Source organism: Lepisma saccharinum, chromosome 22 (assembly GCF_977018435.1).
Source record: "Lepisma saccharinum chromosome 22, izLepSacc3.1, whole genome shotgun sequence".
Taxonomy (NCBI): Eukaryota; Metazoa; Arthropoda; class Insecta; order Zygentoma; family Lepismatidae; genus Lepisma; species Lepisma saccharinum.
Window position 1 is genome coordinate 2490314 of NC_139250.1, and position 60948 is coordinate 2551261.

Below are 60948 nucleotides of genomic sequence, written 5' to 3' on the forward strand. Positions count from 1 at the left end.
ATTTAAATTTCAACATCTTCCAAAATAAACACAAAATTGCAATTTGTACTATGTACCTTCTTGCCAATTTTTCATATGCTGGTACTCAGTTCAAAAAATAAAGTTATAGCCTGCATGCATTTTTAATTTACGTTACTTGTATATTTTAAACTGGGAAACTCCCAACAATTATTTCTTTCAACATGTGTAAAATTAAAACGTTAGTTTCTTCAATTTTCTTGTGTATGTTCCTACTATTTACATTCGAAATCAAATATAGTGGTTCTGGTAACTCTTGATTGTTAAGGTACATACCTTTCAGATGAGAAAATTGAGGAAATGCAACGTTTTTCTTCTCACCTGGACCAATATATCTATTTACCCACACGAGTGCACGAGCACTGATTTGATTAGGATATGTAGGGCTTAATCGGAACTTCTATTTACCAGCTTGTACACTCCAAATGATCACAATACACATTTTTATCCGTCAAGAAATATTTAAATTGCGAGCTCTTGGTCAAAAATAAGTTGCTTTGGACTAGAAGACAAATCAACCAAAATGGTCACCAAATGCACAATTTAATTATCTTGTCATTCTAGGGAAATAGTGTCATTTACAATTTATTTACATATTAATCACGTCACTTACTTAGAAACTGAGTGCACTAATTCACGTACTTCTTCAGAATCCATTTTCTTTGAGTATAAACACTTCCATCTCACCCATTTTCACACCTCACGTTATCACAATTACTGCTCCAGAATAGGCAATTTCCAACTCCACTGTAGCATGTCAAAAGCACTCCTGCCAAAAACACCAAACTACATATCGTGCAAGGTTTTCGTTCCAAGAAAAATCCTACAAGATACAACACCATAAACATTACATGCGTATGAAGTAGGGCTGGGTTCATAGGCTTTGGAATCAGCAAAACTGGTATCAACCACTGTAGACAGTACATTGTGCTCGACTTCGGAATGCACACCAACGTGTGACATAAATACTAGCAGTTATTGTTTTATCTCACATTGAATCAATACGGCCCCAAACGTTGCGATAAACAACTTTGCACTACATTCAATATTTACAAAACTCCAAGTGCTCCAACAGTTTTCGGCTGACTTGCATAACAACCACAGACAAACGCATAGTGATGGTGACAATTCACAGTAACACTGATAGTATTTTATCTTTTTCGTCGTCTTCTTCTTTTGTGTATAGCTTCGCTGCTGAAGGCTGAAGAAATGGCTTCTTGAAACACCCTTTCTAGTTTATTTTCTTATTTTAGGGACGGGAACATTTTTAGCGATCAGGGCGGAAGAGGGAAAGATTGGGCCTTTCGAGACGGTAAGTGTTCGGGATTTCCCAACGATTCGAGCTATTCGCCGGATGTTTACATTTCTGTGCTTCCTTGCCGGTGGCGGGGACTGCACTTCCGGTTTTAAAAAGAATAACATTGAATTCAATGGTGTTAAGGCAGTGTCTTTGAAAAAGGCGACAATATTTGTGTGGTATTTGGTTTCAACATGAGATAGGGATCAAACAATTGTTCTCAGGTATCTATGCATCGTTTTCAGACAGACCCGATATTGAAAGATCAGTGGATTTAGGCAATAAGGCGAAAAGATTGGACACAAACACGTGGGAGTAGGCTCTGCAGTCGGCACTTCATCATATCAAATGAAAATATTTTACGTTTCGAAAATTATAATGGTCTAACGCACATGAGTTGATTAAATTTAAAAGTTGGAACTATTTGTAATCATATTATAACGCAGTTTCCTTTTGGTTGTTGATAAGCGCTCTCTCCATGGGCGTCGGTAGTACAGTCGACCCCTCCCCCCCCCCTCTGGAAATTTGCATCCTTCATTTCAAGTTGCAAAAAAGCAGGAAGTTTGTTATTTTTATTGTTAATAACAGAAATAAAGTTAACTTGGTTAGTATTCGAACAGAGTATTCAATGTAAAATATGCGTTAGATCGAAAAAATGAGTGAAAAATACAGGAACCAGGACATTTTTTTCATATTCTACCATTTAATTCAAAGAATAAATGGTTCCACAGTTTTCAGAATTCAAAAAATTATAATTTTAGATGAGGTCACACAATATAAACTTCGAGTATTTTTTCTAAATTCTAAAGTCCTTTCTTGAAAGACACTTGCAAAAGTTAATAACAAAATACAACAACTGTGTAATTCAGTATAGTAACTATGAAATGTAAAAGTATTAATGGAAAATAGTTGTACTAGATATTTACTCGGCTTGTAGATCGAATAGCATAAACAACAACAATAATAATTAAATTCGAATAAAATGTATTTAATTAGGTATTATTAGTGTAAAACAATAATTTTAATCGTAGTTATTATTATTATTTTTTTTACTGTTGTGATCGAAGTATTTCAATGTTTATAATTAATGTAAGCTTCATTTCAACCTGGAGAAGTCTTTTCAAAAACGAAACTGATGGTAGAAGATCAACATTGCCTTGGAAAATATTAGTATTGTCCCTTATATCTGCATCCAAACGATCCGGGAAATTGCGAATCTTTTCTAGGTACCTTTGTTTCTCTACATCACTCAAAAATTTCAAGTGATCCATTTTGTTTCCGATCTTCTATAAGAAAATAAGGCCGGCGACGATCTGTATTCCACTTGTTTACATTCGAAAATTCACCAAACCGGAAGTTCTTTCCCCGCCATCAATAATCGAATTGTCTGATCGATCATTTTTTGTTTACTCAGGAATAACCCCCATTCCGTAGTGCCTTGTAAAATGTAGCATGTGGTGGACTTCTTTTTTGGCCGAGTCTGCTGCCACGCGCGTGTCAGCAGTAAGAATAAGCGTCAAATTTGCTCCTGCCACGTAATTCGTCTGCTAAGAGGATGTTGGAAATCTTAAGAACAGATGAAGACAAGAAAAATGCAAGTTTATGACTAGTGGGAATGAATGTGCAGGTAATTTAGAACTTTTTTCTTTAGAAAGCATTTAGCTATATTATTTTAATCCTAACAGAACCTAACTTATAACTACAAGAGCATTTAAGTTTATTATTAGAAGAATGCTAAGGGACCTAATCTTAAAGCATTTTTGTAAACTTCAGAGTATGTGTTACAGACGTAAAAGCATAGCATGATGAAATCATGATAAAACAAAGACCGAGTCTGTTGCCACGCACATGTCTCTTTTGAGGTTACAACAGAAAAAGAACGTGGCAGCAGACACTACCTTCTTTATATATTTGGTTATAGACGTGTTTTTTCTAGCTATCTAGGTTTATCGTGACGATGGGGATGACTGATAACTGCATGAAATGAACTTGAGGGTGCCAAATCCTAAAATTTCAGTCGAGGAAAGACAAACTACATTCCATCTCATAGTTTTACAAACTCTGATGACATGTACAGTCAACGGCAAAGATAATGGTAGGCAAATTGCCCACAGCTATTTTCATTACTTTTTTTATTGTACATCCTGTGTTGTTTTAAGGAATGAAACTATGTTGGTTCGAAGCAAGCATTGCCCTCTGCTTTTTGACGTCATTATTTCAATTCATCATCACACTGTGTAGTACGGACCGAATGAAAATGGACAATTCGTCTACTGTTTCTTTTGCTGTTGGGTGTACAAAGCAAAGGCGTATCAGGAGTGGGTTAAAAAACCAGCCGAAAATCCTATTCCGTTGTACATTTGGTGTAATTTTTGGCGTAATTATATACATGCCTAGTGGCGGATCCAGAAGTAAAAAATAGGAAGGGCGAATTTCAGTCAGATAAATCACCTCACCGAGAATCAATTTCAACCTATGTAAACAATATAGCTAGAGTACTGCAAACAGATACCAAGCTGACTTCCATCTTTTAGAGATGAGAGTATTGTTAAACAAAAATATGGGTCCAGGGCTGGAATAGATTATTATTATTGTATGTCGTTATCATAATTCCTGAACTGAACGATCAGATATGAGGAGCAAAGTCAATAAACAAAAAGGAGTTTTGGATGCATATTGCACGGTGGGTTGGATCCAAATTTAAACTGTAGGTCCGTATATCCTTTCATGAGCATAAAGTGCACATTCTTCTACCCAGTTGTGAAATGTTTGAGAAATAAGCAACTGTTCCTGCAGTTTTTCTTATGTGATTCTCCGTTGGAAAGTCGTTACGCTTTGCTCATTCAGCAGATACCAAGAGGAGAAGAAATTAGGTAAAAAAAAAGTAAAGTGCTCCCCTGTGCTATGCACCACGCCATGAAGTTGTATAGGGGGTGTGGGGTTAGGGCCCACACTTTCTTGATCACTGCCAAAGTTGGGGTGATGTGATCAGCACCACGCCCCTGGCCGCCTTTACCCCCCAGGTATACACTTTATACGACGCTGGGTGGGCGCCAGAGCTGCTTGAACAGGTGGAAAAAATCCCGGTTCTCCCCCACCGGGTATCGAACCCAGGTCTCTCGCAAGGAAGAAATTAGGTAATTGCGCTTTATCACATAAACCAAGAATGCTAAAGAGACCATGTTTTTTTTGCAGTTTCACTTCCATACAATCACAGGAAATAGACGAACTATTATATAATAAATGTTCACTTTTCAGGTCACTCTTGGTCAGAATTAACTTTTTTTTTAATTATCACAGAAATACTGTATGTATACCCCTTGAGGCACCTAAAAGTACCACCTGAAATAGCGAAGAAACCAGAAACAGTAGCGATGTGAGGTTTGCGGGAAACAATAATATCAAATGGGGCTCGTAAATCGGAGGTATGGGGTGGGTCGAAAAATATCGACAAATGGGGCATCTGGAGCAAAGTCATATTTTTTTAAATGGAACGATATACAATAACATGCATAATATAAAAGAGCACACGCAGAGAAACACAACGCCGTTGGTCTCATGCATCTACTGCACATAGGAACGAAGATATGGCCACGCAGAGGCGAAGATATAGTACAAGCAATGCAAGCACTGCTTGCATAATTCGAATATCATTTAATGTACTTAATGTTCTAACCGTATTTAGTTTCCATCGCACTCGATTTCGCGAAAAAATGCGGCCGCAAACTCCCCCAGCAGCTCTGTAGCAAGCACCAGCCTCAATGCTTGCAGCCGTTCTGCGGGAAAATAAGGCCTCCGAAGGAGTCACATGGCGAAGCGTGAAATTTTGGTGGAACCCGTCCACAAAGCTTCTACAAAAAGCTGTGCTTTCCGAGCTTGCGTGATTCCCGAAAATAGCCGAGTTCAACCGAAAGCAGAAGGATTCATCTATGGGTACGTTGCCAGCAAAAAACTAGTAACGAATATTTGTCTTCATGAACACGTAAACAAGATCGCAAATGTAATAATAATTGTTAGTCATAAAATAACTAAAAGAAGTTATTATCACTGTTCTAAATTCCATATATATCATATTATATTACAAATTATTTTAGATTTCGCGAAATGTTAAACGCGTAAAAAAAGTTGACATTGGGAGTTGGGGCAGTGGAATTTCTGCACCCCCGTGAAGAGTTTTCTCAGGGAGGGAGGGAAGATTGGACGGACCTTGGTCCCGCACCCTGCTTCCTGGTCGGTCCAGCTCAAATTACGCCAGAAGCGTTGACCGCTACCAGTGTTTGCAACTGCCAAATTATTTACGCAGTAATTCAAGTGAGCTCTTTCACAAATTTTACAATCAATAAATTGACTGCTTTTGAATAAAACTTGGGGTGAAAATAAAGCTATCTGAGAAAGAACTATCTACTGATATTTGTACATGGCATAGAAGTAAATCGTATACATTCTGCATATTATGAAAACAAGAATATGTTTTAATGATTGATTTGTTGTTTTAAGTCCACTTTATGCACAGTAAGGCTAATCGGGACTGGACCTACAGTTTAAAATGGGATCTGAAACACTTGTGCCTCCACCGGGTATCGAACCCGGAACCCCTTGATTACAAGGCGACGACACTACCACTGCGCCATCGGGGAGGCCCGAATATGTTTTAAGTTCTATTATTATGACGCAAGTGGTGTTCCCAGGGTCTTTTTACGGTCCCCATTTTGTCATCTTTTCCTTCCTTTGACGTTTTTTCTTAGATATACTGGGCCAAAAGGGGGTTATGTCTACCATCCCCCCCCCCTTCGCCCCGGGCACGCCATTGAATGACACTTTATTACTTAAATATTAATGTACATACTCGTTCTGCTGAAATGATTCTGATTCCTCCGCGTAATTTTTATCTCCAAACTGATATATCTTTCCTTTGTGACGGATAAAATTAAGGAAATAGGTTGGTATCACTTTCTGTTGTTTCAGAGATTTTCAAAGTGATCTTGTGTGGATGCTTGTATTTGCAGTTGTGGAAAGCGCGTGGGATAGTGTGAGTGTTTGTTGCTTCGTGTTTTGTGCTGTGAATTTATCGGAATGAACGCGTATTTAGGAACGGTTGATGTGAAGTGCGAGTGTATTATTGAGCAATTGAAAATTGCTTCGTTTAGCTCGAGAGAGATAAGTGTTAAAATGAAAATCGTGGAAGGGGGTCGACCAACACCAAGAGTTTGAAATTTATTGTGGTGAGTACATCGTCTATGCATGTGTTTCTTTGCTTTGAAATGAATTTCTTATTGTTTGTGTTTAACTTTTTATTTAGTGTTTAAGTTACTCCAATGCGGTTTTAAGGGTGCCCAAAAATACTAAATTACATCATGCAGCGTAAAATAAACAAATGATTCCCATTTTTTTTTTATCTAAATCGGTTTGGTCACCGTTTGACCATATTAAATAATAATGAACAAATAAAGGTACTAATAAGTAAGTAAGAAATTCCGTCTCCCTTTAGTCGTATGCGGAAAGTTCGCATATGCAAAACGTTTAATATCATATGAATAACGTTACCTGGATTTTTTTAAAAAAGTAAATGTGACGTTTGCGGATCATATGGTTTATTTTTAGTACAGTCACTTTATTACGATATTTTGACAAATCCAGCGACTGGGTAAATGAGGCTATAAACCTTGAATCTTTCCCCTCGGCATGTCGTTGTACTACATGTTTTGTTGTACTGAAACATTGCTTGCCTCCTTCGTAAGACTACGCTTCGCTACTGGCCATGTGAAAATATGTAAACAAACTAACGAGTGGCCCACTTGACCGTCAGTGCCACGGCATGTAAGACCTCTCAGGTGCCTGACAGAACTGCCTTTACGCAGAGCAAGTTTTGATAGCAGGTCCACGAGATCATGTTAGTTCATAGCAAGCAGTCGTAGTGGTAAGAGCGAAGATTATGGTGTTCACAAACATAGAAAAAGCGGACATGATCCTGATTCATGGGGAATGCCGAAAGAATGCCTCAGAAGCCTACCGTGTGTACGCAGAGAGATATCCGGACAGACGACAGCCATCTCGACGTCTGTTTGGTAAGTTATTTATTAAATTAAGAGACACCGGACGTGTAACACCACGAGCACGTGTGCGGAACAAGCCAACTACAGGTGAGGCAGGTGCAACAAATGTTCTCGCCGCTGTTGCTGTGAATCCGCACGTTAGCTCCCGTGAAATTGCCAGGGATGCTGGGATGAGTCAGCGAAGTGTATTGCGCATTCTGCACACACACAAGTTTCACCCATATCATATCTCCCTCCATCAGGAACTTCACGGGAATGATTTTGTGGACCGTGTTCGGTTTTGCACATGGATGTTACGACACGACACACCCGATTTGTCACGTATCCTCTTCACTGACGAGGCAACTTTTACCAATCATGGAAATGTCAACCTAAGGAACATGCACTATTGGTCGGTGACAAATCCACATTGGCTTCGCCAAGTGGAACGCCAGCGCCCATGGAGTGTGAACGTGTGGTGTGGTATAGTGGGTGAACATCTCATTGGCCCTTTTTTTATACAAGGGACACTGAATGCTGACCGATACATACAGTTTTTACAACATGAACTGCCTGTACTATTGGAGGACATACCACTTCAGACAAGGAGGGAAATGTGGTACCAACATGACGGGTGCCCAGCTCACAGTGCAAGACACGCTACAGCATGTGTGGAAAATACATTTCCAAATCGTTGGATTGGACGTGGAGGGCCTGTCAAATGGCCGGCTCGTTCCCCAGATTTGAACCGCTTGACTTTTTCCTGTGGGGAAAGCTGAAGGACATTGTCTACCGGGATGTGCCAACAACTCCAGAGGATATGCAACACCGCATTACTGCGGCCTGTAGGGACATTCCCTACGAGATGCTACATTCTGTGCAACGATCTTTGCGTGGGCGCCTCGTTGCCTGTATCGCAGCTGACGGCCACCACTTTGAACACACACTTTGACAGGTTTTCGCTTCTTACGCAGTGGTTCTTCGACATACTGTCATGGTCATTTTCATTATGCTGTAACACTGTCAAATACATGGTTCTGACGATGTCTACTGTATTTTTTCTTTCTTTAACACGTTCTGTCTTCATCTTGTCCAGTGGCTTCCGACATCTCATACTTGTACATGCCGTGGTACTGACGGTCAAGTGGGCCACTTGTTAGTTTGTTTACATATTTTCACATGGCCATATCTTCGTTCCTATGTGCAGTAGATGCATGAGACCAACGGCGTTGTGTTTCTCTGCGTGTGCTCTTTTATATTAAGCATGTTATTGTATATCGTTCCATTTAAAAAAATATGACTTTGCTCCAGATGCCCCATTTGTCGATATTTTTCGACCCACCCCATACCTCCGATTTACGAGCCCCATTTGATATTATTGTTTCCCGCAAACCTCACATCGCTACTGTTTCTGGTTTCTTCGCTATTTCAGGTGGTACTTTTAGGTGCCTCACGCGGTATAATAAATTGTAGGATTTTTACTATCTACGGAACTTATACTAGGGAATTAAAACTTTTCATATTCCTCATTACTACCAGAATTCATCATATGTCCCTCATTTAGTGCCAAAATAAATGTATTGAAAATATGTAATTTTATCAGATAAATTTTTCCAGGTTTTTGAATGATCTTAGATGTAACTCTTGTTTTTAATTTGGATGAAAACTCCGATGGTGAAAGTCGACGTGCCATGCATGTTGATTTCTTTACCGGTCTGACTTTGTCAAATGGTGTTCCTAAACTAGATATAGAACCCTGATCTTGTGTTTTTAAAATGTAAAATTTCAAAATATAAAGTATTCATTCAAATTTTCCATTAAAAAAACAAAGTCATCAGTGCTGTTCTCAAATTAAATGGGTTACGACCCCCCCCCCCTTTACACACAGACAGACATTTTCTCTGAACGTGTGTGTATGTGTGGTCCAGCATAGGTTTTTTCTCTCTCTTAAATCTCAACGCATAGTTGTTAATTTTCTATGTGGTTTAGACACACTGGATGCTAAATTTTGTGACAACAGAAAACATTTGAAGATCGCTCAAAGCTGTTAAAATGTTCCACAATGGCTCTGTGAAGTAACACTTACACATATATTCTTGTCATGTTGTCATAAACATGAGAACAAACAGGTTATTTTGTACTACTTCTTAGCGTTCAACTAAATTAATTCTCTACTAATAAGATGAAACATGTGTCCAAAGCAAGACAACATTTATATTAGGAATGGCTAATTTTTCTACAAACATTGCATTATAGAAGTGTGTAACTTGACAAAATTTAGGGAGGGGCAGACCCATACCTGGGTACACCAATAGGATTATTATTAATTCACCCGTTTTCTACATCGCATCTTGACCTTGCTTTATCGATAGGTAGGAAAGTATTATAAGAAGCGAAATGAAACAAGAATAAACGGAACTAAATACTTTACTATCAATCGACAATGAACTGCTAATCTCTTTTTTAAAAAACGTTATTTTTATTCATAAGTTCCGCTAGAGAGCCATAACTCTGATGTAGTCGATTTGCAGTGCAGCACCTTCGCCGTTATTTTGAGAAGGGTTCCATGTTCGATACCAGTCGTTCTTCTTTTCCCAGAAGTCCAGCATAGCCTGAAAGGCAAATGAATATTCAAGTAAGTTATTTTCAAGCAAATACAGATTCACTACCAGACATTATAATAATGCTCAAGAAACTCAACAAAATCCTGAGTACGGCAGTGCTGATTCGGTATTATTTCCCCCAAAACTCACGTTTTTATTTTAGCACACTTTTCTGCCAAAAATACCTAAAATTATACCTTCATTGGGCCTTTAAACTAGTATTTTAAATTGTAAAATATGCCCTACGCCTGTTCGTGACAGTTTCATACGCTGGAAACAATTTTTGAGGAAGCTGTTTTCCAGAATTTAACGCGCGAAATATTACCGATGTTACGGCTCCCGTGTGACGGTAGATGCGCGCTCGATCTCCGCCAAAATGTCGCCACTTTGCTCGGTGATGCAAAACGTTCCCAACAGAAGGTGAAAAATCGTGAAAAACATTAAAATACATCTGGTGGAAGACGTTCTCGTTACACATGGTACAATTTATTTTTAAGCTTAAAACATAAGAATGATGAACTCACCGCCTTGGCCCAGTCCTTCCACGGTTTGGGGTTTGGAGAGTTGACGGCTACCTCAGGGAAATCTCGGAAGCCTCCTGCAGACACACCCACCTGCAGGAAGAACTGGAAGAGAGAAACAGTGTTGTTGGTTGTAGTTTATAAAGTGGTGATACATATATACACACATTAAGAATAATAGTTATTGTTGTAATTATTCAGGTAAACTTGGAGAGCTCCTTATTCGTAAATCAGCAGATGCACGAAAAACTATCAGACTGGCTCCTTAGTTTTATTCACTGCCAGGTGATTAATGCACTGACAGACAGAGTAATTCGCTTTGCCTAACCACAGTTTTCAGAATTTGGCAAACTTTCAATGTATAAAGTTTTCCTTATTGCCATCACCTTGAAGGCAAGGGTAGATGCAGAACCCCACACAATCTAGAGGTGACGTGTGCAGCATCATCCTCCGTCCACCTTTAGCCTCTACGGTTGCCACCGATTTCAGACTGAGTAAGTCCCAGAGTCACTTTATTGCAAAATTCCCCACCTAAGATCACCCCCTTCCCCCCCAGGAATCGAACCCGGGTCTCCTGTTACGGCAGTCGAGTGGGAAACATACGAATTAAGTGGTAAGCCATGATGTGGTTTCTACATTTCACTCTCCACTTTTCGAGCAAACATGCGTTTTTCTTTGTTTTTTAAAGACATTTCTTGTTTTCTTAATTACATGTTTACTTGCAAATTCTACCGGTTCGATATTTTACCCTTGTGTAAAAATAACATTTGTCAGACGACCAAATCACACATCTAACAATAATTTTATGATATAGGCTAATCATTAAAAAATCCGTTTTTTTGCACAAAATGTTTGCAATTTGAAATTAATTTATTTCATACTTTCTAACATTTGTATGCACCTATACATTACACATAACGTACTACAATTTTTTCTCAAAGTTTTATTTTTTCGTTCATGTATTTGAGGGGGCTGTAGCCTGTCAACCCCTCCCTTTTGTACGCCCTTGTCTAGAGAAGTTTTGGAGCAGGGGTTAAGGCCTTTTATAGAGCGGTGAATCTAAAATTAGACTAAAGTTGGTGTCAAAATGACCACACGTGACAATTTCTAGAAGGCGGATAAAACAGTGTTGAGTGTAATGTTATTGAGTTCTGAGTGTAAAATCCTGGAATTTGAGAACTATACTTTCATAAAGGTATTAAAAAAACTAGCTATAATATTCTGTTAGATATGCCTCATATCATGCTCCCTGTATAGTTGTTAAAGTGACTCAATTTGACATTTCTTCTATCGAAATATCGAAACGCGAAATCCGACCAATTCTTGTATTCCTCACGCTCTAATTTTTCTGTAATTTGAATTCTTGTTATGCAAAAACACACTCTCATTTCTATCAGCGACATCTATTGGGAAACAAATAAAACAGGGAAGAAAGTGTAAGGGTGTATTGAACTTACCTCCCTATCAAAGGGCGCCATCTTGGTTCCAAGCTCCCATATTGGGTGGGCCTTTCCGGAGTACTGCCTGTGGGTCGGGATACCCTCGTCTGGGGCCACCATCTCCCCTATGAGGTCTCCGTCCACACGGAAGGCCATCTTATCTGAAGGAAGGAAAGTATACGTCACACAGTCACTTCAGGCTTATTACAGTGTAACATTTTCAAAATGGAGAACTTAAATTTTAATTCAAAACAAGAAAGTCAGCACATGAAGTAAATTTACTACATCAGGGTGGCGACAGACCTGGAAAACCGGGAAAAGTCAGGGAATTTGAGGTGTTAAAAAAAGTCAGGGAAATGTCAGGGAATTTCGTCTTATTTTTTTTTTTTAATATCGTTATGGAACTTTGCACGGGAACAGGAAATCTCGTTCGTAAGTTTCAGCCTCAAATTTTAGGCCCCTTTTATGCACACCACGGCGCCAGAAATCAGTGATGGCAGGAAGAGGGGGAGAGAGAGAGAGAGAGAGAGAGAGAGAGAGAGAGAGAGAGAGAGAGAGAGAGATTTCTCTCGCCCGGGCTTCTCGGCGGGAATTTTAAATTCGAACACTCTTTGAAGGAAAATTGTTATAACTCGGGCACTATGGGAGCAATCTACTTCGGATAACTTTTGTTTTGCAGGTAAAACATCATAGCATGCAACCGTGTACAATACGATTGCTGGTGGCTCTGTGCCAAATTCTGAGCGTGCAAAAATCTGATTACTACACGTAGGCTACATCGCAGTTTGTGGGAGACTGTATGAGAGCTGCAATATTTAATCTAGAACTTTCCTAAAACGGCTGCATTGCAACTGTACCAGATTACAGCTACATGCCACTTCATCCTGCCTACATGTGTATGTGTCGCTCTCCGACCACTAGTGCTGCGTATAGGCACCATTGGAGCTTTTTTCAGGATGCCCCTCGTATATGAACTTTCAGAAGCTTTTATTATTAGAGTGTTCCTGTTTTAATGTGTGGTTAGCTAAGTCAGGTACCTATACAATGAAATTCTATAAATTGCTTGCGTTAAATTTCTAATACCTACATACCCTTTTCGTCAGCATTAATGGTATAACTGCATGTTGTCAGTTTCACAGTACTTCACTTGAATATACTGTACTGAAGCAGAAATCCCATTGATAATGTAAGGAAATATGACACTTTATTTTGTTCGATTCAATTGTTTCACTTATATGCAAGAGTTAAGTTGTTTGCTTTACAGAGAAGAGAGAAGTAGCTTTATGCATTGAAAAATGAGTCCGCACTGATGGTTCTTGCAAACAGAGGGTTCCAAACCTCAGTGGAAATATCGACATATATTACCGAGAATGTATAAGGAGACTGATAAATTACAAATTGTATTTCTTAATCAATCACTCTTCACTCTTATCTCATTTAGTCGTAACTTTAAAAATAATCAAGTATTTTATTTTAAACTTACTGCGTATGATAAAATTCCGTAATCCTTCCCTAGCTTGTGAATTGTAATAATTTTCCAAATTCACTATTTTGCAGTTTGAATTCAAATCATAGAGAATAGAGAAATTGAGTCAATTTCATAGAAGATAATATTGGTACTTAACAAATCCATACCTGGATCTGTATGAGTTTATTATTTCCATTTGCAAAAACATCTATTTAGTTTAGTTTGTAATTGTGAGGGAAAAATGTAAATTTTGTCCTGGAAAACCTGGAAAAGTCAGGGAATTTCATTTCTGCTTGTTTGTAGCCACCCTGTACATGTATCGATACAGAGATATTTTTAGAATTCTAAAGCTATTTAGGATTCTAACTCCACACCACCTATAAGCCTTCATGGCGTTGTGCAAAGCACAGGGGAGAACTTTACACTCTACGAAAGCTATTTATTAGCCTTTTTGTAAAGTTTCGGATAGGTTCAGTTTTTCAGAGAGTATATTTTTAAAAGTAACCAATGCAACTACAGTTTCTTTGCTCATTTTCTTTTTAAAGTTGATTATTTGCTTCGCTCTTGTACTACCACTAATGACGAAGCTGATGATGATTGATGATAACGATGAAAATGATGACGGGACATCCACAAAGAACGCCCATGCCGGTATTCTAGCCCGGGATCAGGGGCGTGCCCAGGATTTTCGAAAGGAGGGGGTTAGGTATACATTTTTTAGTAGTCAGCCCTCATTTTGCCATCTTTTCCTGCATTTGATGTTCCTTTTTTTTTAGGAATACTGGGCCAAAGGGGGGGGGTTATAACCCCCACCAACCCTTGGGCACGCCACTGCCCGGGATCCCTGGCCTCGTAGCGTGCTGCGCTAACCCCTCGGCCACGGAGGTCGGGTTAAAGCTTTAATTTTTGTAGTTCTAAGGAAAAGTGATGCGACCTTTTCCCTCAAATCACTCATCCATTATTTTCAGCTTGTCTTGTAGGAATGTGGGTTTAACTTATTATAGCCCAAGGATTTCTTCTTATGGGGTTTGTGAAATCACAGGTGTACGCCAACAAACCACGAACTCTTTTGGAACTGAAGGCGGAAATCATACAGGTGATTGGAGGTATCGGTACAGACATCTGCGAGAGGGTTATCAATAATTTTGTGGAGCGCAATAAATGCATGCAGACTCAGTAGGGGTGGACATCATAGGCGTAGCTAGAACTTTATATTTGGGTGTGCACAAAGGAAAAAAAAAATGAGGTTTTGTACCTTTTTAATAGCATATTTTGCAACACAATCACTTGGCTCTTTAACTGCACTGATGTTTATAAAGGAATATAAATTCACTAAATAACAGTGTTGAAAATTTCTGGATATATGTAGTAGAAAAAAATCAAATTGCATAGAAATTACACACACACAAAATGTTCATAAATGTTACAAACAAATACATCAAAATACACGTCATCTATAACAAGAGACGTCTGTCAAAAGGTACAATGTTCTTAAACTCATCAATAACTTCATTTACATCAATAGACTAAGCCTTTTTCCTGTTCCACAAATAGCAAGAGCAGGGTTTACAATCTACCCTCTTCTGAGTTGCTCTTAATTTAGTTTTAACTTGGGTAAGCTTGGAGAAAGCTCTCTCACACGTGCAGCTTGTGACAGGTATAGAAGAAAGGCGCTGTAGTACAGAGTAGAATGCAGTAAATATCTTCTTTCTCCAATGACATAAAAAAATCAAAAATCTATAGACACTCCTTTCATCAGCGATAATGCACACGTTTGTACCAAGTAATAATGACATTTTCAACTTCTTACAAACTACCGCTTATTTTCTCTCTTATTGAAATATCTGTCTTCAATTCTCTTTGATATATCAGCTCATTAGGGTGTGCCTAGGCACACCCGGCACACCCCGTAGCTACGCCTATGGTGGACATATGCCTGACATTGTCTTTCATACGTAAATGGGAGATGTTACTGCTTACATATATGTGAAATATAACTATTTTCATGATATTTTCCCTATTTTTATTTAATTTTCTAATTCGGCGTCCTATACGGAACACCCTATATTTGTAAGAAACATAGATAAAAGGCAGATATGGAGTCGATTGCCGATGTCTATCTATGGGTATTTATCGAACTGAAAAAAGAACTTTCCATGTTTAGGCATTTTATGCATTAAAGACTATTTAAGGGGCTAACACTTATTTATGTCATATTCATAAAAAGTATATGTTTTTCGAAATTGCGAGGTGTACTGGCAACATTGGTCGTGTCAGAGGGCAGTACAGTGGGATGCATAAGTATTACCAGCCTAGTTGTCCCTCACTATTCTCAATCACTTTTCTTTTTCACGCTTGTCTCCTACTTCCTGGCGTTTTATTTCATTTCTTGAAACTCGCATTGTGAAGTTGGTGACGGACAATTTACATGGTAATACTTATGCATCCCACTGTACGATGTGTGCCCGACATCTGACTATGTTGGACCCAGATGAATGAAAAGAGTTTATCTTTCGTGCAAAACGATAGATAAAGGCTGGATCACACGAAACTGGATATCCAGTAAGTTGGCGCTGAACTGGCTACCTGGATAGAAATCATGGCTGGCTGTTTGACTGGTTTTGAGGAATAGGCCATGTTCTAACTGCAACTGGCTTTCCTCGACTGGATCTGTGGAACAGCCAATCAGAGAGAAGTTTGACCATGTGAAGATAATTTGCGAGTTTGCGAAAGGAAAGTTTTTGATCGTTTCTCAATAAAATATGTGCATTCTTGTACAGTTCGTTAATATTTAGGTATTTATGCAAAGCGATGAGATTTGTGCGTGCCAAATATGATTAGCCGATAACGAAAAATCCTAATTATTACAAGTTTGATATACTTAGTTGAACAAAATATGTTTTTGTTTTTTTTGTTTTTTGTTAATGAAACCTGCGAATCTCGTGTGTGAATATGCATACCCGAGTTCATTGAAAAGCTTTTTCCGTACGCATTGATAATCATATTTTCTCTGGAACCAATTTCTAGTCCATAATTTTCTTTTTTAATTTTGTAATTTACCTGAAAATTGCTCCTCCATCTTTTAGATCGTCTGCTGTCTTATGGGACAAAAGTATAGCGCCAAGGCGCCAAGTATCGTGTGAGGCGAAAGCTAGAAGATGGGTAGCCAGTCCAGCGCCAACTAGAGCATTCCTACTGGAAATCCAGTTGCGTGTGATTCGGTCTCAGTGGCGTCTCGTGAACGCATGCGGTGCATGCTGCGCATGCGTCAATTGTGGGACGACATTCATGAGCATTTCTACATTCTAATTTCTTCATATAGGAGAAGTATTTATTTTACACGAGAGCTCTGAACTAAGCTTATATTACATTTCTTGGATCTGAAGTGACTCATGATTCAATTGTGGGAAAAGAATTATTACTTTCTTTCACTTCAGATGCAAGAAATGTAATATAAGCTTAGTTGAGCGCTCTCGTGTAAAATAAATACTTCTCCTATATGAAGAAATTAGAATGTAGAAATGCTCATGAATGTCGTCGCAGAGCAAGCTGTCCTTTTTCCCACAATTGACGCATGCGTTCACGAGACGCCTTTGTTCTGTCTTGAGTTAGTTTTGGATACGAGAGCAAACTTCGAAAACCCTGGCGTTGGCCGAAGGTCCAGCCAAGCCTCTTACCACACTGAAAAGGACGCTTGAGTTGCACTGACCTGGAGTCCACTCGGCCTCAAACAGATGAAAGTCGTCGTTCCACCCAGCCTCGCGCTCCTTCTCGAACTGTATCCTGGGCACGGGCTTCCTGATGTCTCCCTCCTCGGGGGACAGGAGCAGCTCCGAGAACACCTCCTGGACGCCGAGGTTGAAGATGCCGGAGGTCTTGAGGTCCCTGTTCCCGTGGGACGATGCCAGGCGGATCTGCCCAGACTGGTACCACTTCCCGTAGTAGTTCTCCCTCGGCTGGAGCGACAGGACTGGAAGACAATCGCATCGTTACTGCAAAACCATTGGGATCTAACTTTAGGGGCATTCCAGTGTTACGTGTGTGACATTCACACAAGCATTGAAGGTTCTCGACATGCAAAAATATTAATAATGAACTGATTTCATAGAATTATGAAGTACTTTTTGGTGTCTGCTAACAAATTCTAAACGAAACTTTAGTATAATGACTAGACTTCGGATTTTTAGGTTCTAAAATAGGCCCTAAATATCCTAAAAAAGGTTCTAAAAACCCTAAAATAGGTTCTAAAATCCTAAAATGGGCTCTAAAAATCCTAAAATAGGCTCTAAAAATCTGAAAAGGTTCTAAAAATCCTAAAATAGGTTCTAAAATCCTAAAATGGGCTCTAAAAATCCTAAAATAGGCTCTAAAAATCTGAAAAGGTTCTAAAAATCCTAAAATAGGTTCTAAAATCCTAAAATGGGCTCTAAAAATCCTAAAATAGGCTCTAAAAATCTGAAAAGGTTCTAAAAATCCTAAAATGGGCTCTACAAATCCTAAAATAGGCTCCAAAAATCTAAAAAAAGGTTCTAAAAACCCTAAAATAGGTTCTAAAATCCTAAAATGGGCTCTAAAAATCCTAAAATAGGCTCTAAAAATCTGAAAAGGTTCTAAAAATCCTAAAATGGGCTCTACAAATCCTAAAATAGGCTCCAAAAATCTAAAAAAGGTTCTAAACATCCTTAATTAGGTTCTAAAATCCTAAAATGGGCTCTAAAAATCCTAAAATAGGCTCTAAAAATCTGAAAAGGTTCTAAAAATCCTAAAATAGGCTCTAAAAATCCTAAAATAGGTTCGAAAAATCTTAGGTTAGGCTCGAAGAATCCTGAACTATGTTAAAAAAAACTTAAAATAGTTAAACATTCCTGAAAAATACTGATTAGGTATAGTCACCGGCAATGAAAATGGGACACCTATATCCTGAAATGCGCACTATGTTGCATAATGTTATGTGTGTTGCCTAACACTACGGCGACGGCAAAACTTACCATTGGAGATTTGCTATTAAAATCCACTCCTCACCGTATAGTTAGGCAACAATCTCTTTTCATATTATCCACATTGAAACTCTGCAATTTTGTCTGTGAGAATAATCTTATATGCTGAAAATGATCTTTCAACAAAGCATAGTCAGTGGTACAAACGTCAATGCTTAAATTTTAGTTTGCAAGGCGTGAACGTCACAGAGCACGGAAGTGACGCGAAAGTGAGCAAGACCACACAGATCAGAAGTTTGCACTTTGGATTGTACAGGTAACAGTGGCCCCAGACATTTTGCTTTGTTTAGAGCTTTGAGAAATCACCATGGACTTGGAGGAAGGGAAATCGACAGAGGGTACGTTTCAAACAAGTTTGCCATTGAAGTTTTTCGTGACCAAACAAAGCAAATGCCTCTGGGTGACATAAAAATTCTGTAAAACCTTTGAAAATATATAAAAACCTAAAAAAAGGCTTGCTTTAGGAGCTTAAACCTAAAATAGGTTCTAATAAGTAAAATAGTTTTTTTTAGGCACTATAAATCTACATTAGTTGTGTTTGTTAACGAAACGCTGACATAACTTATTATTTCTTACATACCTGTAAAGGAAAAAAATAGGTTAAAAACGTAAAATCCGAAGTCTAATGAATATCCGGAATGCATGAAAAGCATTAACGAAAATGTGTTACGTGTGACTGTTTAACACTGCAGCAAAATTTGACTTCATTTGCCTGCGAAGCATATAAGTTACAAATCCTAAAAATAGAATCAGTTCTATTTACGTAGCATTTTTCGTAGCATAACCGATCAGAATAGTTCACGAGTGTAGTAGATGTAATGGCGGCCGAGTGAGATGTAAACAATGTATCACTTCACATGTTTAAGAGCCGAAAACTATTCAACCGAGAGGAATAACGTTTCGTATAAAACGTTATTAGATGCAAAAGCAATGGCACTGCTTAAATACACTCTTTACAACGTTTACTGTACACGCATGGAAGAATATTTTAGTTGTTTCAGTTGTAAACGCCATGCATAGATGGTGTAACTCTATGTACGTTTTGTTCTGTATATACAGGGTATCTCAAAACAACTTCAACAACGCTTGGGTGCTGGTAGATATCATAAGTACTTTTTCCTAATAAACTTGATCTCGAAAGCGCTTTGTTTCTGCGCTATAAGCGCTTAAAATCTAGCCTGTATGTGATCAACCCAATACAGCAAACGACCGCTCTGACATAACTTCCACATGCGCGCGGCAGGGTTGCCACTAGCGCCTCTTCGAAGTCTTACCTGAGCAAAATAAGTACAAAACAATAATGATACTTGCGATGTTTTAAAAAGTATTTACAGTACTTATAAACTTACCAAGGCAAAGGATTTCAAATAAATGAGGACTGAAATTCAATAGTGTTCATTCTAAAAAGTCTCCATCGTGTTAGACTGTCATGCATATCTACCAGCACACAAGCGTCGTTGTTGAAGTTGTTTTGGGACACCCTGTATTATGCTTCGCAATCGCAAAAGCTAACAGGAAATGTTACATCAATGCTTCCGTGAAAAGTACTGTCTGCCATAAGATTTTTGGAAGCTTATTCATAGCATGTATGCTACCAAAAATGTTAAAGGAAATTCTTCCGTAAAAAGCGGGCCGCCGTCTGGATGGTGAACACCTCTGGTCACCGCCAGTGGCGCTTCTCTCCCCAACAGGTGATTAAACTACCCTGATGAAATAGAACAGCAATGCAAGGGATGCTTACTCGACATGATCCAGTCTCCGGCGGCCATCTTGGCCCTGGCCTGGATCTTCCCGTAGCGGAAGGAGAAGGAGTTGATGGTACGAAGGCGGGATGACATCACGGGCGGGTTGATGTTCGCGAAGAACGCCTTCATCTTGCACTCCTCGTCCGTGGTCCCGGTGCAGCTGTAAGAAGCAACACCATGTTATACTTGGTCATTAGCAGGTAACGGATTTATATGTAAATACATATTTATGTACGAAGCTGAATCAGGCCTTGGTTCGATTCTCGGTGGAGGCACATACTGGGTCGGATCCCAGTTTTAACTGTAGGTCCAGTCCCGATTAGCCTTTCTGTGCATAAAGTGGACTTAAAACACCAACTCAATCAATGAAGCTGTAGTACCAGGTGGTTATAATTAAAGTGACGGTGTTCAGAGTGGTACAGCACGAGCTGTAATGAGAGTAGCAGTCTGAAACTTCGTAGATTTGCTAATGAAGCAATGCGCTCGAGAATTATGAAAAAAAGAAATTAGTTCCAATTCTCGCCGCCAGGGTAAAAAATGGCGCTGTAAGCAGTCAAAACCTGGAATTTTCCGTAACTCTGACGTCAAAGTCGGTGACATTGCCTAACCATTGTGTGAGCTCCCTGGTTGTTGTTGGTGACGCTTGTTGCTTTTTCCTTTAGTAATGTTCATGTAATTCGAATAGTGAAATTGTAGCGATATTTTATTACAAAGAGTATTGTTTTCTGCGATTTATAGTGTTTTTCCTGTAACTATACCAAGTTTTGACTGCTTACAGCGCCATTTTTTACCCTGGTGGCGAGAATTGGAACTTTTTTTTTGCATAATTCGCGAGCACATTGCTTCATTAGCATATCTACGAAGTTTCAGACTGCTACTCTCATTACAGTCCGTGCTGTACCACTCTGAACACCGTCACTTTAATTATAACCACCTGGTATCTTGACGCATCATGGCATATAGACTCGAAAAATTCAGTTTTCATTTCCATATTTGTACATATACAGTAGAACGTCGTTTATTCGCACACTCAAAAAACAGGTACAGTACTGTAATTTAGACACGTACTGTACGTATATTACGAGTATTTTCTCCTTTTCTCATGTATTTTGTTTTCTTGTACTGTATATGTATGTAGTACGTATAAAATTAACCTGTAGTGTACATGCTTTTCTTTGTTAAATATACACATGTTTGATTATCCGCAAAAATCGTTATCCGCATGGTCCCAATTAATGCGGATAAACGACGTTCTACTGTATTAGGTTTTGGCCCATATTTTACATATTTTAATTATTTTTACATATTATGTCCATATTTCAGAACATTTCTCAACATATACTACATATTCGCACAATAACTACTTGTCCCCATGTGACCGAAAGAGTTGGGTAATTTTCTTACTAATAACTGACAAATATGAAATGTAATCCCATTACTTCTTGCGATATTGAACGCAGTTTTAGTCAATATAAATCCATGTTAAGAGACAACAGAAGGAAATTCACATTCGAACACTTAACAACAAGATTTAGTTATTCATTGTTTTGGAAACATAAAATAACAACACATTTTGTGTTGTTTTACAATCAATGTCAATGTAAGCGTACCGTATTATATGTAGCTCGTGTATTGTCGTGTATGATAATACAAAGGTGAAAATAACTAAACATGTATTTACATATTTAGCACATTCTTACTACATATATATCCGTTCTCGGGTCATTAGGAAGTTAAGTCAGGACGTAAGTGAGGAAATGAGGATGTAAGTGATTAAGGAGCTTACTATCGGATTAAAATTTACAGATACTCGAGTTTGGACCGACATAAAAACTAGTTTCATCAAAATTTAGATTATTCAATTCTGCGTTAATCTATTGTAACCACATTTTTTCCAATGTGTCTTCTATTTTTTATCGACGTGAGAACAAAAGAAAAGTGCCCGTTCCTTTGAGTTTTGCAAACGATGCTCTAATTGAAATTCTATAAATAAAAAAAAGAGTGGTCTGATCGTGATGAAATGTTAATTCTTTGCAGGCAGAAAGGTTTTGAAAACAATTCTTAATTTTCAGATTTTAAAAATAGGTCAAAAAACAATTCTTATCCACGTTGTGAAACAAATTTATGTTAGTGGTATTGTGTAGGTCCACAAATACAATATTGGACTTGTTTTGCATCTCTTCACATCAAAACAAGACCAATATTGTATTTGGTCGCCAAAGGACAGGTCACAAATTAGAGGGTTTCCGAAAGATAGGGATACAAAATACAGTGTCGCGAAAGACAGGGTCGTCGAAAGACTCGGTCGCTAAAAGACAGTGTGACACAAAGGGTCGCCAAAGCCAAAGGACGAGGTGCCCATGTCTTTTAGCATAGGTGCAACTTGGCGGGGGCAAGGGGGGGGGCACTTGCCTGCCTAAAATTTTTAGGTTTGTTTATTAAAATTTACAAGTTAGGGGGCCTGAGGAGCAGAGTAAAGAGTAATATTTGTGATTTGGTAAACGTCACTGTTATCAAGTAATTCTGGGCGCTGTTTTTATGGAATGGAAAAACTTGTCGAGTCTCTTCCAAGTCTGATTCTGCCCCTCAAATTAAGCCCAAGTTACGCCCTTGTCTTTTAGGACCCGTATCTTTTAGGATTCCTGCTAACTTTCATTGAAATGTCTAAATTGACTTATCTACATTAAAGCAGCACTGTTATCTATGTGTGTAGGGGGGTCGGGGGTTACTACCCCAATTAGGTTTTTTCATGCCTCGAGAAGAATGAATTCCATTGAGATTTATCATCTTCAAGTGCCGAGGCAGTCAAACAAGAAGATTTTTTAAAAATCACAAAACATAGAGAAAGCAAATATTAGTTAATTTTTGAACATGAATGTACTCTACACCAGTTGAAATTGCTATTGTATCTGAAAAATGTTCATTTTTTTAAAATGTGGTGTCACTAAGATGGCGTCCTTGGTTTTACACACATTGTCAAGAGTCTCAGAGTAAATCCGCCCATGACGTTATGCTGACATTTTGGTAACCTTTTTCCTGCCTGTCCTCGGTGACTATGACCCAGATGAAGAAACACTCTTCCAGCAATATGGTGCAACTAGTTATACTGCCAGAGTGTCTATGGATGTGCTTAGACTCGCATTTCCTGGTCGTCTCATCAGCACATTCGGCGATATTCCGTGGCCTTCCGTTCACCCGATTTGGCGGCTCCTGACTTTTTGCTTTGGGGTTACCTCAAATCCAAAGTATTCAAGGACAACCCTCCAAGAACCAGGGATAATTTGAAGGAGCGAATTCGGCAAGAGATCCAGATGCTACGAATCGTCATGGGCGGATTTATTCTGAGACTCGGACAATGTGTGCAACACCTAGGACGCCATCTTACTGACACCATATTCAAAAAATGAACATTTTTCAGGTACACTAGTAATTTCAACTCATGTACAGTACATTCATGTTCAAAAATTAACTAATATTTGCTCTCTGTATTTTCTGTGAATTTTGTAAATCTTCCCGTTTGACTGCCTTACCCTGTATAATCAAATTTATGAGTTGGTCAAAACCGATCAAGTCAAGACAAAAGACACTCGTAATTGCCATGGTAACAGCCCTTACAAGATAAGCATATACAGGTTAGTCACTATCCTGACATTATCAGTGATAGGTAAATTACAGAAATTAAGATTAAAGAACAATGAACATTTGTACAAGGGAAAAGATAATTAATAACAATAAATATTAGTGCAATGGGAAACGATGTATCACCCTATATAATCAAATTTATGAGTTAGTCTACTGCAGTCTACGTACCCAGCAAGAGTCCTGTCACCAGTCATGACAAACCCTTCACCGTAGATGTCCTCCGTGAGAGTTGGTTTGATGTAGAGGACGCCGTTCTTAATGTAGCTGTTCTCTGGCATTCGGTTGTATACCACAAACTCGAAGTCCTGCAATGGAAGAAGCATCCGACAAGAAGACAAGTAGCGTTAACAGAGCATCGGCTTTGCTCCAGTGGCGTAGCAGCTACCCCGCAACAGTCTTGAGTGCCTTTGCCGACCTCTACGTCAGAGTGTGCTACGAATCCGGCGTGGACATGGATGTTCTTTGTGAGTGTTCATCATATCATCTTCATCTTCGCGATTAACCGAAAGTGACAGAAAAGTCAAGTAAAATAAACCAAATCAAACTCTGCTTTGAAATTTATATAATCCCAGAAACTCAGCACATAGTATACATTACATAGGATCGACAAGGACTCGAACCCAGGCCGAACAGCAATGCGAGAACATGGATGGCTCGGTAGATCCGTTGGTATAGGAATTGCACGGTATCGAGTCCTGTCTAGTCTGCATTTGTCTATTAAATTTATACTATGTGCTGAGTTTCTGGGATTGCACAAATTTCAAAACAAACAGAGGTTGATTTTTTATTTGGTTCATTTAATTTCGCTTTTTTGTCCCTTTTGGGTAATCGCCAAGATGAGGATGACTGATGATATGATGCAAAGGGACACTCGTAAAGAACAACCATGCCCACTCCGGATTCGAAGCCGGGGCCCTCGATTATATTTCAATTTTGTTTATTCCACGTCAATTTTGTACACTCACCAGCAATGAAAATGGGACACCTAGATCCTGAAATGTTCGTTTCCCTGCAAGGCGTTACGTGTGTTGCCTATCTATACGGCGGTGGTAAAAGTTCACATTGAAAATTTGCTACTAAAATCCACTTATCGCCGTAGATTTAGACAACACACATAATACCTTGGATGGACTCGAGCAAGTGACTGTATATCTTCGGCTAATAGCGGTGATGAGGGTAAAGCATGAATACAGATAGAAAATACTACTACTGTTGCTATTATTACTACTACTATTTATTATTATTATTATTATTATTATTATTATTATGAGATTTCTTTAGCTGAAGGGAAAAATGGGAAATTTTGACCCTTGCGAATGAAAATTTTGTCCCTCGCGAAGGGAAATTTTGATCCTGACAAAGGGAAATTTTGTTCATCGCAAGGGGAAATTTTGACCCTACCAAATGGATATTTTGACCCTTACAAAGTGAAATTTTGACCCCTGCAAATTGAAATTTTAGCCCTTGCGAAGTGAAATTCTACCCTTGCATGGGGAAATTTTTTACCCATGCAAAGGGAAATGATCCTTGCAAGTGAAATTTTGAACCTTGCGAATGGAAATTTTGTCCCTCGCAAAGGGAAATTGTGACCCTTGCAAGGGAAAGTTTGATCCTGATAAAGGAAAATTTTGTTCCTCACAAAGGGAAATTTTGACCCTTCCAAATGGATATTTCGACCCTTGCAAAGTAAAATTTGTACTCTTGTAAAGTGAAATTTTGAACCCTGCAAAATGACATTTTAGCCCTTGCGATGTGAAATTTTACGCTTGCATGGGGAAATTTTGATCGATTCAAAGGGAAATGTTCACCCTTGCAAGTGAAATTTTGACCCTTGCGAAGGGGAATTTTGCCCTCAGATTGTGGCAACATTTCCTCACTCAAGAGAGAAGTTGTAGTACTCACGGGTCCTTTGGCGACGCGAACATCGTGTTGCCAGACGGAGGAATCCAGAGAGTCGAAGTTCTCCTGGAAGATGACTTCTCCCCTGCATCTCTGCTTCCCACTGACGACGGTCACCGAGGGTTCGCAGGTGGATGGAGTCACAGGGTCTGTCGGTGGCTTCGGGGGTTGGCTTGGTGTAGGTGTAGCTGTAGGTGTAGGTGTAGGTCCCGGTCCAGGAGGTATTCCTGCAAGAATAAAAATTCATCATCCGTTGATTAAAATAACTTTTGGATGCATCAACAATTTGGTTATTTGCCCCCATCACATTACGCGTGGAACAGCTAAATAACTCTCTCTAGCCTTCTTAAACCCGACGTTCATGGCTGCAGCAACACAAGCCTTCCATCTGGCCTTATCCTGGACAAGATCAATCCAATCTTTTCCATCCTTTTCCTTTAGGTCCATCTTCGTCTAGGCTTTCCTATAGGTCTCTTACCATCAGGTTTCCACTCTTCATTCCTCTCTCATTCGTGCCACATGGCCTGCCCATCTAAGTCTTCCTGGCACAGCCTCTTGCGTAACTAAACCAACACTTGTCTCTGAGGATTGAAATCTCCTTACCAGGTTAAAAACCGATGCTGTCAAGGGTCACTCAGCACATATGGACAAAACACACGAGAACACAGCGCCACAGAGAATTATACTGGCCATAGGACCAGACAGCAGAGCCTCGCTAGCCTGCAACAGTGAAGTTAGAAGGATGAACCACGTGCCTTACTTCAAGAACTTAAAACTATCTGGGTCGTAGAGTAGCCACCCTATTGTTGTTGTTCTAACTTCCAGAATTCTTTGTCGTGGCGGAGTGGTTAGAACGGCGTGCCACGACGCCAGGGATCCAGGGTTCGAATGCCCCTTCGTCAATTTCATCATATCATCACTCACCCTCAGGTTAGCAATTAGTCAAAATTGTCTGAAAGTGAAGTAAATAAAGAAAATCAATCTATTTTTTTTTCCAGATCGAATCCAACCAGGCTTGTTAAAGGTCCAAGAATTATAAATAAATTGAATTCCGGTCCAGGAAATAAAATCTGCAAGGGCGAATGGGTTCTGGACCGTAAATAACCTTTCTATCTGTAAATTATTACAATTCGGTCCAGGAACCTTTTTTCAACGAAACAATAAGCAACTTGGACCGAATTGAAATTGTGCTTGAAAACTCAACTCAAGACAAGTGTTGCCACATGAAGGGAAATTTCCCTTTTGCAGGGAAATTTGGACCGAAATTTCAAACCTGCATCTGACCAGAAAGCTATGAAGCTGACATGTATTTGAAAATTTTGTTTCTTTTTTTATTCATACGAGCATAGATCAACGGAAATATTACTACTACTGCTGCTGCTTCTGCTACTACTACTGCTAATAATAATTATTGTTATATTTGTTTTGGTGAAGGTAAAAATTGGTCCAAAAAGGGAAATTTTGCCCCATGGAAAGGGAAATTGTGGCAACACTGCTCAATCCTTACCTCCAACGGTATACTTCTGGTCGTCCAGCCTGTAGCCTAGTCCATCAGCTTGTACGTAGAGCCAATAGTAAATGACGTCTCCGGGCTTCAGCCTCACTCTCTTGTCCTCGAACACCCACCGCCCATCCTTCGCTTTGACGACATCCTTACTCATCTGCGCAGCCTCCAGGTGGTCCAGCTCCTTGTTCACGTTCCCATGGAATGCGAAAATCTGGATTCCTGGCTCATCTGGAAATGAAAACAGGCTAAGCTATGTCTCCAAACAATACAGCAGAAATAACAGTATAAGACGGTCAATTTCGAATAACATAAAAAAATAACATGACTGTTTTTAAAGTTCTCCTGACCATTACAGATCAAAACTAGTCAAGGGACCACAAAAGAAAAATAATGTTCAACTTCTCTTGGTTATTTTTATTATTTATCTCTTGAATAGTATCATTATTATTTTTACAATAAAATAATGCCACGGTTAGTATTACTCTTATATGTAACTTTCCTTGTGTTTTTATTTTTGTCACTTTCTATTAATTCTGTAAATTTATGTATTATCATTTTCATGTATTTTTATCACATATTTTATTTTCTTTATTTTATTCGTCTTTAATATTATCGTTATTATTTTACCATAAAAATATCACTATTAGTATTAATGCAACTTTCTTTGTGTTTATCACTTTTAATTACTTACACCCCGCCCCACCCACCCACACACACACCCACACACACACATATATATATATATATATATATATATATATATATATATATATATATATATACATACACACACACACACACACACTACATACATAATGTTAGCGAAGGGGAGACTTAATAATAGAGACAGAGGCTAGAACGAGACTTAATCTTAGAGACTGAAACTAGAACGAGACTTAATCTTAATAAAGCGAATCAATCAATCAATACATAAATTATCTCTCAAATATGCACGTCCCCTTTCCTCAAAACAATTGTTCATGCATTTAAAACAAAATCAATGAAGACAAGTCTTAATTCTCTGTCTGGAAATTGACAATGCATTACAGAGAACAATGACAAATTTCGAGCGAAGCGAGCAAGAACATTTTTGGATCTATTTTTTTTGCAGGCTCAATGTTGATTTAACAGGGCACAAATAATTTCACGAGACGCCAAAGCATTCTCTTCTTTACAACTTTTGTGCCTCCCCGATGGTATAGTGGTAATATCGTCGCCTTGTGATCAAGGGATCCCGGGTTCGATACCCGGTGGAAGCACATGGCACAGTGGTTCGGATCCCACTTTAAACTGTAGGTCCAGTCCCGATTAGCCTTTCTGTGCGTAAAGTGGACTTAAGACAAAAAAATTAATAAATAAATCTTACAACTTATTTTCATTTAGATCGTTCGGCGCCCAGGGCCGACTCCCGCCGCCCCCTAGCTACGGTTCTGAACTTGATAAGAGTTAGAAAAGGGGGCATTGCGAGGGAATGAAGTTGTGGGCGGTAATTGCCCTCTGCAGGTACGTCAATGTTTGCTCCCCTAGAACTAATTTCAGTCCAAGGTTGGGAGGGCAATGCCCCCCTGCCCCCCTGTGGTTGCGCCACTGGGCAACTCAAACCGAGGTGAAGAACGAGACATTATTTCTCGTCCACCAAATCTCGCCTCGTTTCGTGCCGATACCATCCTGAGAAAAGCTCTCCTTGGAGGAAAAATCTGTGTAAAAGCAGAAGAGTGCTAATTTGAATGTTGCGTAACTACCGGTTGTTGAGCAAGTTTTCTTGAATAGCTTGAATATCTGTTGCTGAATGCTTCGGGGCATTTTCAGCAATTTCCTTAACGACTTCTAATGTCTCCCAACGTTAACTACAAGCCATATTAACTACGCAGTTGCTGTGATACAAAAATAAACTTCAGATGCGAAGAAGTTTCTAGCATAGCTCGGTGGATCCCAAAATAGGCGATTCATTGAAAAGGGAGCGCTAAGGGATAGAGGTCGGTTGGTGCCCTGCGGTGTTACATTTTTGCACAATGTTCGCTTATTTATGAAAGTCATGTCCCGGTTTCGATTCCCGATGGCCTATTTGTGCCTAAATTGGACGTCAAACAGACTCTGCGGAATTTTTTTATTCTTGTTTACAACTGCCGGGCTTAGCTCGGAACCAATTCCAAGAGGGGCTTTTCAGACAAAAGGCAGCTTTCGAACGGAATAGACACGCGACAGGTGACCAGTGAGAAACATGCGTTCAGGTAGCTTTCAGTCCGAAGCTGCAGGCGACATGTGTCACTTGAAGACGAGCCATCAGAAATAAACGTAACAGACTACGTCACGACAAGCTACATTTGTCGCTAGGACTGGGCCTGTTTCAGGGTGCAAAATCATTGGAAACTGGTGGCTTGGAAAAGTTCTTAATCTACAAACTCCCCTCCTCCACATGTGTATTATTAAAAGTAAAAATAAGTTACTCAATTAAAAATATATAATTATTATTACTACTATTATTATTAATTACATAAAGAAAATTAATTTGTTACTTTTATGCATATCAGATATTGCAAAGCAGCTAACTTATTCCTTTAGTAACTGGTTCAAGATGTTAATAAATTATGAAATTGTTGAAGTGGTTTTATTATGTGTAAGTTTTTGTTTAGTTTGTGCTCTATGTTAATATAAATTAATTAGATTTCATAGTTATAATTTTCTTGCATTCTTATTTTACTTTTATTGTGCGTATTGATGTAGATTTGTTAATGATCTCTTGAGAGAGAATGCATTCAATACTCACAACTACACTAATTTGTGTGTTTTCTCGATATTATTCTTAGTAAAGTGTAATTGCTTATTTTTTGTTTGTTATAACAAAAAATCCCCCCTCCGGATTTTTTTGGTGGGGGAGATTTTTGAGGTCAAGATGGTTTGGTGGGGGAAATCCCCCTGTCCCCCCCAGGATTTCGCACCCTGGTCTTTTCTCTCAATAAGGGGATTTATCGCTGTGCCGCCTCGGTATTGTGCTGATGAAAGTAAATTACGTAATATTTAAAAATATATAAATTAATAAATATATTCATAAAGTAATTCACTTGTTACTTTTTATCACATTTTTAAAATAGCGAACTAATTCCTTTAACAATTTGCTAAAAATGTCAATGAGTTACAAAATTGTTGAAATGGTTTTGTTATGCATAATTCTTACTTTAGTTTTTGCTTCCAATTAATATAAATCAATTAGATTTCATAATTATATTTTTCTTGAATTCTCTGTTTATTTTGATTGTGCGTGTATTGTTATTGGTTTAGATCTGTTAATGCTCTTGAAGGAGAGAGGGGGCAACAGAAACAGACAAGACAGAATGCAAGCAACACAGCACTGTTTTGTGTGTGTGTGTGTGTGTGTTTGATATGTCCTTAGTAAAAATTGTGTATTTGAATCGAAACTAATTTCTTATCTTCGTTGTTTTAACAAAATACTCTTCTCCCGGAAATTTTTGGTGGGGGATTTTTTAGGAAAGACTGTTGGTGGGGGTAAGTCCCTCCAGTTCCCCCAGGATTTCTCATTTTGATATATACGTGTATTATTTTACTCACCGGAGATGCCAGTTTTAATGTGAAATCTCGGCTTGGCTTTGCTCTGCAAGCTCCCTACAAGCTTGAACTATCTTTATATATGACTGGTATACATGTCGAGATTTATGAAAATTTACAAAAATTAATTCTCATTCCAGGCTGTCCATGTAGAGTGAAGTCATGGAAGGAACTCATCCCTTTACTGGAAATCGGCCTCCTTTACCGTAAGTACATAAATACTTTATTTACATATTTATTATCGTTGTTATGTTACGGCAACTATTTCTTCCACAGCAATTGATTTGATATGTCAATAAAGAAATTAATAGCAATTTTCGATGTATTTGTTAGTTTGAGAGTGGTAAGGTTGGTGACGTTACCACTTACACGTGTTTTTTTTTTATCTACTTGAGTGTGCACAGAAAAGCTGCGAAAGTTTTCCGGGATAGATTTTTTTACTTATGCAGGCCGTGTTTTGGCTCAAATACCTCGGCAACTGTTCCGAATGTTTAATGATTTTATGCAAGTTTTAAAGGAGTATTAGCAAGTGCTTTATATTTCTGGAAACGATTGTGGCATGAAGTTCGAAGCTTGGAAAAACTAATTAGCACAGTTAAAAGTTAACTAAGTATTAGTAACTGGAGAAATAATGATTTAAAATGTAGTTTGCGCGAGCTGGTTCTTAATTTCCGCTCGACTTGGACACAAGTTTTTGCAGATTTTCATGCGAGGTTTGAAGGGAGTTTTGTTCTTGAGACAAACTATTATATGGTCCGCTGTTTAAAGCATTTAGGGTCATTATTTTAATGCTGAGGTCCTTAAATCTTGCCCACCCTAACCCACCAACAAAAGCATTTAGAGACGAAATACCCCTTCGCACCGCATGCACGTTAAGTAGATGGCACCAGTAGTCCTTATGTGGCTGCTCCCAAATAAATAATGATATTAGAGTACGTATATGAAAGGGAAAATGCACAGGTATTACGCACCGAAGGGTATTGTAAAAGAAAATAAAAGCAATTCAAAATGACAGCGCATGAATTGTCAAGGTTAGATTCAGGCTTCGGGAAATAATTTCCAGACTTTTCGCGATCTCACACAGTCGATTGATTGATTGATTGATTGATTTTCTATTTTACTTCGCTTCTTCTGCCACTTTTGGCTAATTTGCGAGGATGGGGATGAGTGATGACATGATGAAATTGATGAATGGACACTCACAAACATTCATGCCCAGGACAGGATTCGAACCCGGGACCCTGGCGTCGTAGCGCGATGTGCTATCCACTCCGCCACGGGGGCTCACACAGTCGATGAATTCAAAAGGCTCGCATTGAAAATTGGTTAATTTATTGGTTCAAGAAGTGCAAGAACAATCATTCTAGGGGGAATAATGTTCAGAATTAGAGATTAATGGCGAATTTTTCAGTCCTGAACGTCAGTATCTCAGGATTATAAAATATCAGTCCCGTCCTGACCAGAAATTGTCAATCGCGCACACAGTTGCGGTAATCAACATGACTAATAGCCTATCTTTAGTGAACACATTAGCTTGTTATTTTGTTGGACATGACAGTGAATTGCTGTATCTTGCAGCCTGTAAATCGCAGACAAGAATAATAATACACATATACGAGATAATATAGATACAATTTCACAATTGAAATTTCATGAACTTTTTCCAAATATCTCAGGGGGGCAAGTGCCTCCTTTGACCTCCTCCTTGGGGGCGCCCTTGACCAAGACTCTGAAGTATGTTAGAAATCGAACCATGTAAAGAGGGCCTCTCCATTCGGAATTAAACAATCGGAACTTAGGTCAATTCTCAAGGTGGTACAGTCGGTCAACAGCCCTGCTACGGGCCTTGTTATACCTTCGGGTTTAGGTATTCATAGGCGTAACTTGGCGGGGGCAGGGGGGCCCACTTGCCCCCTCCCCACAAAAAATTCGGGTTTATTAAAATTTACAAGTTAGGGAACCTGAGGAGCAAAGTAATATAGAGTAATATTTGTAATTTCGCAAACGTCACAGTTCTTTAGCAAATATCCCTGGACGCTGTTTTTACGGAATGGAAAACTTTTTGAGTCTCTTCCCCGAAAGTTAAGCCCCAGGTTTGATTCTGCCCGCTCAAAATTAGGCCCAGTTTACTTGTGTCCCCTCAAAAATAGGCCCACTTTAACTCTGCCCCTCAAAATTAGGCCCAGTTTAATTCTGCTCCCTCAAAATTAGGCCCAGTTTAATTTTGGCCCATCAAAATTAGGCCCAGTTTAATTCTGCCCCCTCAAAATTAGGCCCAGTTTAATTCTGTCCCCTCAAAATTAGACCCACTTTAATTCTCCCTTCTCAAAATTACGCCCAGTTTAAATCTGCTCCCTGAAAATTAGGCACAAGTCTGATTCTCCCCCCTCAAAATTAGGCCCAGTTTAATTCTGCCCCTCAAAATTAGGTACAAGTCTGATTCTCCCCCCCCAAAAAATTAGGCCCACTTTAATTCTGTCCCCTCAAAATTAGGCCCAGTTTAATTCTCCACTCTGAAAATTAAGCCCAGTTTAAATCTGCTCCCGGAAATTTAGGCACAAGTCTGATTCTTCCCCCCTCAAAATTAGACCTAGTTTAGTTCTGCCCCCTCAAAATTAGGCCAACTTTAATACTGTCCCCTCAAAAATAGGCCCACTTTAACTCTGCCCCTCAAAATTAGGCCCAGTTTAATTGTGCTCCCTCAAAATTAGGCCCAGTTTAATTCTCCCCTCTCAAAATTACGCCGTTTATATCTGCCCCTTCAAAATTAGGAACAAGTTTGATTCTTCCTCCTCAAAATTAGGCCCAGTTTAATACTGTCCCCTCAAAATTAGGCCGCCCACATTAATTCTGCTCCTGCCCGACCCTGTGGCCGAGTGGTTAGCACATCGCGCTGCGACGCCAAGGGTCCCGGGTTTGAATCCCGGTCGGGCTTGGTTGTTTGTGAATGTCCATTCATCATTTCATCACTCATACCCATCTTCGCAAATTAGCCAAGAGGCACAAAACGCGAAGTAAAATAAACTAAATCAATCAATCAATCAATTAATTCTGCTCCCTCAAAATTAGTCCCAGTTTAATTCTCCCCTCTGAAAATTACGCCCAGTTTAAATCTGCTCCCTGAAAATTAGGCACAAGTCTGATTCTCCCCCCCCCTCAAAATTAGACCTAGTTTAGTTCTGCCCCCTGAAAATTAGGTCAACTTTAATTCTGTCCCCTCAAATTTACGCCGTTTAATTCTCCCCTCTCAAAATTACGCCGTTTAAATCTGCCCCCTGAAAATTAGGCACAAGTCTGATTCCCCCCTCAAAATTAATCCCAGTTTAATTCTCCCTTCTGAAAATTAGACACAAGTCTGATTCCCCCCTCAAAATTAGGCCCACTTTAATTCTGCCCCCTGAAAATTAGGCCCAGTTTAATTCTGTCCCCTCAAAATTAGGTCCACTTTAATTCTGCCCCCTCAAAATTAGGCCCACTTTAATTCTGCCCCCTCAAAGTTAGTCCCATTTTAATTCTCCCCTCTCAAAATTACGTCCAGTTTAAATCTGCCCCCTGAAAATTAGGCACAAGTCTGATTCTCCCCCCTCAAAATTAGGCCCAGTTTAATTCTGCCCCCTCAAAGTTTGGTCCCAAGTTACGCCCATGCGTATACCAGAGAGTTAACACTTACCTGGAATGGAGACGCGTAGTCCCTGGGGACCCACAACTTCCACTTTCACATCCTTAAACTCGTAGTATTGGGCGAGACAGGCGCTAGAGGAAAGGACAACCAACACAGCTACTGACCACATCCTAGCTGGCTGGAGAATGTCGTGGCCCTCAGCGCGAAGAAGTTGCAGTCTGCCATGTGACCTCATGACGCTCCGTAACCCACGGGCATCTTCTTGCAATCCACGGGGAAAAACAGGTTCCCTGAACTTCAAGGCCTTGGATTTCTTCCTCGTTCGCAACAGCTATTGTGCTCTCTCCGTGGTGAGGTGGTTAGCACGACGCTCTTTTTGTGGCCGTGATCATCTAACGAAGGACCCAGGTTCGAGTCCTGGCACGGGTGTGTTTTGTCAATATTTGGAAGTAACTAGTTAGCTGTAACACAGTTGCCAGTAACGTTTACTTTTTTGAGCAATTGAAACTGTACCTAGCTACTTTTAAAAGTAAGTAGCTGCAATAGAGTTACTTTTGCCATAGAAGTAACATTATCAAAAGTTACTTTTACATTTACTATACGTCGACCCACGTGGCGGAGTGGTTATCACAGCGCACTGCGACGCCAGGGGTCCCGGGTTCGAATTCCAGCCTTAACATCGGCGTTCTTTGTAAGTGTCGCTTCATGAATTTCACCATATTATCACTCATCCTCATCGCCGTGATCAGATGATCAGTTGTGTTGGATTATGAGTCATGTAGTGGATCGAGTAATAATAATAATAATTCATAATAAAATCGGTTTATTTTTTTTAGTTGATAATAATGAGGACTAAAATTGGTAAACGTTGTAAGTGCCAAAAGCGAAAGTGTTGGGAAATCGCATCGTTCCGCACGTAAGAACGTGCACACTAGTGACCTCTGTACACGCCCTTCGAACTACTTAGAGGGTTACGTTTACCACATTATAAAGCATGGCACATTTCACAGTTTAACGTGGAAAACGGTGTTTGAATTCTTGTGGCACTTACAGTGTTTGCCAATTTTAGTCTTCAATTATTATTTTATAACAATAATTATCATCTTATTCTTTCTAGTGTTCAAATTTTATCAAAGGTATCCCCCCCTACAAAAAAATCTGGCGACGTCCATGCTTACCGGATGAATCACCGTGCTTCTACATGAAATAATAATAATAGGTGACATGTGTAGGTCCTCTGAAGAACTGAAACTTGACTTTGTTATCGAATTTTGCATCCTTATTCAACAGCTTCCTTGCCAAATTACCCAGAATAGAGGAAACGCTCGGAAAGTGGGTGAAACCAGAGGAAACGCGCTTCCTAGGCTGGGAAAATTCCACGTGCAGAAGCACTTCCTCAAGCGTGACGTGAGCTAAAACCGATGAAAGCGAAGTTTCAGCTCCGTTTACCGCTACAATCTCCATGGGTGCTGAGGAGAATAAAGTTCATTGACTCTAGAAAGGTCCGATCACTGTAGTGGTGTCGGGTACACTGTAAGTTTGCGTTTACTTGTGTTGTATGCTACACTTAATCTGTGGTCAGGGAAGCATCTAGAAATATATTTCGGAGGGGGGGGGCGAACGAAGTAAATCAGAAATAATAATAATAATATAAATGTTTCAATTAATACATCATTCATTGTTTTCTGCCCAAGGGTAGGTCTCTCCTTGCAATCTCCATGCTGTTCGATCTTCAGCTCATCGCTTTGTAGCAGCATAGGACCCATTGATTTTGATGTCAATCATTTGGAATCTTCGGATTTTCCTTACCTCGACCCAGGCCCGTAGCCAGGATTTTATTTCGGGAGGGGCTTATCACCAGCTGCAATCAAAAGGCGAAAAGCTGGGGAGGGGTTAAAGATTTCTCAGTACATTACAACTTATACAAGATGTTTAATCCTGCTAAACAAGCAAAATTAATTACCGCTGAATACAACTTGAATTAGATATTTGTAGGATTTCGGGGTGGGGGGCTTCAGGCCTCAGAACCCTCCACCTGGCTACGTGCCTGCCTCGACCATTCGTTGAATAGCATCCCTCAGGAGCGTATATTCGAGGCTACCTAGTCTATCTGCGAAGCCTGAAGCCTACAAAGTAAAATGCTGAAGAGACATCTCTTACAAACTGTGTGAATTAAGCTGATTTCAAGACGAAGATAATGGCGATTCTGAAGTTGGCAACCTGAATTCTTAGGTGTTGGCAACCTGAATTCTTAGGAGTTGGCAACCTGAATTCTTAGAAGTAGGCAACCTGAATTCTTAGAAGTTGGCAACCTGAATTCTTAGTAGTTGACAACCTGAATTCTTACGAGTTGGCAACCTGAATTCTTAGAAGTTGGCAACCTGATTTCTTACGAGTTGGCAACCTGAATTCTTAGAAGTTGGTAACCTGAATTCTTAGAAGTTGGCAACCTGAATTCTTAGAAGTTGGCAACCTGAATTCTTAGGAGTTGACAACCTGAATTCTTACGAGTTGGCAACCTGAATTCTTAGAAGTTGGCAACCTGATTTCTTACGAGTTGGCAACCTGAATTCTTAGAAGTTGGTAACCTGAATTCTTAGAAGTTGGCAACCTGAATTCTTAGAAGTTGGCAACCTGAATTCTTAGTAGTTGGCAACCTGAATTCTTAGGAGTTGGCAACCTGAATTCTTAGAAGTTGGTAACCTGAATTCTTAGAAGTTGGCAACCTGACTTCTTAGAAGTTGGCAACCTGAATTCTTAGGAGTTGGTAACCTGAATTCTTAGGAGTTGGCAACCTGAATTCTTAGAAGTTGGCAAACTGAATTCTTAGGAGTTGTCAACCTGAATTCTTAGAAGTTGCCAACCTGAATTCTTAGGAGTTGACAACCTGAATTCTTAGTAGTTGACAACCTGAATTCTTAGTAGTTGGCAACCTGAATTCTTAGGAGTTGGCAACCTGAATTCTTAGAAGTTGGTAACCTGAATTCTTAGAAGTTGGCAACCTGAATTCTTAGAAGTTGGCAACCTGAATTCTTAGTAGTTGGCAACCTGAATTCTTAGAAGTTGGTAACCTGAATTCTTAGTAGTTGGCAACCTGAATTCTTAGAAGTTGGCAACCTGAATTCTTAGAAGTTGGCAACCTGAATTCTTACTAGTTGGCAACCTGAATTCTTAGAAGTTGGTAACCTGAATTCTTAGAAGTTGGCAACCTGAAATCTTAGAAGTTGGCAACCTGAATTCTTAGGAGTTGGCAACCTGAATTCTTAGAAGTTGGCAACCTGAATTCTTAGAAGTTGGCAACCTGACTTCTTAGAAGTTGGCAACCTGAATTCTTAGTAGTTGGTAACCTGAATTCTTAGGAGTTGGCAACCTGAATTCTTAGAAGTTGGCAAACTGAATTCTTAGGAGTTGGCAACCTGAATTCTTAGAAGTTGACAACCTGAATTCTTAGAAGTTGAAAACCTGAATTCTTAGGAGTTGGCAACCTGAATTCTTAGAAGTTGACAACCTGAATTCTTAGAAGTTGACAACCTGAAATCTTAGGAGTTGACAACCTGAATTCTTAGGAGTTGGCAACCTGAATTCTTAAAAGCTGGTAACCTGAATTCTTAGTAGTTGGCAACCTGAATTCTTAGAAGTTGGCAACCTGAATTCTTAGAAGTTGGCAACCTGAATTCTTAGTAGTTGGCAACCTGAATTCTTAGAAGTTGGTAACCTGAATTCTTAGTAGTTGGCAACCTGAATTCTTAGAAGTTGGCAACCTGAATTCTTAGAAGTTGGCAACCTGAATTCTTAGTAGTTGGCAACCTGAATTCTTAGAAGTTGGAAACCTGAATTCTTAGAAGTTGGCAACCTGAATTCTTAGGAGTTGGCAACCTGAATTCTTAGAAGTTGGTAACCTGAATTCTTAGAAGTTAGCAACCTGAATTCTTAGAAGTTGGCAACCTGAATTTTTATAAGTTTGCAACGTGACTACCGTTGTGATGTAACTGTGGCTTCCTTGAAGACGTCAAGAATGAGTCTAGTCTTCTCCCTTCCTCCATAGCCTAGGACAGGTGTCATTTGAGATAGCCCACTTCTTAGACTCAGCATACGCCACTGCCATCCCTTAGGATACAGTTTCTTCTCATCCAGTGACCCAACCAAATTATTTTTCTCTTCATGATTTTCTCCAGCATTGATCTCTTTTCCCCAACTCTTTCTAGCACTGTTTCATTTCTCACTTTTTCTGTCCATTCACCCGTTCCATTCGTCTCCATAGCCACATTTCCAGAGCTTCCAGTCGCTTTTTGTCGCTTGTTCTTAGCGTCCATGTTTTCGCACCATATAGAGCTACACTCCATACAAAGCATTTCATTAGTATAATACGTTAACATAATTTATAGGTCATCTCTTAATATGTTAATTAGTTAATACTCTATTGCTATTATTACGTGAATAGCTAAAGAGACGGTCTAAGAATATAGATATAATAGGGCACGTATTCATTGTCATTGCGTGTTGTTAAGATCGCCAACAACTTTTTTCTGGCAAGGAAATTAATGTCAAAAAGATAAATATTTACTGAAAGACAAACAAGTGCGTTACATCCAGATGACAAGAAGTAAAGTTCGGTTCTTGATTAATATTGTATGCATTTCATTACAAGTAGCAGTGTGAATAAATCTTATTTTTTGTGGCCATTGAAAGTCCTATGATCCCAATATAATCCTTGCCTTCCAGTAGGTTCGGCGGAAAGAAATAGCCCTCGATTATGCAACAAATGCTAAATAAGTATATTGTCATTACTTAAATTTCGTACTTCGTAAAGTTTTGGGATCCGGCCCCCTGGACCCCACTAAATACATCCTTGCACTATGCCTAGTTTAAATTCCCTTCTTAGTTTACCTCATGAGCTCTGGGAATGGGACAAGAGTTGTCATATATCCTAAGAAGCGATGTATAAATTACTGTTGGATTAAAAATTATGGATATGGATTTGTGACACGAAGATGCCCGATCTCAGCCGAAGAGAATTCGAGTGATCGCTGATTCGTTGTTTCAGAGCCGCCAACTAGAAATGCGAGCAGTATAAGATGGCTCGATTTCCTTTCAAAATTCATGATTTTTCTCACTCCAGTTATTCTTTAACTTATCCTCTGTAAGATATGTGCAATCAGTGGGGTAGCAAGGGGTGGGCGAAGTGGGCGACTGCCCGGAACCTTGTGTCTGAATGGGGTTGATACAAAAAATGTATTAAATAGAAGTGGGGGTAAAAAGATGGAAAGGGCTAATTTTTGTAGGCAATAAAATTAAAACATTCTGTTTTTATCTGGTTTTAAATTCTAGTTAAACGTTATAATTGGCTGTAAGCCAAAGGGGGTACCGGAAAAAGTACAACTTATTGTCATATTTCGCATGTGAAACATTTATGCAAAAATTCACCATAACTTGCGTGGACATATGACATCCGATTTTAATATGTTAACAATAAAGCACCTCCAACTGCCACGAAACAAGTGCGAGGCATTTAAATGCTTGGGTTGTTTGCTACTCAAAAAGGCAATGGATAATATAAGCAGTTCTTACTTCCTACCTACAGCTTCATATTTCATCTCCCGAAAAATAAAGAAGACATTTTTAGGGTGAGTGAAATTATTAAATATAATTTTCTTCAGTAATTTATTATTATTTAAATATGATAATTTGCTGACGTATCCATGAAGATTTTGTATCGATGTACATTGAGATTTCAAATTTAGAAACGAATGAGGGCCTCGCGATATCTTGCTACGCCACCGTGTGCAATATATCCAACACATACAATATATGCCAACACGTCAATATTTCTAAGTGTGCAGATGCAACTATTTCTTGTAGTACTTTTCCCATCCAGTGGTTTGCGAATTAAGAAACACATCGATAGAGAGCTTGGAGAATAGTTTATTTTATTCCGACTATTGTTATTATTATTTTAAATATGTTCCTCCATATTTAGACATACTTTTAATACAGTGCTGATACATATATTCTGTTTTCCGCATCGACTCCTTACATGTAGTTATTTTTTTCATTTTAAAATATGCATGCATGATACAGGGTGTTCATAATGTTAACGTCCCTACAAGGAATAGACTCTGATGTAGTCGACCTGCAAGGCGGCATCCTCTCCATTGTTGACGTCATGATTCCATGTGGAGTACCAGTCGTTCCTCGCATTCCAAAAGTCTGTGGAAGCCTGGAAGAAGACAAAAGCCGAAGGTTAATTCTAATGATTTTCAAAGTTAATCAGCAAAATTAGATAACTTTAATAAAGGTAAAAAAAAAGGTAAAGTGCTCCCCTGTGCATAGCACCACGCCATGAAGGCGTATAGGGAGTGTGGGGGTAACGCCCCACACTTTCTTGATCCGGTCGTGAGTGGGGTGATGTGATCAGCATCACGCCCCTGACCGCCTTTATCCCCCAGGGTTTCCCCCAGGTACCCAAGTTATTCGACGCTGGGTGGGCGCCGGGGCCGCTTCCAACGTTAGAAAAGTTCCCGGATTTGAACGGGCCGGGGATCGAACCCGGGACCTTGAGCATGGTAGTCAGACGCGTTACCGACTGAGCCACCGCGGTCACACTTTAATAGAATCACTATGTACACTCACCGGCAATGAGAATGGGACACGTAGATCCTAATATACTCGCTTCCCTGCAAGGTGTTGTGTGTGTTGCCTAACTCTACGTCGATAAGGAGATTTGAATAGCAAATTTTCAATGGCAACTTCAACCACCACCTTAGTTAGACGACGTACATAACGCTTTGCAGGGAAGCGAGTACTTCAGGGTCTAGGTGTCTCATCTTTATTGCCAGTGAGTGTACCTCTTTCGGGTATCCAATCAGCAATATGTACTCTCATGTATTCTTAACTTACACGAATATAATATACGAGGGCAAATCAGTAAGTCGGTTCCACGATTTTTTTGCAGAGGATTGGATAATCACACCAAGGTGAACTTTTGGGTACTGAAAATCTCATCCGTTCCGAGGTCATAATGAGTGATTTTGGAATGTTCCTTTGTCTCTTCCACAGATGGCAGCAGTGACAAACATGGCTACCCGCCTGACATCGTCGACGGTCGAGGAGCAGCGTTCCGTGTTGCGGTTCTTCTGGGCTGAAGGTCAAGACACCGACGGAGATTCACGCGAGGATGAAGCTGGTGTACGGGGACGACGTCCTGTGCCGCAAAGCCATTGGGAATTGGTGTCAGCGGTTCAAGGTCGGTCGCACCAGTGTCATGGACGAGGAGCGGTCCGGACGACCGGTGAACGTGTCAACGCCTACCAGAATCCAAGATGTCGACGACACCATACAGTCCAGATCTGGCGCCCTCTGATTATCACCTCTTCGGCCCTATGAAGAAGGCATTGTCTAGCCAGCACTTCTCGTCTGATCGTGAAGTGCAACATGCTGTGCGGCAGTGGTTGCAGCAGCATCTGACGACGTTCTATGCCACTGACATATCCAAATTGGCGTCACGGTGGGAAAAATGCATTGCCGTCGGTGGTGGATATGTAGAAAAATAAGTAACGAACTGCTACTACTGCACACATATTGTCGTCTTGTGTGACCAATAAATTGCTGTGAAAAAAAAATCGTGGAACCGACTTATTGATTTGCCCTCGTACTTGTAAATGCTACAGAATGAAGCAGAAAAATATTTTTGTGTTCATTTATACGTAAGAAGTGTTTATCCTGAAATTAGACATGTGGGGATGTAGTATAGCACACCTAGAATATGATGGTATCAAAATCTCAAGTTTCACCAAAAGTGCATTTTGATTGTTTTTTATCCTGTACCCTTCATATAATTTCCTTATATGTCATTGAAATTTCTAGTCTTTCAATTTTATGCATAGTTAAAATCTCATTACCGTTTTCCAAACTTTTGTTATTATACTCATTAACTCTTCGAATATTACAGCCGGCCCCCGTGGCGGAGTGGTTAACACATCGCGCTACGACCGGCCTGGGCATGGAATTCACATGGATGTTTGTGAGTGTCCACTCATAAATTTCATCACATCATCACTCATCCCCATCTTCGCAAATTAGCCAAAAGTGGCACAAAACGCGAAGTAAAATAAAGCAAATCAATAAATAAGCAATTGAAATATTGCACTGAAACTAGCACCAATATATACACATAAGACATATAAACAGACAAACCACAGTACTCCACAAAATATAAACTAACCCTGTACTGGAACCCACAACAGACTCAGTGTAGAAGATGTAACTCAAATATGTCCCCGTACTCCTACTTGCATGCATCATGTTTCGACTGTGTTGAAAATTGGCAACTTTACATTCTCTTTATACTCACAGACAATTGGTAGTGAACTAACTCAACCTGTTGATTACAAGCACTAGGACGTTCATGGTTTTAGGTGTTAAATATTATCAGAAAGCTTAAGAATGCAGACATGGGCTGAATCGGCCATAACTTGAATTTTTATATCGTTGTTGATTCTGTTCGCTTGCTGGAATTCGTATGTCAGTTGTTGCGCCATGGCTGATGTGAGCCGACACATTTATTTGTTATTTCTTTTTTTTTAACTCATCAGATACATACACACTCCAAAAATATAGTGAATACAGTTACATATATTTTTCTGTAATATGTTTGTGCATGCAACTTTAACAATTTCATAAACAAATGCTGTGTTTGAAGTCAGTGTGTTAATAGTGGCTTTACTGATTTCCCTTAGGTTCATAGAAAATATGTCAATGCTCTTATTAGCAATTTATTAGAACTTGTGCACATTCTCCTTAAGGGAGATTGCTCAAAAAAAGTTCATCCTTGCATCTAGTTTTTGCAAACGGGATTCGACGGGAGAGTATCTACTTGATGATTTAACAACTTCCATAAGAATACTATTTCCTGTAACGTTCTTCTATGGCACAGCTTTGTCAATCGACATTCATATAATAGGTTGTCATAGATTTCAAATGAGGAGTAAAGTTTCTGGACATTATATTTTAAAACTCTAAGAAACTTGATTTTACTTTTCAATTGCTTCACTAGTGTTGAGGAGCGGCTTGTGACGTGTAATACCACACATCCCACACTATTATTACTGACAATATAAATTACAAATGTTCTAAATATTGTAGTAGTATGTATGGATCGACTACTGAAGTGCACTAGGGGGGGGGGGCTTAATTCTGTGGAACTGACTTCCTGGTATATGTCAAAGATACCAGGATATTAACGCATACCCCTGAATGTATGCGGGTGGAGGTTGGCTCGTTAGGGATTTCCTGTTGTGTGTGTGTGTCAGGGTGAGGAATTCTGGTGGGGGACCAAAAAATTCCGGTGGGGAAAGAGTATATGTTATAACAACATGAGATAAGAAATTAGTTTTAGTTCAAATATTCTTTAGTAAGGATAATATCGAAAACACAAACAAAGTAGTGTGTTTGTGAGTGTTGCATGCTTTCTCTCAAGAGACCATTAACAGATATACACTAATAATAACAATATACACGGCAGAATAAAAGTAAAACAAGGATGCAACACAAATATAAATATGAAATTTAATTAATTAGTATTAGTGGAAAGCATGAACGAAACACAAACTGACACATAACACAACTATTTCGTAATTTTTTGCCATATTTAACCAGTTAGTAAAGAAATTGTTTGCAACTTTATAAATATCTGATACATAAAGTAACAAATTAATTTCTTTATATGTACTCATAGTAATGGACGTTTAAATATTTAGTAATTTGTATCATATATATATATATATATTGAAGAGTTGTTTTAAGTCCACTTTATGCACAGAAAGGTTAATCAGGACCGGACCTACAGTTTAAAGTGGGACACACACACACACACACACACACATATATATATATATATATATATATATATATATATATATATATATATATATATAATTTGTGTGTGTGTGTGTGTAGATTAAGATCTTCCTACACCACCAATCTTCCATGATTTCGCACCCTGGTGTGCGTGTTGTAATTGCAGTTAATTACGGATGTTAACTGAGAGTATTTGGATTATATTTAGTAACGACGATTCTCACTTACCGTCGGTGAAGTGTTGCTCCAGGGCTTAGCGGCGGGATTCTCGCCGTCGTCAGGGAAGTAGCCGTTCACTCCTCCGCAGGCGACGTTCATAACGAAGTAGAACTGCCAAGAAAAGGATAATTAGTGTTTGAGTTGACATGGCCAGTTCTGCATGAACGTTTTCCATACGGGAGGACCCACGAAATCCGACCCACATATATATGTATGTACAAGGATAGACAAAACTAAAAAGTAATTCTGGCGCAAGCCCCCTTTTCTCTAAGGTAAAGGTTCACATTTTGAAATGTGATTTTATAACATTTAATTTATTAATAAATGCAAGACTGGATTAAAAGTAATTAATTCTTGCTCCGCAGTGGGCTTCCTGAACAGGGCTCATGTGGTAACAGCATAAATAACTATGCAATACATTCTAATATATGGTCGACCCTACCACATCGATGCAGATTTTAAGCAGCTTTAAAAACGTAGAAAACTACTGTTCTTGTATGAATGACCTGTTTTTCTCTTTGAAATTCTGCTCATACAAGACACCCACCTCTTGATCGAAAGGCGCCATCTTGGTTGCATATCGCCAGGGGTTCTCAGCTTCCGGTCTCTGCTGGGCGAAGCCCCCCAATTCGTAGAATCCCCCCGCGGGTGGCGCCACTGTCAGATACACCTCATCGTCCACGCTGAACGTCATGCCATCTAGGAATACACAAAATACAATAAACCTGCTGTTCAAGTAATACATTCGTTATTTTTGAAACGATACACGTTGTTTACTCAGAAAGCGACTTCTGCCACAGTGGCGGAGTGGGTAAGGTAGCGTGCTTCGACGCCAGAGGTTCCAGGTTCGAAACATGGTTAAGGCATAGGTATCGTCGTATTTCATAATGACACAAAATAGGAGAGAACTAAACGAATACTTCTGCTCTGTAGTTTTTAAGAAAGAAATCAATTTTGGGGGCCCGTTTACATTATTACAGGGGTTAGACGGCAGGACAAAGCCGCTCACAAAATTCGTTCTGCCACCGCAATGTAACTCTCGTGTAAGAGGTAATAATTGAAGACAAATTGGTAAACGCTGTAAGTGCCACAATAATTCAAACACCGTTTTCCACGTTAAACTGTACCATGCTTTATAATGTGGTAAACGTGAAAAGTGGCTGGTAGCCCTCTAAGTAGTTCAAAGGGCGTGTAAAGAGGTCACTAGTGTGAACGTTCTTACGGGCTGATATGCGGAACGATGCGATTTCCCAACACTTTCGTTTTTGGCACTTACAACGTTTACCACTTTTAGTCCTCAATTGTGTATCCCTCCCCCTGTCTCTTTCTCTGTCTGTATTTGTGTGTGTGCGTGTATGAGTTTAATTTTCCATAGCATTTCTGTCACTTTTGGCTAATCGTGGCGATGAAGATGAGTGATAATTAGAGGAAATGGATGAGGGGACGTACACAAATAACACCCATGTTCAGGCAGGGACTCGAACCCGGAATCTCGCTCGGTACTAACCACTCCGGCACAGAGGTCACCTTTTCTACAATATCTGATCACGAGCCCGACTAGGGGCTGACCTACATAGCTCCATCTGTCCACCGATCCTTCTCGGGCGTGTGTGTGGTTCGGTGAGTGTCGACAACCTCAGTTGGGAAGTAAAAGTTGTAGGGGTAACATCGCTCTCCCGCAGCAACGTTGCAAAGCATATGTCTGTTTTTGTAATTTGTTTATATTAGCTTCTTTGCACAGTGTTTGTCTGTTTTGTGTACTAGTTTTCCGTGTTTTGTGTACTATTGTACAACTTTTATCCAGTAACGGCGCTGTTCAACTCTCCCCCCCCCCCAGTTTTACAGTACGTTTGGCAACATGCAGTGTATCCGCTCATTTGTTTGGTTTCGCAACGTGACTACTTTATTGCAATTTCCAGTACAGCAGAAGCCATTTTAAAGTGGAAAGACACAACAGTAAACAGTACCCTAGTGTTAAAAACAACACACGAAACAAGATAAAATAAAAAGAAACAAAATATAAACATAAGCAAGCAAAGACAGTACCAAGGTAAAGAGATTACTTTCACAATGCATTACTTATGTACAATTTTTTTTCTAAGTTGGTAATAAAAGACGAATATGAACTGAAAATATCTACTTGGTTTGAGATGATATTGAATTGGTTCGGTAGCCTGTGGAATAATGAACGTTGTACGAGTGATAGTCTGGGAGTTGCAGTGTGGAAAGTCTCCTTGCTCCGTGTTTTGTGTCTGGGCACTCTGAGGGATAGTTCGTGGAGTGGGATGCTACTAGGGACGTTCAATATATAAGTTTCCCTGTGCTATAAAATATTGTATAAAGCAATGCCATTAAAAAGAAGCACATGGTTGACAAGCGCCATCCTTCGTCTACAAGGAACAACAATCGATTCGTTATCAGACGTGAAGGCGCATGCGCTCAAGAGAGAAAAGTAAATGATTGTTCGGAAAACGCGGGCTTGCGTCAAAAGGAGTTCAGAAGCATGGATGCTAAGGGTGTTCTGCTGATGGACTTTCTGGAACGAGGAAGAACAATTAATGCTGACCGTTATTGTCAAACATTGGATAAACTGAAAAATGCAATTCGACATAAGCGACCAGGTCTCCTGCCAGCTGGTGTCATTCTTCTTGACGATAACGCTCACCCCCACTCAGCAGTGCAAACACAACACAAAATTGAAGAATTGGGGTGGGAACGGCTGCCCCACCCTCCATACAGCCCCGATTTAGCGCCGAGTGATTTCCATCTTTTTCCGGTGTTAAAGTCTGAATTGCAAGGTTACCGTTTCGAAACAGATGAAGAAGTGAAGCGTAATGTGAGAATAGTGACCAATAGCCAGAGCCCTGATTTTCTTGCAAAGTGTATGGACAATTTGATGCAACGGTGGGACAAATGCCTGAATCTCTATGGGGATTATGTGAAGAACTGAGGAAGGATCCTCCTACACATGTATGTATAGTTTTCTAATGTATCTTAAAAATATTTTTTTTTACAGCATACGGAAACTTATATATTGAACGACCCACGTACATCTTAGGTTTCCATTAATGATCGTATGTAGTAATTTCATATCTGCAACGTATCTACGTGATTCTGAAGTATTTATGTTTAAGTTTAGAAGCAGATCTCTCTTAGGTAGGTGTCTCAGGGCCGGCACTCTATATCGAACGATGGAGAGGAAAAAGCTGAGAACATTGTCGATCTTGGAGGTATGAGAAGGGGCAGCCATGTTCCAGATGGGTGAACAGTATTCTAGAATGGGGGACACAAAACGTTTGAAGTAAATGGAAAGTGCTTTCGGGTTATGGATTTCGGTGAATCTGTAAAGTAAGCCCAGCCGAGAATTCCTTGAATTCCAGGAATTATGCGTGAATTCGACGTGAATTTATCTCTGTAGGCGTGAAAAGGTGCAACTTTTATTAATCCCAATGAATTCTTGCATTTACAAGTGCCTCGAGGCAAGTTTTTCACCGTTTAGCTTTTATTGTTATTGAGGAAGCTGCGTGGAAAATAAACAGAATTCTCTCAAGCCTTTACTTGGTTAGTGTCCTTTGCAGAACAATCTATCTGACAGACAGAAGATTATTGCAAGGTAAGATATCTTGAAGTTGATTAGGTAAATTTTAGTTTGAAACTTGTGTTTTTAGATGTTTACGAGTCGAAGTATTTAAACTTCGCACCTTATATTGAATATTTTAAATAGTACACCCAACGCAAATTGTCCACCACCATATTCATTCGGTCTGTATTACACAATGTAATGACAATGAATTGAAATATTTAAGTCAATAAGCAGAGAACAATGCCTGCTTCGAACCAACATAGTTTCATTTCTAAAAACAACACAGGATGTAGAATAAAAAAAGTAATGAAAGTAGTGATGGACAATTTGCCTACCATTATATTTGCCGTTGGCTGTACGTGATACACCGTTTAATTTAAATTAGAATTTTTGGTGCATTGGAATCACACAGACGCTTTATACTGTTAATATGTTTGTGTGTGGTTGGTGAGTCGGCAATACGTTAGGTTGAAGTAGAGAAAACATCTACTTGTAACCTTGAATTTTTGGAAAGATCTCCTTGAAAAGCGGGAATTACTCTTGAATTTTTTGATGGTCTCAAGCCCCTATCACACGGAACTGGATTTCTAGTAGGAATGCCCTAGTTGGCGCTGAACTAACTTTCTAGGTAGCAATCATGGCCGCCTGGCTGGCTGCTTTGGAGGAATAGGACATGTTCTAATTGCTACTTGCTTTCCTCGACTGGATTCAGTGGAACAGCCAATCAGAGCAAAGTTTCGCCATGTGAAGATAATCTGTGTGTGTGCAAAGAAGCGTTTTTGTCTGTGGTTTCCGAGTGTTACTGTAGCAATGTATAACGTATACAGCATGAAAAGCGCGTTGAGTTACACCATCTATGCTGAGTGTACATTTGAAACAACTAAAATATTGTTCCATACGTGTACAGTAAACGTTGTAAAGTATGTATTTAAGCAGCGCCATTGTTTTGTACCTAATAACGTTTTATACGAAACGTTATTCCTCTCGGTTGAATAGTTATCTGCTTTTAAAAATGTGAAGTGATACATTGTTTACATCTCACGCGGCCGCCATTACAACTTCCCTCGTATGGGAACAAAAGTCTATCGACAAGTACGCTGATAAGTATCGTGTGAGGCGAAAAGTAGCAAATTGGTAGCCAGTCCAGCGCCAAATAGGGCATACCTACTGGAATTCCAGTTCCGTGTGATGGGGGCTTTAGAGTGGCCACCCTGTCCCGCCATCAACGTTCGGGTGGCTTGTGACACGAAAATTCCCGATGTCAGTCGAAGAGAATTCAACTGATCGCTGATTCGTTGTTTCCCAACCGCCAGCTTCAAATGCGAGCAGTACGAGAATACAGACTACTGTAATGCAATTTTTATGTTGTGTTGACTCCGGACCTCCCTCATGTAATGCAATTTTTATGCTGTGTTTGGGATTGAATTAAGAATTTTTAGATTGAATTGGGTGATGTAGTTATTTTTTATTTATTTTTTAGATGGTTATTATTTGTTTGGTTCAAATGTGATAAATGCAAGAGGTTATATTTAAAGGAATGGTGATAGAAATTAATTTAGGTTAGATATGGGTGTTATATTTTTTATGATTGAATTGATATGGATTGGTTTAGAAAAGGATATTATTTGTTTTATAATTAGATGAAGATTGTTTTTATATTTGTTTTTTAAATGTTATTTGTTTGATTTTTTTGTTTGATATTGATTTAATTATATATTATTGTCCAATAATTGTTTTTTATTTTGTTTTTTTATAATCTGCAGTTTTTATTTTTTTGTATTTTTGCCAATTGATTATATTTTTTGATAATTTTAATATTTATGCTATATATGTTTTTTAGTTAAGTATTTGATTTTTGTTTGATTATTTATTTAGTATTTTTATTTTTGCTATTTGTTATGCTAAGATTTTATATTTTTTATTTAATATTTTGGGTATGATACGCTATATTTGAAAAGACGACACAGGTCAAAGGTTTCTTACCTTGGGTCCACTCCATCTGGTAGAGATGAAAGTCCCTGTCGAAGCCTTCCCCCGCGGGGGTGTTCTTGGCCGCGTGGGTCATTTCGTACCCGTTGAGGGGCCAGAAGGGACCCCAGTGGAGAGTCGAACTCACTTGCTCTGAGCCGATGTTGACGCCGTTCTGCACCAAGTTCCTGTTGCCCCTGCCTTCTATGATGTCGACCTCTCCTGAGGCAGGCCAGGTCCCGTAGGCGTTCCTCAGGGGCAGCATCCAGATCGCTGAAACAATAATCAGGTGGTAAATATAGGGTGAGATTATTTTCGTACATTAGGGCCTCTCCGATGGCGTAGTGGTATCGTCTTCGGCTTGTAATCAAGGGGTCCCGGGTTCGATACCCGGTGGAGGCACATAGTGGTTCGGATTTCACCTTAAAATGTAGGTTCAGTTCCGATTAGCCTTACTGTGCATAAAATGGACTTAAAACATCAATTCAACATATTTTCGTACATTGCAACGTCCTCCAGTTGGACACCAGTCGTCACAAAATTAGTCCGCTACTCACTCTGTCGGGAACATGAGACTATGGCTTCCTGAGGGAAAGATAAATTTACCACAATAAATTTAATGCATTGCCAAACATTTCAGTTAAAATAATATTGAACTTTTCCATGAACCGTATTCTCGATTCATGGCTAACTTGCAATGTCAGGAAATGTAAATATGTAAGTTATGCTGGCAATTGCATTTAAAATTCAGGAAACAAGAAGGAAGGAGAAAAACAAGTCTCAGAAATGAAGGAAAGTGCAATGAAAACAACAAAAATTACTGAAAGCCAAGAAATGCAAGATAAAAATAATGTTTTCTGGTTCTAGCTGAAGGGAAATGGGCAGATATCAAATTTAGTATTTAGTATTATTTGTTATCAATTTCCGAGGCCTTGTTATGACCTAACTCTCAGCTACTTTTGAAAAGCAACTTTTTAAGGTTCGTTCGTAGTTCTTGGCTGTATTTGCTGGTCGAGGAAACTGATTAAGCAAACCAAACAGACGAGCGTCGCGTACGTACCTGGCCACAACCAATCACCAGCCGGCATCTTGGCTCGTATCTCCACCTTCCCGTACGTGAAACTGAAGGAGTTGACGGTTCGAATCCTGGCAGACTTCACGGGGTTCAGGACGTTGGAAGCCGACCCAGTCCTCTCGCACCCCCAGTCGACGGGGTTGGTGCAGCTGGAACGGAAGAGGGTGTTGCATTGTTAACCTAAGTAAATGTATGCTTAAGCTTCTAGAGATATATTTACAGTGGACGTAACTAGAATTTATAATCATTTTTATCTTTATGCAAATTATAATACTAAGATTTAAATTTGAAATTGAAGACCACAGGGAAAGTCGTGCTTTGTCCATTGATTTTACAGGAGGGCATGTTATTTCCTTGTTGTGAGCATGTTCTTCCCTGTATACGCAACCAAAACCTCTTTGCAATGGATGGAAAAATCACGTTCTATTCTTGTACAATTCCTAGTTAAGAAGACACTTCGTAGAGCTATTTGATAGCAACGTTATCTCAATTTGGCTAAAAATGAGCAAAGCACATTCTTTCCCTGTGCTCTTCAATTGTCTTCTTATGTGGGTCAATCCATATGAAATCATACCAGCTGGTTGCTTGACCATTTTTAAAAAAGTTTATTTTTTGAGTGGTGTGAGCCTCATATATTGACAATTCAGAACCACTCTTATTTTATTTTTACTATCACCGATTTGAAGATGGCGGGCATTTTTTTATCATGGCGCGCGTCATTTTCTCCATTCGTAAGCATCAGCGGCAACTTTTTTTTCTCAGCTCTGGTAAGTCCTACGACAATGAGACAAAATCTGTGATGTTAAGCACATTATAGGCTACAATTATATTTCTGTGTAATTTTCTAAATATTATTCCTTCATAATAAATTTTAAGGTTAAAATTGTGTATTTTAATCGCTCAAAATGTAAAAATTTTGAGTTTGAGATTTAATTGGTTTAGGAGACACAAAACTCGTGAAAAATTCAACATTTTGCATTAAATATGGCATGCCTAATTTCATTTCTTATTAACATTTCGTGTTGAAATTCTACAAACTGTAATTTGGAATGTCAATGAACAACATTACAATCCTGAAATGGCTCTGCAATAAAGTATATATACGAGGGCGTGCTGAAAAGTAACGCTTCATATGTTTTTATTTTCTTTGTTACCTTGTAAACGCATTTTGGATTTTGAGCAACCATACATTGCACTTATAAGACTTTCCAGCTTCTCCATTGCAGGTTTCAAACTTCTATCGCCAGGGGGTGCTGAACTATTGCGAGGAAAATGGCAGTATGTAACCATGCAATGTTGGTGAAGCGCCTGAAGTAGCGTTCCGTGATCGAGTTTATAACCGCAGAAAATGTGCTACAAATTGACATTCATCTGAGACTGAGGGAATATTATGGGGATGAATGTGTTAGACATCAGTACTGCGCGATCTTGAGTTTATCATGCTCTTAAAGAAAACCTCAGCTGAACACGAATCCGATGACCTCCATCAGTTCTAGTTCGTGGCCTTTCATTCCATTCTCTCACATAGCTGAGATTTTTTCAGCTGAGGTTTTCTTTAAGAGCATGATAAACTCAAGATCGCGCAGTACTGATGTCTAACACATTCATCCCCATAATATGTCTTCAGTCTCAGATGAATGTCAATTTGTAGCACATTTTCTGCGGTTATAAACTCGATCACGGAACGCTACTTCAGGCGCTTCACCAACATTGCATGGTTACATACTGCCATTTTCCTCGCAATAGTTCAGCACCCCCTGGCGATAGAAGTTTGAAACCTGCAATGGAGAAGCTGGAAAGTCTTATAAGTGCAATGTATGGTTGCTCAAAATCCAAAATGCGTTTACAAGGTAACAAAGAAAATAAAAACATAGGAAGTTTTACTTTTCAGCACGCCCTCGTATATATACTTTATTGCAGAGCCATTTCAGGATTGTAATGTTGTTCATTGACATTCCAAATTACAGTTTGCAGAATTTCAACACGAAATGTTAATAAGAAATGAAATTAGGCATGCCATATTTAATGCAAAATGTTGAATTTTTCACGAGTTTTGTATCTCCTAAACCAATTAAATCTCAAACTCAAAATTTTTACATTTTGAGCGATTAAAATACACAATTTTAACCTTAAAATTTATTATGAAGGAATAATATTTAGAAAATTACACAGAAATATAATTGTAGCCTATAATGTGCTTAACATCACAGATTTTGTCTCATTGTCGTAGGACTTACCAGAGCTGAGAAAAAAAAGTTGCCGCTGATGCTTACGAATGGAGAAAATGACGCGCGCCATGATAAAAAAATGCCCGCCATCTTCAAATCGGTGATAGTAAAAATAAAATAAGAGTGGTTCTGAACTGTCAATATATGAGGCTCACACCACTCAAAAAATAAACTTTTTTAAAAATGGTCAAGCAACCAGCTGGTATGATTTCATATGGATTGACCCATGTGTCTCAATGCTTATGTTTCCAAGACACACGCAACAAATTTTGGAAGTAACACAAGAGCCTTTGAATTTACTGTCGGGAATTTAATTTGCAAGTTACCTTCTGGGAGTTAGTGGTTAGTCACGGGGCGATACTTTTGGAAGTAACCCAACGAGAGTTACTCCCAGGAAATTGTGTTAGGAAGTAACTCACTGGAGTACTTTAGGAAGTAACTCGCATGGAATCCTTTTTTAAGTAACTGGTAATTTTTTTTATAGTAAGTCCAAGGTAGTGACAGGGCCGGGGGAGTTGTCTCGGGTAGGTTTGGTCCAGTTAGGATCGGATTAGGATTTTTTTTCTTCAGGGGGAATTAGCACACCTGTCAGCAGGAGACCCTCCGTTGACATTCAAGACGCCGCTGGACAGGAACCCTTCTCCATACTGGTCGGCGGTGAGCGTGGGCCGGATGTACAGGATCCCATCGTGGGCGTAACTGTTGGATCGGTTGTTCGTGTACGCCTCGAATTCCCAGTTCTGGAATGTAAGGAGGTTGTCTTAGAAATGACTCCAGTAGGGCGATTCACGAAAATGACTACAAGTGTGATTCACGAAACCGTATACAAAAAAACTACTACATCTCAAACTTTTTTCTTTATTTATTTTACTTCGCTTTTTGTGCCACTTTTGGCTAATTTGCAAAGATGAGGATGAGTGATGATATGATGAAATTGATGAATAAACATTCACAAACATCCATGCCCAGGCCGGGATTCGAACCTGGTACCCCTGGCGCCGTAGCGGACTACATCTCAAACTGTCTACAGCGAAATGCTACAAGGAGCAACAAGAAAAAGCAAAACTAAACAATATCTATTAGCATTTTTATCGATAGTGATGCTTTTCCTTGACATTATCGAAATACCGTGGACTTAGAGATTGTGAAGTTATTTACATAGCACTTTAGTTAGTACCTATTGTTCTTAACAACAACAAAAATATGTTACTGCACGTGTGTAGAAAAACATAACATTAACAAGGTTTAGGTCTAGACGAGAGGGGAAAAGAAGATAAAAGAAGAGAGAAACCTGGCCAGAAGTCACCTACAACCGGTGAGGGCCAACCAAATAACCCAAGCAACAAGCACAGCACGCATTGGGCTATGTTTTTTAGAACACTGCGAGATAATCGTAATGTAGTTCCAGGCCCCGTGGCGCAGTGGTTAGCACATCGCGCTACGACGCCAGGGGTCCCGGGTTCGAATCCTGGCCTGGGCATGGATGTTTGTGAGTGTCCATTCATCATATCATCACTCATCCCCATCTTCGTAAATTAGCCAAAAGCGGCACAAGAAGTGAAGTAAAATAAAGCAAATCAAATCAAATAGTAATGTAGTTGTTTCATGTTGTCCTTGAAAGCGTAAAATCATTTCCATACAATGGAAATACTCGTTGAATTAAATCAATTATGTGGAAATACAAATTGTGAAATTTAAGCAAAGATGCTATGTTTCTATACAACGTGTATCATAATAGAGTAAACAACTTATCAGGTTTATTATTAAAAAAAAATTATCCGAAACACAACAAAGAGGTTCGTTGTACAACAATGAGAATATCCTCAAGATTTGTTTTCATAGGCAATAATATTATTTTTATTGGTATTTCAAAATTTTGTCACCGCTGTGCATCCCGCCTCTGCAAAAATTCTCACGGTCCTTTATTATTATTATTATTATTATTATTATTATTAGTATTATTAGAAGAGCTGGACAAAGGGGGGTCCCTCCCAGAGCACGCCACTGCTTTAGAGGATACTTGAATGTGCCCAAATCTGCACGCCGTTTGTTCCCTGTATCTTTCCTGTTCCGTCGAAGTCGTCCAATCGAAAAGTTCCCGAGAAGTATAGTTGTCACTTTTCTCGTCAGGTGTCACTTCGAACCCATCGTTCGTAGAGTCCCTGGATGTATGGATCTATGACTTAACGTCAAGTCATACTTCCAGGTACTCTAATCGCTCAGGGACTCAGGTGCACACTGTGAAAGCAGAAGGCAGATGTCAGCCAACATCACAACTTTCTTCCCGTATTTCGTAATTAAATTGAAAAAGTGGTATGTGATTTCTATCTGTGATCACTGTGAATAGATACCAAGATATAACTCACCCCACCTCCCGCAAGTGTTATTTCATGTTGCCAGGTCGCAAGGTCAAAAGTGTCGAAATTATCTTCGAAAATCAGTGTGTCCCTGCACGCCTTCTTTCCATTCACCCTGGTCACAGACTCTTCACAATCCTCGGCAGAGCAGGCAACCAATATGGCTGCCACGTACAGAAGAAGCGATAGAAGCTTCATGGCGAGCAACAGTGACTGATAATATTCAGAGGAAGCTTATATAATACCAGGTCGGATAATAGGTGGAGCGTAAGCCGGAACTCGCCAGACACTTCTTTTGTTACAACAGTTGCCAATAATATTTTCTCTGCCTGTCATGTCGGGTGAAGTGTGCAAGGGCAAAAACAAGAAGAAGAATGAAGTGCTCTAATTGTCTGTGAAGTAGCTTCGTTATCTTTGTTGCGTGGAGCGTGTTTCGTTAAATAATAGTACCACGTGACAGGAGTTATTTATAATACGCTTCAACACAACACTAGATTAGATTATGATAGATAAGGGTTTTGAGCTTCACATAACTATTGTATGGGCGGGGAAACAACTCTTCCACTCCAAGGGTGTCGTCATCATGGGGGAGTGGGGGTCGTGTCCCCCTAATTTTACAGAAATAATTATTATCTCTGAACCTCAATTTTTAAAATTAAATGCAACGCTGTAACTTTATCTTCTCGTGTGAGTGAACAATCTAATAGTATCATCTGCATAAAAATTCAAGGATTATGCATAGTTAAGTTAAAAGCGGAAACAGGGGGAAGAGAAAAAACATAGAGATGGGAGTCAGGAAGAAAAGACAGAAGAGAGAGTGTGTTCAGCGAGAGAAAGAATGATTCATTGTAGCAGCATTGTTGAGTGGTATGGCTTCTCTGTCTCTGTTTTCTCTCTTTCTTCTCTCTTCCCCTTCTCTTTCTATGTATCGTATTAATCTATAAGATTATATTTTATTTAAACTCTCTCTGGATGCTTCATGTTGACCAGGGCATTCACTTGTTTACTTCAGTTGTCTCAACCTCTGTGGTATGTGAATAATGCACAGTGTCGTGCTATGCAAACTTCCTAATGTATTCAGGATATAGGAAGTTCCATCAGGTTTATGGAGTCAGCTGTTCGGAATAGAGGTAGAGTTGACGAACTGTATCTTTGCGGGTGGCCTTGGCTACTCCGCGCAGAGTGTGAGAGAGATTCGTTTATGTAGTTGCCACCTACTCGCCCTTTGGGTGGTCGACAGCAAGGACAGAACGCAAGGATAACGACGCGCAACCGGTAGCTCCTCCCCCATGCTACTGCGCAGCCGGTCTTGGGCAGGGCTTACCCGCAAAGATACAGCTCGTCAACTCTAGTAATAATCACGATTCGGCATGGAGGAAGATTTCCATGTCCTGGGTGATATAGAGGTGAGACAGACTGAGAAGGGACTGACTTTTGATTTGGATTGAGGAGAGAGAGGAGCTGGGAGAAAGGAGTTGAGGGAAAGTGAGGCGAGTCCTGGTCAACCAGCCATGATTCAGGTTCGAAGGTTCATAAAACCCAATGAGTGACCATTGTTTTTTCTAATTGTTAAGCTGTTTACTTTTAGTTGTGCCTTTCGCACTGCCAAGCATTTGACTTTTCATGTCAATGACGAGTGCTTTCATCATTGAGGATGAATGATGAATAAGTTACATCACCCATTGGTTTATTGTGGGAGTGACTGGTTTTGATCCCCATCATTCTGTAGAATGATACGTGGTGGAGATGCTGGCTAACGATCCCAGTACCTCTCACACGCCAAGCGTTCTCTGTTTAACTCTCTCTTCATCTCTTTCCTATCTTACTTCCATCTCTCTTTATTTATCTCTAGATCTATTTTCAATGTTTATCTTTTTCCTCTGTTTCTCTCTGTCTCTTTTCTCTAGTTCTCTCTCTCTCTCTCTCTCTCTCTCTCTCTCTCTCTCTCTCTCTCTCTCCCCTCCATCTCACTCTTTTACACTGCATCCCGCCTGTCCCTCTTTCTCTCTTCTGTTTCCCTTACTTTCTCCTTCATATATCTATCTATCTCACCACTCCACCGTATTTGAAGCTCTGCTATAGAAGCAGTGGAAACAGATATCCTGGCGCCTCAATATTGTGGATGAGAAATATCACAATTGATCGTGGCTGGTTGCGAATACAATATGGTTCTCACTTCAACACCTCTTCACACCCATTTTATCCCCTTTGTTACACCACCCGCACATGCCGGCCCCCGTGGCGGAGTTTTGGTTTGAGTTGGTGTTTTAAGTCCACTTTATGCACAGTATGGATAATCGGGACTGGACCCACAGTTTAAAGTGGGATCCGAACCACTTGTGCCTCCACCGGGTATCGAACCCGGGAACCCTTCCGTGGCGGAGTGGTTAGCACATCGCGCTACGACGGGTTGGAATCCTGGCCTGGGCATGGATGTTTGTGAGTGTCCATTCATCAATTTCATCATGTCATCACTCATCTCCATCTTCGCAAATTAGCCAAAAGTGGCACAAAGTGCGAAGTAAAATAAAGCAAATCCATCAACCACCCGCACATTTTGCAATGCAAATTCATGAAAGAGAGAAATGAAGCAAATATATAACTTCACCCCTACAGAAGTGCTCGGATGACACTGGATACCATCCATGCTTAAAAATCTAATCAGCGCGTATCTCTCCTGAACAGTCGCATTTCCTGCAATAATGGTTAAAAGGTCATCCTGCCTCAGCCAGTCGCCACGCAGCGTTGGTGTTTTGTCTTCTGTTGCTTCTGTGAGTACGGTACAACATTGATTTTGTAGTTGGAGCTTTCAGGGTGTGTTAGCAATCAAGTTATTTTCTAAACATAAAGTAGGTCCTTCAAAATTCACAATTCGGTAACTACAGGTTTGTATTACAAGAGTCAAACGAAAACCTTAATTGTCCAATAAAGTGTGCAAGGCAGACTGAATACAGCTCATATTTGCATGAGGTATCATATTTACAAAACGACCTCCAGACTGCAACACTAATCATGGGAGCGTCTGACTACCATGCTCAAGGTCCCGGGTTCGATCCCCGGCCGGTTCAAATCCGGGAACTTTTCTAACGATGGAAGCGGCTCCGGCGGCCACCCAGCGTCGAATGACATGGGTACCTGGGGGAAACCCTGGGGGTAAAGGCGGTCAGGGGCGTGATGCTGATCACATCACCCCCACTCACGACCGGATCAAGCAAGTGTGGGGCGTTACCCCCACACCCCCTATACGCCTACATGGCGTGGTGCTAAGCACAGGGGAGCACTTTACTTTACTTTTTTTTTTCAAAACTCCATTTTTTAAAACAATGCTGGTATTGTAGATTAGGCACACACAGGAGTGGTACTACGTAGAAATGTTCGCGAAAAATGCAGGCTCGACCAGGACTCGAACCCGGGCCTGCATTTTTCGCTGAAAATTTCTACGTAGTACAACTTCTGTGTGTGCCTAATCTACAGTTATTAACATCTCTGCGCTGGGAGGAACCAGGCAATGTCGAAGTCTACCGTGTTTCAAAGGCAACAGATCCCGTTGCGGTAGCACTGGTAGAGACGATTCCACGCAGGTAGAAAAGCGATAGCGAAAGATCAGGCGAGGACAGGCCGGCTCGGTAGCTCAGTGGTTAGAGAAATGGCACGGTATGCCAGAGTCCCTGGTCGAGCCTGCATTTTTCGCTGAAAATTTCTACGTAATGCTGGTATTAATTGGTAGCTTCGCAATATATTTTTGCTTTCGGAAAGGAGGGGGGAGAGGTCAGATGGAGCTTGTGCCTTCTAAGGAAAAAGTTCAAGATGGAAAAAATCGAGTTGAATGCAAACGACCCTTTAACATTAGCGATGAAACGTATTCAGAGTTTCCTCTCGATCCACCCGAAACACTGAATTGTTCCACAACTCTACCGCTAGGCTTTCCCTTATACAGCGCTTTCTGATCCACAGGCTGCCACAGTTCTACAATAAACTACCCACAAGCATCGACATTGTTGCCCCTGAAAGTATTTTCCGATCTTCTCTAAGAATGAATACGTAAATCTTTTGTTTGTTTTCTTGTTTATGTCTTATCATGTTTATATTTAATCTTTGTTGTTTTTACCTAAAACCATCTTGACTTCTTCTTGTTGATTTATTAGAGTTTTCAGTGTAAAATGGCCTTACAAGTGGTGTATCTGAAACTTGGAATAACTAAATAAAAGACTGTGTCTAACGGAGAAGAGAACAGAAGATGTGGATGACGATATGACGAAATTAATGGAGGGGCACTTACAAAGAACATCCATGTGCAGGCCGGGGTTTGAACCCGGGAACTTCGGTTGCGGGATTGAAATTCGACCACTTATCGCGCTTTTTTTAAAAATAATATTCAAAAGGAATACCCTATAACATGGGCGGAGTTTGAGCTTTTCCATTAGAGGGGCCAGACTCTGGGAGAAGCATATGATGTACCTGAGGGTTGTTGAATATCCCTTAGCTTATAAGGGGTCCGGAGACCTTCCCCGGAAATTAAAAAACAACAACTTAAAAACACTGAGTTCTAGGCCTTTTAGACTTGATATTGTTAAATTTCCTCCCTTAAGTAAACAAATATAAATAAATATTAATTATACTGCTTTTCCGGAATGTCTGGAGTAGCGACGCGCAGAGGGGAAAGCTTGTGGGCGGGGCCAGACTAGGTGGGGAAGGGTGCGGGATGAAAGCAACGAAGTGCTGCGGGGTGTAACGGCCATAAAGCAAAACGCTTTCTGCTGCCAATTTCTTGTTTTATTCTTAACAATGGCCAGTGTGTTGTTTTACACAAATAACAAATAATATTGCACGTTTATTTGTCTTTTGATGCTACGAAGAACAGAAAAAAACTAAAACAAATTTAAACATACATTTTCAAAAAACATGCAAATAACCACAAACTATGAAACATCATGTATCAAAATGTGTTTTAATTAATTCTGAAAAACATGTTTCAAACACTATGTTTTAAACATTTGTAAAAAAAAAAGCCATGTGTTTTAAACTTTTCAAACAAGTTGTTCTAGAAAACATTCAACACTATGAGGCGCTCTCCTGAATGCAGAGTTCCCCTAGACTTGCGAGCTGACATGTTTACTACGGAACTACTGGACCGCGAATGAGCCCCCTTCCGTGGATGCCCGTCCCCTCCGCGCGTTCATTGGACGAGGCGCACACCCTTCAACATGCGCACAGAACGCGTTCGCGTTCTCTTACTCCAGAGAATCCGGGAAAGGAATATAGTATATTGGTTGTCAGTTTTAAAAGAAGCAAAACAGTACGATTATTGC

General features: G+C 39.7%; 3 protein-coding genes across 3 annotated transcripts in view; all 3 read right to left on the bottom strand.

Moving 5' to 3' along the window:
* The window catches only part of bc10 (BLCAP apoptosis inducing factor bc10), a 2571-nt gene extending 1455 nt beyond the window's left edge, over nucleotides 1-1116 (bottom strand). Inside the window, exon 1 of the mRNA XM_083143709.1 lies at nucleotides 1-1116. This exon is cut by the window's left edge and continues 1455 nt beyond it. Coding sequence (XP_082999835.1) covers nucleotides 702-944 — 243 coding nt within the window. The 5' untranslated portion in view covers nucleotides 945-1116 and the 3' untranslated portion in view covers nucleotides 1-701.
* Nucleotides 1117-9764: 8648 nt separating this feature from the next.
* LOC146004973 (beta-1,3-glucan-binding protein-like) lies at nucleotides 9765-34604 on the bottom strand. Its single transcript, XM_083144053.1, has 9 exons — nucleotides 34403-34604; nucleotides 27169-27396; nucleotides 25665-25888; nucleotides 23931-24067; nucleotides 20117-20280; nucleotides 17088-17348; nucleotides 11929-12071; nucleotides 10475-10576; nucleotides 9765-9959 (listed from the first exon to the last, which is right to left on the bottom strand). The coding sequence occupies exons 1-9, from the start codon at nucleotides 34587-34589 to the stop codon at nucleotides 9843-9845; spliced, it is 1563 nt and encodes a 520-aa protein (XP_083000179.1). The 5' UTR covers nucleotides 34590-34604; the 3' UTR covers nucleotides 9765-9842.
* A 5656-nt stretch (nucleotides 34605-40260) lies between these two features.
* Nucleotides 40261-55861, bottom strand: LOC146004907 (beta-1,3-glucan-binding protein-like). The gene is made up of 7 exons (XM_083143934.1): nucleotides 55649-55861; nucleotides 53868-54022; nucleotides 51040-51203; nucleotides 49995-50252; nucleotides 44976-45127; nucleotides 44438-44539; nucleotides 40261-40571 (listed from the first exon to the last, which is right to left on the bottom strand). Exons 1-7 carry the CDS (start codon nucleotides 55835-55837, stop codon nucleotides 40455-40457), a joined length of 1137 nt encoding a protein of 378 aa, XP_083000060.1. The 5' UTR covers nucleotides 55838-55861; the 3' UTR covers nucleotides 40261-40454.
* Nucleotides 55862-60948: the final 5087 nt, after the last annotated feature.

What these genes read in the sequence shown, in the direction of transcription:
- LOC146004973 (XM_083144053.1), bottom strand. Translation starts at nt 34,589, where the DNA reads ATGAGGTCACATGGCAGACTGCAACTTCTTCGCGCTGAGGGCCACGAC. An exon ending in GGTGACAGGACTCTTGCTGG is followed by an intron (nt 20,281 to 23,930) that starts GTACGTAGACTG and finishes TGCTTCTTACAG; the next exon opens with CTGCACCGGGACCACGGACG. An exon ending in GGAAGGACTGGGCCAAGGCG is followed by an intron (nt 9,960 to 10,474) that starts GTGAGTTCATCA and finishes TTTGCCTTTCAG; the next exon opens with GCTATGCTGGACTTCTGGGA.
- LOC146004907 (XM_083143934.1), bottom strand. Translation starts at nt 55,837, where the DNA reads ATGAAGCTTCTATCGCTTCTTCTGTACGTGGCAGCCATATTGGTTGCC. An exon ending in TAACACTTGCGGGAGGTGGG is followed by an intron (nt 54,023 to 55,648) that starts GTGAGTTATATC and finishes CTTACATTCCAG; the next exon opens with AACTGGGAATTCGAGGCGTA. An exon ending in TGGCGCCTTTCGATCAAGAG is followed by an intron (nt 44,540 to 44,975) that starts GTGGGTGTCTTG and finishes TTTTCTTGGCAG; the next exon opens with TTCTACTTCGTTATGAACGT.